This window comes from Amia ocellicauda, chromosome 13 (assembly GCF_036373705.1).
Source record: "Amia ocellicauda isolate fAmiCal2 chromosome 13, fAmiCal2.hap1, whole genome shotgun sequence".
Lineage (NCBI taxonomy): Eukaryota > Metazoa > Chordata > Actinopteri > Amiiformes > Amiidae > Amia > Amia ocellicauda.
This window is the reverse complement of record NC_089862.1, coordinates 14,728,856-14,800,944: the sequence shown is the minus strand read 5'-3', so window position 1 is coordinate 14,800,944 and position 72,089 is coordinate 14,728,856.

Here is a 72,089-nt window from a genome sequence, read left to right as displayed (position 1 = left end):
TCATTACAAAGACAAATGCACATTCAGTGGTGCAAAAACCACAGGCACTGGTCTACAGAGAAAAAAGTAATATGGTCAGATGAGTCATCCTTCATATTCTCGACACTTAGGCGAGTGCACGTGTGGCGACACCAAGAGAACGGTACAGGCCTGACTGCTTAACCCCTACAGTGAGGGGGTACGGAGACTCTGTTATGCTGTGGGGTGCATTTTCCTGGCATGGTTTGGGTCCATTTGTCCGCTTAGAGGGAAAGGTCTCTGCAAATCATTACACAGTTATTCTGACTAATCATCTTTATCCTATGGTGACACATTTCTATCCTGATGGTAGTGGTCTCTTCCAGGATGACAATGCCCCCATCCACAGGGCACTGTGAAAATATGAGTATATACAGTGAGGGAAAAAAAGTATTTGATCCCCTGCTGATTTTGTACATTTGCCCACTGACAAAGAAATGATCAGTCTATAATTTTAATGGTAGGTGTATTTTAACAGTGAGAGACAGAATAACAACACAAAAATCCAGAAAAATGCATTTCAAAAAAGTTATAAATTGATTTGCATGTTAATGAGGGAAATAAGTATTTGATCCCATATCAATCAGCAAGATTTCTGGCTCCCAGGTGTCTTTTATACAGGTAACGAGCTGAGATTAGGTGCACTCTCTTAAAGGGAGTGCTCCTAATCTCAGCTCGTTACCTGTATAAAAGACACCTGTCCACAGAAGCAATCAATTAATCAGATTTCAAACTCTCCACCACGGCCAAGACCAAAGAGCTGTCCAAGGATGTCAGGGACAAGACTGTAGACCTACACAAGGCTGGAATGGGCTACAAGACCATCGCCAAACAGCTTGGTGAGAAGGTGACAACAGTTGGTTATTCGCAAATGGAAGAAACACAAAATAACTATCAGTCTCCCTCGGTCTGGGGCTCCATGCAAGATCTCATCTCGTGGAGTTTCAATGATCATGAGAACAGTGAGGAATCAGCCCAGAACTACACGGGAGGATCTTGTTAATGATCTCAAGGCAGCTGGGACCATAGTCACCAAGAAAACAATTGGTAACACACTATGCTGTGAAGGACTGAAATCCTGCAGCGCCCGCAAGGTCCCCCTGCTCAAGAAAGCACATGTACAGGCCCGTCTGAAGTTTGCCAATGAACATCTGAATGATTCAGAGGAGAACTGGGTGAAAGTGTTGTGGTCAGATGAGACCAAAATCGATCTCTTTGGCATCAACTCAACTCGCCGTGTTTGGAGGAGGAGGAATGACCCCAAGAACACCATCCCCACCGTCAAACATGGAGGTGGAAACATTATGCTTTGGGGGTGTTTTTCTGCTAAGGGGACAGGACAACTGCACCGCATCAAAGGGACGATGGATGGGGCCATGTACCGTCAAATCTTGGGTGAGAACCTCCTTCCCTCAGCCAGGGCATTTGAAATGGGTCGTGGATGGGTATTCCAGCATGACAATGACCAAAAACACACAGCCAAGGCAACAAAGGAGTGGCTCAAGAAGAAGCACATTAAGGTCCTGGAGTGGCCTAGCCAGTCTCCAGACCTTAATCCCATAGAAAATCCGTGGAGGGAGCTAAAGGTTCGAGTTGCCAAACGTCAGCCTCAAAACCTTATTGACTTGGAGAGGATCTGCAAAGAGGAGTGGGACAAAATCCCTCCTGAGATGTGTGCAAACCTGGTGGCCAACTACAAGAAACGTCTGACCTCTATGATTGCCAACAAGGGTTTTGCCACCAAGTACTAAGTCAAAGGGGTCAACTATTTATTTCCCTCATTAACATGCAAATCAATTTATAACTTTTTTGAAATGCGTTTTTCTGGATTTTTTTGTTGTTATTCTGTCTCTCACTGTTAAAATACACCTACCATTAAAATTATAGTCTGATCATTTCTGTCAGTGGGCAAATGTACAAAATCAGCAGGAGATCAAATACTTTTTTCCCCTCACTGAATATATATCATAACTGGTTATTTATGTTTTATAATTGTATAAGTCTGCTAAGATATGTGCATACCGATTGATACACCAGTTTACACAGTTTATTGCATATAGTTTATTTTAATATTATTTTCATGGGGAGGGAGGAGGAAGATGAGGGGCTGCATGCGTTGTCTGTGCTGCCGCCTGGAGACACAGGATCTCCATGACCTGGTCCATCCTGGCATCTCTAGTGTGGCCCCTGTGCTGGCGTCTTGGGGGAGACTGGGAAGTGCGCTGGCTGAGACAAGGGCGAAGAGGAGAGGGACTGAGGCCGCCATGTCTTTGACCTGCCTCTGCTCTCCGCAGCTGGAGTGGGAGCGGAGGGGCCCTGTAATGCCGAGGGGCTCAGGGAGGGGCAGGGGATCAAATACTTTTTTCCCTCACTGTATTATATATATATATTATACACACACATTTTTATTAATTTTATTTTGCACACTCTTGTACTAAATTCATTAAACCCATCCATTTTGATATGAATTATATATAGATTAGTTATTAAAATAACTTACTAGGGCACACACCATATACAATTAAGTGTAGTCTTGACTTACTATTCACCTTTTCAGTGTTTTTTCATTTTGTGAGTATTACTGATCAGATGGTATTACCACTTGGATGGTTCCATATTGGAGGTTCAAGAACTGCCAATGACAATGAACTAGAGATGGAAACAATACAAGCCCACATCACGAGGCAGATTGCCTGGCAGCTAAAGAGCTATGACGCCTTACAGTTTAGTGCACACACCCAGCAGAGAGCTGCAGATGACCAGGTAGCAATCTGTAGAGTATGCCAATGTGTAAAGGAGAGGAACACAAAGCCATAACTGAGAAGCATGCTGTTTGCCAAGCTGTCCAGCAGATTTGTGGGACTATTTAATTTCAAGAAGATCACCAGCTCAGGCTACACTACTTGAGAAACCATGTGGATTGATGTAAATCATTATATAAACAGAGATAAATGAAAAATATGTCCTTGCCTAGGGCATTTTTCTGTACAATGCTTAGGAATGATTTTTGGAATCATTAAAAAAAAAAAAAAAGTTTCAGTTTTGTGATATAAACTTTTAATCAATTATTTTCACTATTTTTTTTGCAAAATGCAAGTCAATTATTTTTTCAGAATTTACTGTCTGACTTTTATAGATTTAGATTGTTTCTCACCTAAAAGACTTATGGACTATGACTTGCATATCAATATAAATAATTATGGTTACAAAGATCACAATGTATTTCTGATAGCACACTCGATAGCACCACAGTATGGTAAATGTTCCACTGGTGACTAAGGTATGGTATTTTATTTAGGTACCATCCTTTAAAATGCAACTCCACTTCAGCCACTGTTGAATACATCAACATATGTATATGTATACAGTGAGGGAAAAAAGTATTTGATCCCCTGCTGATTTTGTACGTTTGCCCACTGACAAAGAAATGATCAGACTATAATTTTAATGGTAGGTGTATTTTAACAGTGAGAGACAGAATAACAGCAAAAAAAATCCAGAAAAACGCATTTCAAAAAAGTTATAAATTGATTTGCATGTTAATGAGGGAAATAAGTATTTAATCCCGTATCAATCAGCAAGATTTCTGGCTCCCAGGTGTCTTTTATACAGGTAACGAGCTGAGATTAGGAGCTCTCTCTTAAAGGGAGTGCTCCTAATCTCAGCTCGTTACCTGTATAAAAGACACCTGGCCACAGAAGCAATCAATCAATCAGATTCCAAACTCTCCACCATGGCCAAGACCAAAGAGCTGTCCAAGGATGTCAGGGACAAGATTGTAGACCTACACAAGGCTGGAATGGGCTACAAGACCATCGCCAAGCAGCTTGGTGAGAAGGTGACAACAGTTGGTGCGATTATTCGCAAATGGAAGAAACACAAAATAACTATCAGTCTCCCTCGGTCTGGGGCTCCATGCAAGATCTCATCTCGTGGAGTTTCAATGATCATGAGAACGGTGAAGAATCAGCCCAGAACTACACGGGAGGATCTTGTTAATGATCTCAAGGCAGCTGGGACCATAGTCACCAAGAAAACAATTGGTAACACACTATGCCGTGAAGGACTGAAATCCTGCAGCGCCCGCAAGGTCCCCCTGCTCAAGAAAGCACATGTACAGGCCCGTCTGAAGTTTGCCAATGAACATCTGAATGATTCAGAGGAGAACTGGGTGAAAGTGTTGTGGTCGGGTCGGATGAGACCAATATCAAGCTCTTTGGCATCAACTCAACTCGTTTGGAGGAGGAGGAATGACCCCACCCAAGTGGCCTAGCCAGTCTCCAGACCTTAATCCCATAGAAAATCTGTGGAGGGAGCTGAAGGTTCGAGTTGCCAAACGTCAGCCTCGAAACCTTAATGACTTGGAGAGGATCTGCAAAGAGGAGTGGGACAAAATCCCTCCTGAGATGTGTGCAAACCTGGTGGCCAACTACAAGAAACGTCTGACCTCTGTGATTTCCACCAAGGGTTTTGCCACCAAGTACTAAGTCGAAGGGGTCAAATACTTATTTCCCTCATTAACATGCAAATCAATTTATAATTTTTTTGAAATGTATTTTTCTGGATTGTTTGTTGTTATTCTGTCTCTCACTGTTAAAATACACCTACCATTAAAATTATAGACTGATCATTTCTTTGTCAGTGGGCAAACATACAAAATCAGCAGGGGATCAAATACTTTTTTCCCCCACTGTATGTATATGTGTATATATATACACACACACACACATTTGCATATCATCTTGAACAAGTGTTTCTGGTATATGAATATGTGCCAATGCCAATATGCATTTATTCTTAACTCATTTAAATATGACCCACTTCTAACCTTTGTTTATTTGAATGGGGTTTAGGGAAGAGCAGGAATCTCCAGGGCACTGAGATGCTTTCATGTGTAAATGCAGAAAGATATCAAGTCCCTGTTTATATCACAAGAAAGGACTATCTTGAGAAATAGCCAAAACAAATGTAAACTAAGCCAGACACTATGCCAACACCTCTACATCCTACTTAACATCTACAGTACAGTTTTGCCCCGATTCCACTGGCTGACAAACCCAGTCGTGTACGATCAAATCTGAAACTGAGCATTTCCACCATGGATGATGAGCTTCTGTGGCTTGCTTTGCTATTTGCAACCAGATATGGACAGAAGTGGCCAACCTGCCCACAAAGGAAATACATGAGATTGAATTTGTAAACCAACTGGAGACCTATGTTGAAAGACAGAATGTCAGGTTTGTGAGATTATGAAGAAATTAATGTTCAGTTGACAGCATGGAGTGATTAGTATGTACAACAGATCCGGATCAAATATGTATTTTCTGTATTTTCTATTACTTCAAATACTTTTCCAAAATCTTATTTAAAAAAAATATAAATTGCATCCTGTTTCACAATTTGTATTTGTTTAAAGTACTGGCATGTATTTTGCACAACAAACTCAGCACAACAACAAAGATGGTCTAAACTTACCAACACATTGGGACTCCAATTGAAGGTAAATATTGAGTTGCCGTTGTCTCTACCTTCTCTGTCATGTTTGACCACATTTGTGTTGTAGTTAAACTGATAACAGTATTATGATTAGCACTGAATATGTGTTGTGTGTGCAAGGTTGATATTTTTATAGCAGTACCTGAGTAGATCAATTTTGAATAACAAACCTGCACAATAACAGGCCTTATAATATTTTAATTAAAATATTGAGCCATTCTGTGTCTAAAACAAGTTTCCTGAATGATCAGTGTCATGGGATACATCTTAATGGGTATCACTTTAGACGTCCCATTTTTCTTTCTTCGTCTCATCTCCTCCCATCAAGGAGTTAATGAAAGTCAACAATTCAGACTTTTGGGACAAACAAAATATTTTTCTCCCGCTCTCCTTGTTGGGACTATGTTAGGAATCTCACTGTGTGTTATGTTCTGATGTACAAATAAGGTTACATTTTCAAAATTCAACCCATTGATTCAAATACAATTGATTGAAAATGGAGAATATAAAACACTAGTGACAATACATAATTTAACTATTTGCAAATACATATCAATAGTTTACGTATTTTCAAATACAGTCAATTAGCATTTGTCAAAAAGGATTCAATGTGTAATTTTTCAAATACAAAACTGAAATGGTATTTGATGTCATTAAAACTACAAAAAATACAAACATGTAATGGTATTTGACCCAGGTCTGATATACATTAATAATAATGAGAATAATAATTGAAGAACCAAGCTATCGTTTAGGAGGGGCTGCATTTAAAATAGCTAACTCATTAATAAAATATGAATAACTAATATGCAAATATCTCTACTTCCACATGGAAGAGTTTTCTTGTTTTACTAGTAATTTAACCTGATAAAAGTCTAACTCTTGACAAAGTTACATGAACACAAATAAATGCACATGCAAAACAATATCTTATATTAGTTGTATTCGGTCAATGCTTTTATATACAAGAATAAAAATGATCCCACTATTCCCTCTCAGACAGTAGCCTCTCTTGCAGAAAGTTCAGAAATGGGAGCTGGGCCGGCCCTGTAAGTACTGGAAATGAGGCATGAGTGGGAATGTGGCCTGTGCTGCCAGGTGAAGCATTCCTGGCTCACAGCCTCCTGGTATCCTGTAAGAATGCACCTCAGCAGAGCCAAGGATGGACACAGACGACAGACATAAGGTCTTGCTCTGGTCTTGAACAGCACATGTGGACCAGATGAGGAAGCTGATTTCCATTGTGGATTTGTCATTGAGATGACAGACTTCAACAGCATCCTTTGCATCCCACGTTCAACAGAAGTTCTGCCTCCCGCACATATTTGTCTTGCAACTCCATCAGTGTTATTTCCAGTTTAACCTTGGTTCATTTGAACTGGCAGCTGCAGTTCAAATGAACCAAATAATGCCACTTTGAAAGGCAGTGTGGAATTCCCAGCCAGTGTAAAAGGATTAATGCCTCCATCCTCTCAACTGGTCACACAGAAACTTCATTCACAGCTGTTTTATAGCTATGTGTTAACAAAAATGAGAGGCATTGTACTTTTATCATCATGAAATTGAAATTAAGTTCAGATGTCATAAATCATTAAACTCTGAAATTGACACTTTAATAGTTTGTGATCTTAACAGTCAAGTGCTTGCCTTATTATTTATTCAAAGGAATTATAAGACTCTTTTTTGTACTGTATCCTTCTTCCCTTTAATCCTAAATATTGTCACTGGACAATAATGATTCTCACATCATTTGGCTCAATGGTCTACATGCTCAGAGCAAGCCACCTATAGCCTATGAATGAAGTAAGCAGGAAGCTTATGAATTAAGCTACCCTGAGAGACATGCTACAGCTGTGAGATGGAAAAACGAGGAGGAACAAGAAATAAAATGAAGGAACAAAAATGATAGGATAGATGAATTTGATGGATTACCTTTTGTGTTACCATCAGGTAATATCATTAGCATTTACTTTTATTTAATAAGTGAATGATATCAAAAACCAAAATGATGTCACAATAAGAGCTTAAATGGATTTCAAAATGCCCTAATGTCTTAATATAATTTGGCTACAGGAACATTTAAGTACAGGTTTCCACTACATATTTGAAATAAAATATAAATTCTACAAAAGTACTATATCAATTTGTAAAGTCTTCAAATGAAAAAATACATACATACATACATACATAAACATATATATGCTTGTGCATTTCTGCTTCTACCTAGTTTTCTATTTAAATATTTGGTAAGTTGATCAAATGTTAAATCCAAAGATCATATTAGTGCAAGCTGGAAAAAAAAAAGTCTAATGAAAGCATGGAATAGTCTATTTTACATAGGCCATAATGTGTGACAGCTGTATTTGTCAGATGCTTTATAGCTTGCTACTTTCAAGTACAATCTTATCAGACTGGTTAACAGTTGAATTTACGGTTTCTTTTTTGGCAGTGTGACTTAATGCATAATCTCCCTTTTATTATTTTAATCTTCCAAAACTGACCACTGGTAAAGACATACAAAAGTATTGATTTATTGAGCGGATTATTATTTATTGTTCTTTTAAAGATTGGGTCCCAGGTAAATTCACATTAGTCAAACACGATTAATTCACAGTGGGACAAAATAAGCTTATTTCATGGTCTGTGTAGAAGAAAACACCCTTACCTTTACTGAGCTTTTCTTTCAATGATTAGAAAGATTAAGACCAAACAATCTCCAGATACTGATGTTTAGACATATAATTGTTCATAAGTAAGAATGTGAACAATGCTGAGCAGAAATTTCAAGATTACATCCTGAAACGGAGTAGTTTCTTGAATGTGACATAAACACAAAAAAACAAATGTCAACAACAACAACAATAACAACAACAAAACATACATGAAAATAGAATGGTAAAAAAATGTATTAAAGACTATTTATCCATAGATTTTCTTATCAGTTGTGTCCTATACACATACAGGCAAGCACACACATATATATATAATTATTTTTTTCAAACACAAATAAACAGAAATGCTTTGGACAAACAACATACGGTTGAACCAGACTACTTTTGACACTCAGTGATTCATTCCTTTTGCCAAAGCATCGGTGTAGGACAGATGTATGTATGGAGAAAACCTTATGAAGCCTGCAATCTGAAATGCCTGCAAGTAACTGTGAAACAAGGCACATATGGCATCATGGGAGGCAGTTTGGTACTCTGACAGGAGACAGTGGATGTATGTAGAACAATGACTAAAAGGAAAACAACAGATTTTCATTCAAACGTGAATTGCAATTGTCCTCATAAGGAATGTTCTAAACCAATTCAACTGCATGGAACATATACTAGATATAGAAATTGTACATATTTTATACATATTAGATATTCTAGAAGTTTGAATGAATATTGAATGAATATATATATATATATATATATATATATATTTTTTTTTTTTTTGTTTTTTTTTGCGATAATAGATAATAATAATGTTAAAGCTTGTCGTTTAGTCCTTGTCCCTATAGTTTTTCACTGCCTTCTCTTACTTTTGATAGAAGAAGATTCATACATATGCAGGTTTGGCTCTAGCTCCATTGTTTTGCAAATTGAAAAAGTTGAATTCAATTTATATGGATGTATGGAAGGAGACTTTTCTTAAACTAGCTCAAGGAACTATAAGTAGAGGTTCAGCCCTGTGTAGAGAGTTTTTGAAATGAAAAGAACTGAAGGCCAGTAGAACTGCTATATGAAGGAAAGTAGGAACTGTGAAGATAATAGTTAATAGAAGCAGCAGTGATACCTGGGCTGGCGGAGTTGATTAATTTTGCTACACACAGTTTATACTTTGATATAATATACCGAATTTAATTTAAAGTTATTGTTATTATAATTTTGGGTTACTGGGAGAGTTTAATTTGTTTACTCAATTAGGGAATACAAATTGCCTTAATTTACTTTAACTGGAGAGTCCTCTGTCTATATCATCTGCCTGTCAAAACCATACTGGGCGTGAAGGGTATTGTATACAGACGTGTATGTTTTATATGCTTTTCACAGGAAAATAATAACAAATGTTCATAATATTACCAAATATATTGGACAAGCCATTCAGGGGAGATAATGCACTGCAGTAGAGATCATGTGTTATGATGAGCTTGTTTCTTATCATGGTCAGCATCTAGTGGTGAAAGGAAAAGTACTTAAATTAGGTTACGGTCTTCTTTCAATCCCATAAAACACCTCTGGGTTGACTGGAAAAGCAAATCAGGAAGAGACCACAAAGACCGACTTCTCTCATTGCTCTATATAAAGATACTGTACTTGAAATTTTATGATCATCTCAAAGGAATTACAGTAGTGATTAAGGCCAAGAGAAAGCATACATATCAATACCTTACATTATTGAATATACTATACATTTGCAATACACTTTCAAATGAATTGTGCACTAGTGGCTAGAACCAATAGCTTTTATGAGAAAAGTGTGCTTTAGGTCCATCTGTGGATAATTTACAGCTTTGAAAATTGATGAACCTAAGCTTCTGAGATACACATTTACATTTTGATTAGTCTAAACCGCTCTTGAATGACAAATTATGGTGTGTTTCTAGGCCAATTACCCCACACAAGAAAAATATTATCCAGTTATCAGCATCAGACGTATATGTTTGCCACTTGATTTTCTCAAGAGTTCTCAAGCATGACTGTTCTGATAAAGACAGACAAGTTCAGTTGAATAATTAGTAACAGATTTAATAGTGGGAAAATGGACGGAGCCCATTTTCCATCAACTTGTAAAAAATGATCTTGCATTTGCCAAGGATGGATAGTGGGAAAGTGACCTTTATGAAAGAAGGTATTTATCATGCGATGAATACGAGTTGCAATTGTGTGGAAACACTTACACTAATAAACAATGCCATTTGCTTTAGGTTACATAATATATAAGTAAGCAAATACGCCTGCTAGCTAACATAAGCTAAAATATATATATATATATATATATATATATATATATATATATATATATATATATATATATATATATATATATATATATATGCAAATATACATACTGTAGCATTTCAGTCGTTTTGCTACTGCATTCACCACTGACATTTTTTTTTAAATAAGAGTCGGGTTCCTGCAACAGATTGATTTATCAGCAACACTGTTCTCAGGCTCTCTCTAAACTACTTCTCCCCAGTGGGAACCAGGGAGCCCTTTATATCTCATTCGAACCCAGAACCCAGTTTCCTGCTCACTAAATCAGAACCCCAAGTTATTTGCCGGTCCCCCAAAACAGACTTGACAGACAGACAACATACTACAGTCCCTCCACATACACAGTCCCAGATCACTACAGTACACAATTTCTGACATTGCTTTCATAAAGGAAATAGGTTTTTCATCTATCAATCATCCTGCTCACTATGTATTGAGCTCTGGACTTTTCAGTAGAAACTATTTTGAACGGCGAGTGTAGGCAATGTGTTTAGTCTGCGTTACTGTATAATTAATAACATGTTTTGATACTCTCTAAAGTTGAAATGTTCAGCTCGAATCAGAGGTCACTGGAGCCGTTTAACACTCTCAGACAAAGTTTTGTCCAGATTGTTTTCATAATTGGAATTGAACAGTGTGCTACTTAGCCTAGTGTGGCAATGCAATACAAACTCTTGGATTTGTTCAACAAGGGATAGCACTCAATGACATAGTTTAATTAATCATCAGGATATATTTTTGCAAAATCCATTTTTTAAGAGCAACCAACTTGCTTTGCTGCCACCAAATGGTTGTTACGAGCAAACTAAATCTTCATTACCACCCAAATTATTAATTTCCATAATTTGTCTATATGTGAATTCCATTTGGATTCCCCCTCTTGCAAGACATCTCCATGAGCAGTCTGTCCCACTGCTAAATTTCAGAAATAACTGGCCCCCAGGACAGGTCTCAGCATTATAATGCAGTCTTCCTGGGTGATGGATCAGCATGTAATGGAATAGTGCGCGATGGTCTTGTAATTCCTTGTGAAGGCAATACAAGTTACACAAGAGAAAAAAAACAAAGACAAAAAGCAAAACAGGAAAACAATTACACATCGCAGAGAATAACCTGGCATCGGTTGATATTCTTGGCAGGGAATGGTTTCGAACACTCCAAGTGGTATTACAAATTGGACAGTCTTTATATGAACAAAACAGTTTTTGGGAAGACGTGAAGGTATAGAGAAATGGAATGCAGTGGTGAAACCAAACCGTGGAACTATCTGAAGACAATTTATAAAAATGTATGTCTAAAAACTATAACGGTGATGAAAAATAGTTTCTTAAAATCAGGAAGCTCCAAGAGAGAAATGTATTCAATCACAGTCTGACTAGAACTATCTCACTTTATGGCTTCACAGCTCACTGACTGACTACACTGAGCTAAGATCACAATTTATATAGCTACAGAAACAAGCTCCTCCTCCTATGTCACACACGCCACCTAAAAATGTAACAAAATAACATTCAAATTGATCCGCTGTCCTATAACTTACACAATTATTGCAATACTTATTTATAAATACTTCAGCTATGATGTCGGCAGTTTAATCTTACTGTATACCCCCATTTCCCAAATCTGAGTTTTTCTTGTGTCCCATATTACATACAATAAGTGAAGTAATTTTAAAGTGACCTGTATTACCATATATATTGGGATGGAAATACCATATATATTGAGATTGGGAACCTTTCCTTCCAGCAAAAAAATATGGCTAATAATCTCCATTTATAGAGAAGAGAGTAGAATAGTAGTAGTAGTTTTTATTTTCCTTTCTTTTTTCATTTGCAAGCCACTGCAGTGAATTAAAAGAGAGGTTGTTCCATCACACACACACACACACGTCTTAAATATGAAATTAATAAATTATATCAAAATGTTGTGCAGTTCATAAATAAAATAAACAAGAACAGCAGCATTTTAATAAGTGTATGCTACAAAAAAACGAAAGTCATATTTGAGATTTTTCCCAAAAGTCTCAAAACCAATCAAATTCTTAGTCAACGGCATATTTGTATAGCAATCAGTTTATGATGTGCTTTGATTGTAAATGACATTTCAGATTTCTTTAAATGGTATAATTATCATAATACAAATAATTACACATAATAAGAGATCATTTAAAAAGAACCATTTGCCTTTTTCTTTTTTACTCTTGACAGGAAAGACAACACAGGTTCTCTTTTCGGGCTCGGCTGTTTTCCACCCACGCTAATATACACCACTATAATATCATTGGAAAGTGTGTCAAGTGTTACGACTGGGATGGGGTTGATTATTTCAGTGATATTGTATGAGCATGTGAAAATAAAATAACATTGGAGGAAAGCAACACAGAGGAAATGTCTTGGAATAGCATCACTTAGGCTTATTTCCTCATTCCGTTTAAGATTGATTTGCAATTGTCCAACTATCTTAGAATCCAGGCCTTGGTAACTTTTAGTGCACGGAAATCTAATCTCAAAATGCAGACTTCTTCTATACAAGTAACAAATGGTATGAAGCCTCCAGCAAAAGAAAGACTGTTCAATTCATTTACTTCTTTTTATGTTCCTTTCCTTTTTGCCTTAGTGGAAGACATGCCTCCACATTCCAATAAATAAATTCACTGCAGACAACTTTCTCTCAGACACAGTTGATTTCACAAATGATCATAAAATGGCCAGGAGACGATGGAGTAATGGAAAAGATGACTGCTTGACAGAACACTATTGCTGTATTCTTTCATAAATAATAGCACATGATTAAAATGCTGTGGAGGAGATGACCGCCATTACCATCTGCGGGTCCAGAATGATTTTTTTCAGAACTCATCTATTCCTGCCATCCCTCATTTCTGTGGGTCTTCCAGTATTTCTTCCTGACGTCCCTGACAGTTTCATTTTGGCAGTATATTACAAACATTCACATCATTTGCGAAAGAGACACTCAGCAGCAATGTTGATTTGTTGCTCCATAATTATAAGCATGTTTTATTACCTCTTTTACGTTATTAATTCGCAGCTAAAACTTTAGATTTGAAAGAACTTTCGAACTCACTGGGGTCTGAGAAAAAGTGAAAGATGTGCAGTGTTGTGCGGGACTTTCATGAGATCTTTGCCTAACATTAAGAAGTTTTGCTGTTGTGAACTGTGAAGAAAAACTTAAACTTCCATAAAAACATCTTCATTTCGTTAATAGAAACCACAGCTCTGGAAAAAATTAAGAGACCACTGCAAAATGATCAGTTTCTCTGTTTTTACTATTTATAGGTATGTTTGGGTAAAATTAACATTTTTGTTTTATTCTATAAACTACCAACAACATTTCTCCCAAATTCCAAATAAAAATATGAATGGAATGGAATGGCTGCCATACATGTAGAGATGCTGATTTAAGAAAAATTTGCAGTGGTCTCTTAATTTTTTCCAGAGCTGTATATCTATGCTAAACATTCGTTCCTATGATGTCTTTAGAGACATCTGAGCCTTACGCGGTTTTCAATTAGCACATGTAGAACATTATTTTCATTATAACAGTGTAGCTTTTAAAAACATGCATCGACATTACATTTTTACTATTATTATTAATAATAATATCAGGTAGTGTACATACTTTATGCAGGTTATGGTCATAAAGGAATTTAACATCTGTCTGTTCTGTAACCACGTCTCTGCTCAGTAAAAACTCAAATTAAATAAAACATGCTCCTCTTTGATATAACGAATATATATATATATATATATATATATATATATATATAAATATTTCTATGAAAGCTGTGTTAATAGGCAATTATATTCTTACTTTTCCAAGAACTTAAAATAGTAACAGGCCTTCCCCTGAATAGTATAAACAAATACAATAAATACTTAATTCATAAGCAGACAGTATAGCCTTCATAACGGAAGGGCATATTTTCTGTTTTATGTCTTTACCCCCTGTAGTTTAAAATATTGATGTACTAATTAATTGTACTAGTAAAGTTAGTCTAACTGCAGGCATTAGAGTTTGCCACATTTGATGGCTCCTTTATTCAAGGTAGGCTTCATCTAATCTGAATTTCAAAGTGCATACTTGGCTAATTAACATTAAAAGGTGTATAGGCAGAATGTCCTCTGAGCACAAGTATCCTTTTCATTAGTATAGTGTAGTTTTATAAACGTTAATTCTAGTCCAATTATGTATTTACAACTTTCTTCTGATTTAATCTTGGGATTAATTGATGGTCAAACATTTTCTGCAAAACTAAAAAAAAAATACATTTTTCGACTACATCAGGTTTACATACAATACACTTGTAGCTGATTATAATGTTCTTAGTCCATGTTATTTTCCCATCATACAAGGGAGGAGGATTACTTTTGACAGCTCATGGTCAATATTTTAAACTCAGATGCTGCTCTTCACCTTTCCGCAGAATTTTCAGGTTTAAATGAATACCTTGAAGAAAACAACTTTAAAGACCGTTACAAGTCACATATGGAAAAGGCACTGCCAGACTCAATTCAATCTGTTTGGGTCTGTTTTGTCTTAATAGAGCAAAATCATTTGGGACCAAGCACTTAATTTAGTAATGTCGACTGTAAAAGGTTTCAGTAATAGAAATGAAAGCTGTGCATTCCTGAACACCGAAGCAGTGTTCTGTGAATGTTGAATTGGTGTGCACTATCAGTAAAATATTAAAGCAAGTCTGCCACTGCTGCTGACTTGAGCTATAAGTAAACTAACAGCGCAATTAAAGTAGTGCAATAAATATTCATTCAGTTGATTTAAGTTGATTAAATTTCTGCCTTCAATTTTACTGTCAGTGCCTTAGCTGCAATTTCATCTTCACCTTACACTTTATTTATTTACTTTCTTCTGCTTGCATCTTGAGGAAAGTTTTTTTTTTTTTTTTTTTTTTTTTTTTTTTTTAATAGATGCTGCTGCATAAAAAATGACTTTGCATGCTTAAACCACAATGTGCTGAGCTAAGAAACTAATTAGCATTTACTCAAGTGCTTCGTTATGTTGTGTCATTCTCTTTTCTTCAGCTGTAATCTCACTAAATCATATTTAGATTGTTACAAAAACAGGTAGACATTGTAGATTTTGAAGGCTTGTGTAATTAAAAGGTTGCACACAGGTGTTGATTGTGTGAACCTCTTGTTGCTTGGTGATGGTGACCAGGGAAACAAAAGGGAGAGTTGCTGGACAGGTTTTGTGGAAAAGGATGGCAAAATTGTAGGAAAGGCAGCATTCGTGTATATGTATGCTCTGGCTGAGATGGAGGAGATAAATTGTGCAACTGGTGAATAATATATATTTTTTTAAGCAATTTCCTCTTAAAATAATCTATAAATTAAGTTACGGGCTATTCTGTGCCTAGTCTGTATCAAAAACTATTGTAGTTATTTAACAGAGCATCCATTGTCTTTACTGTGATATTTAAAGCATAGGCATAGACCAAATCAACCTTTTTATTCTCCTCCCAATCACACATTAAAAATCAAATACATTAGGGTTGACTTTTGTTTTGTGCAAACCTGCCATCAAGTACTGTGGTTTTCAATTGCAAATGGCAGTTGGGTCAATGTTGTGTGTGTTTGGTGTGGGTCACACTGCATTTGTGTTATCATCAGCTGAAAACACATTTGAACAATTTATGTAGAGCTCAGATCACAACTGTTAATAGGGTATTGAGGGGCTAGGTTCAAAGTAAATTAAAATCAATAAAATCTATAATTAAAATGAAACTAGGCCAGGTTTCACCACAGCTGCTATTATCGTTCCCCCATACCACTACCATTTTGAATTAGTCTGCCCAGTTTCAGTGCTCACACTGTTTTCAGAAGACCTTTTTTAATTGCATTACTTTAAAATCAAAATATTTTAAGAAGAAATTAGAGCACATGATTTACTTCATGTATCAAACAAATACATGTATGGCCTGTTTTTATAAACATTTTGTTATGTAATACAAGAGTTTTTTTGTTGTTGTTGTCCTTAAGTTGTGCATTCTCAGGCCACAAAGTTTACTGTTGGCTTGTGTATCTGATATTGAGTCTTCTCCTCTCTGGGGGATCCTACAGCTATCTTCCGTTTTCTTTTCTAAGGCATAGTCTTTGTCTTTTTCCTAATTCTTTGCAAGCATTTTCATAATTTAAAGTTAACTGTAGAGATCTATTTAGCATTGTATTAGTGATTCTGACTGCATTTGTTTATAGCACATACATCCCGGTAGTGTTGCTCAAGTTCTAGCCATTGAGTATAGAAATCTGTGCTTCTGTCAGACAGGGAGTTTTCTTAAGCCCCATTCACACTGAAATGCCAGCAAAATGCAGTTTACCTATGTATAGAGATATTATGTTTTGCATGATTTAATGGTATATAACTTCGGACATATGTTTCACAATACCTGTTGGTTCAACAATAACACTCAGAATTGCTGTGACTACATTATTTTCAACCTCCGCCATTTTTAATGATCTGGTCCATTTTGCATTACAGTCATGTTCACAAGTTCCTGGTCAAAGGTGGCTTACCCTGGTTGTGTTGTGGTCAAAATGCAAAAATGCACCCATATTCTGATTGGTTTTGCCAGTTAACGTACTACGTCAACAACACAAGGGGCTTTACAGTGGGAATGTGTTTTATTTATTTCAATGGTGCCTTATCTGTTGATGTATTTTCTATGCAAGTTTTTATTCTGGGAACTTAAAAAAATATATCTGCTTGGCTTTTTAAAATTATACTCATTGTTTCCCTTTACTGTCTGAGGAAGACCTTTTTATTTTCTAAAAACAGCTTTAATTCAATTGAACTTTGCCCTATTTTTAGTTTAAAATTTAATGGCTGATTATTTTCTGTCCAAAAGCTCTGTTCATTGTTGCCTTCATAATTGTTTCTTGTTGTATTTTACACCTACTGGGGGCAAAATGTCTATGTATTTCATAGGCTGCCATACTAATTAAAGGTAGCTTGAATCTCCCTGTCCACCCCCCTGATTTCCCTCAGAATATGAATCGAGCCTGACTCTGGACACTGAATTAAACATGTGCCTTGCCATATTCTAAAAATGAGCTTGCGAGACATCAATGGTGATTAAAAAGTGATTACAGAATTTGTTCTAAACACTTCTGAGCTACATTTCAGCGTGTGACCTACTGTAATTTCATACCGTACCGTTCCGTGTACATCCCTAAGGCAAATGTTTTTAAAAAGGATGTGCAAGTCTTCAGGTATATTAGTGGAAATTAAAGTCAGCTGCATGAAATATGAATAGAGCTCCTTTTTAAAATTAAAATTCTGATATCGTGAACATATAAGGACATGAAAGTGCTGTAAAAGTCAGGCTTTAAATACATTTGCTGAGGGTAATGCTTAAGTAAAAGGGGGCACAAAAATAGAAAATGTGCTTTGTAAGCAGTTCCAGTGAATATCTTGTTGCAAACCTTGGCAATTTATAGTGCACTTAGCTTGTTTGGCTTATCCACTTTAAGAGGTGAAGCAGTGATCAGTAAATCTATGCATACTCATTCAAAAAGCCTTTCATCTATACTGTTTAATTAAGGACTTTGGGGAATTATAAGAAATGCTAAAAGAGATGCCATAATGATGGAATATGAATCTATAACTGCACAGTAGAGGACTATTTCTTACGCATTTACAATATTGTGCCTCAAGTTGTAAACTTCAGACCTGTAACACAACAAGGTACTCTAAGCAGATGCGTTATGGGTTTGAAGTTGAGCAATATTCATTCAGAGCTTGGATACATATCAATTACAGTATTCAAGAAAATTGTATGTTTATGAAAAATATTGTATTGTTTTCTAAATGTTTTTGCAAATACCAAGATTTTCTATCTTATTACACTAGTCATATCAATTACATTCATGATTTCATTTTAAACAAGCCAATTAAAACTGCTAGGATAAAACAGACATAAATGTGTTGAAGTTTGATTTTCTTTTTATGTAATATAATTCTGGGGATTAAGTGTATGTTTCATTAGAACTCTTTAAAGAGTATTACTGAGATAAGCCAGTGTGCGGGTAATGTCTTCTGTAGTAATATTAATTTGTGACATGTTAGTCATGCATGTAATTCAATTAAAGAACAACCTTTGAACAACTTAACTTAGATGTTAGGTTTCCAAAGGTCTCTGAGGAGCCATCTGCATTTTATATAACTGGAAGTACAATGCATATCTGAGAAAAGCAAAATGCTTATCTTATTTCTGTTTTCTGTTAACTTGTCATATATTAAAAAAACACCAACTCAACACAACTCAACTGATAATTTGATTTCAATGATGTATACAGACAGTGCAGATAGATATTATAATGTCAACCGATCAACATGCATAGGGTAATCTTAAAAAGCACGGTTATCCGAAGTTTGGATTAATCAAAATGAGATTGTGATGCATGGAGCTACACTGCACTGAAGGTTAGCCATATCACCCTGGCTTGGGTTGCATTTGATAAAACAGCTCTCAATCCAATGTTGAACTTATAGAGGAACATTTGAAGGATGCAGTTGCTGAAAATACTTTTGGATTCAGGCATATGATACATTATTAAATACTATCAAAAGAAGTGTCAGGCAGGTATAGTTGTAGGCAGACATGGCTTTTTATTCACTCTTCCTGTCACTAGCCCTTCATTCAATGTATGTAAGTAACTACCTTAGAGCTGTCCAAGAAAAGATGGAAGAAAAAGAGGATGGAAACTTTATACAGTACTGTGCAAATGTTTTAGGCAGGTGTGAAAAAATGCTGTAAAGTAAGAATGCTTTCAAAAATAGACATGTTAATAGATTATATTTATCAATTAACAAAATGCAAAGTGAGTGAACAGAAGACAAATCTACATTAAATCCATATTTGGTGTGACAATCCTTTGCCTTCAAAACAGTATCAATTATTCTAGGTACACTTGCACACAGGTTTTGAAGGAACTTGGCAGATCATTCATTCTGACCAAATCCCCAACTCCATTTGCAGAAATGCAGCCCCAAACTTGTAAGGAACCTCCACCATGCTTCACTGTTGCCTGCAGACACTCATTCGTGTACCACTCCCCAGCCCTGCGGCGAACAAACTGCCTTCTGCTACAGCCAGATATTTCAATATTTGACTCATCAGTCCAGAGCACCTTCTGCCATTTTTCTGCACCCCAGTTCCTGTGTTTTTGTGCATAGTTGAGCTGCTTGGCCTTGTTGCCGCGTCGGAGGTATGGCTTTTTGGCTGCAAGTCTTCCATGACCAGACTTCTCCGGACTGTAGATGGGTGTACCAGGGTCCCACTGTTTTCTGACAATTCTGAGCTGATGGCACTGCTGGACATCTTTCGATTGCAAAGGGAAGTAAGCATGATGTGTCTCATCTGCTGCAGTAAGTTTCCTAGGCCGACCACTGCGTCTACGGTCCTCAACGTTGCCCGTTTCTTTGTGATTCTTCATAAGAGCTTGGACAGCACATCTAGAAACCCCTGTCTGCCTTGAAATTTCTGCCTGGGAGAGACCTTGCTGATGCAGTATAACTGCCTTGTGTCTTGTTGCTGTGCTCAGTCTTGCCATGGTGTTTGACTTTTGACAGTAAACTGTCTTCAGCAGCCTCACCTTGTTAGCTGAGTTTGGCTGTTCCTCACCCAGGTTTATTCCTCCTACACAGCTGTTTCTGTTTCAGTTAATGATTGTGTTTCAACCTACATATTGAATTGATGATCATTAGCTGACTATATGCCTACAAAATCCCAGACTTTGTGCAAGTGTACCTAGAAGAATTGATGTGGCTTTGAAGGCAAAGGGTGGTCACACCAAATATGGATTTGATGGAGATTTTTCTTCTGTTCACTCACTTTGCATTTAGTTAATTGATAAATATAATCTATTAACATGTCTATTTTTGAAAGCATTTTTGCACAGTACTGTATATGATTGAGATTTTTAAATGTAATTGATTGCAAATCAGGTGTTTTTTCTCCTTTCCTATTTTTGTTGTTGTTTTTAAACACAACACGAGTGCTTAGTCTTGATTAGCTGGGTGCTGCTTGATCTGCCCGTGATTAGCCAAAACCTGTGACCTGAGTTCTAAGTCACATTTTCCTGTGCTGTTGTGGCAGCTTGCCAATTATTTTTGCCTGAGTAACAGAGGCTGCACACATATTTGTTTAACAGGTAGCTTTGTGTAGGAACTGTTTATTTTCTACCCTAATTGATTTTGTTTTACATGCTTTTTTTCTCCTTTGTCCAAGGAAAGAACAAACAGATTGGCTGGGATACTGTACATTATCATCATCATTACTACTAATAATAAATACAATATGTTTTTGTAAGCAATATTGTAGGTGCACTTATTTGAGTATACATACTCTGGATGGAAGAGGAAAATTATTCAGCTAAGGTTTTCATCATTTTATATTTAGGTTTATCATGGGTGCAGTTAAAACCCTTCTGTAAACAGATTATAGGAGCCGAATGTAATCAAACTTGTGCACAGCTCCAAGTATTTTAATATATCCGTCTGTACAGTATATGTTAATGTGCATTTGGAAGAGGCATTTCTTTTTCTAAAAGATAAAATATATAAACCAAAACTGTTGAGAAGGTACTAAGAAAAACAGCACAACCGAAAGATGTGTCTTGTTTTAATCTTTGCATGTAAACAAAGCTTTAGAATTTCTATGAAAAGGGGAAATATTCCCTTTGCAGAAGCACTAGAAAGACTTCAAAATATAGGTGCAACTGTATGTGTAAATCCATAAATAAGTGTTTGGCGTGTGACAATCTAGAAGCTTTTTCCTAATCCTGTATATATTCAAGACTACATTATTGCTCACCACATTTTTGAAAATAAAAAATATAAACCACTCCACCTGTCTAAAACTGAATTACCTGTCAGCTCATTATTGATATCAGCTGGTGGTTACAAACTCAATCTGCTAATGAAGAATTGTTTGTATTCATACTTTTTCAATTCCAGTTGCAGTTTATTAGATTTGTACCCAAATGCTAGCTGCAGGATCTGTTTGTAACTGTTTTTGGGATTTTAAACAGAACAACCATTTATTACTTGACAATATTTCTATGCATGTCTACCTTACTTGGTCTGAATCTGCCAATTCAACTCAAACTCAAAACTCAAACTTCATTTTCAATGCCAGTGAAGGAATACAGCCATTGTGCAAATACCTAAAATGGCTGACTAGGAGGGTCCTATTATAAGTGATTTCCAATTACAAGCCTCAGTGGGTCAAGGTCTTCTGGGGGTAATTAATGGTTTATCAATATCACCTATATGGCATTCATTCTATTCAGTAATATATGATGTGTAGGATAGTCCTATTAATCACAGCACCAACCATTTAATGTTATTCTTTAAGCTCATTTACAAAACAAAATAAGAAATGCACTTTTCAAAATGTGGCATAACAGCAGGTATTGATAATTGCATTACAAATTAGAGCCTCACTGCTCTGAACTGTGCAACTTCATGTTTTAGCAGTTTGATTATCATGTTTATACATTCTATGCTTTATTTCAAAATGGTTATATAGTACTTCCTATGATTTTTCTGAGAAAGGTTTTATTGGTATTCATTTTTTTTATTTTCTTAAAAGTTTGAAATTACTAGGTTGCATTAAAATAAATTCCAAATGTATGTGGACAAATTGATGCATGATGGCCACATAATGATGTAATTGCATAATTGTATTAGTTCCTTGAATGTGCCAATGTTTCCCAAAAGTAATGTTGTATGCACAATTCATTAGGACTCGGTTTCAATATCACTTTCGATCATTATATTTAGTATACATATGCACTATATATTTAGTTTAATTTTAAATTATAAACTTTCACATTCTCTTTTTCACTGTAATGATAACGTGAGCTGTATTTAAAAATAAGCACAACTGTTCTGTTTTCATTTTATCGCAATGTTGCTCAATGGTTTTTTTTGTAATTAGCTGGGTATGTCGGCATTCTCATGTTCTTACTAATGTATCTGGATCTGGCAAAAGCTTACATTATCTAGCTTGTAAAACTTGTGTAGGGAAAAAAGATAATTAGTAAATTGTAATCAGAGACAAGAATCAACATACAATATACAATAGATAGTCTCAAAGGGATAAGGATATCAAAGGCAGCCTGTTCTCAATAGTGAGGCAGAGTGGTTCTAAGCAGGCTGAGGGCATGTTTTTGTTCTGTCTGAATAGATAGTGATTTATGTATAGTCATGTATTCTGATTGATTAATTAATAAATTAATGTATGTAGCTGAGACTGAACTGCACTATAGTCTCAAAACATCCTCACTTTTTGCATCAGAATACTCCTCACTCTTGAGCTGTACATCATCATCAATCACCTAACTGTTTCACAACTAGTTTTTGCTCATTTATTCAATTATATGACTTTTTTCTTTATTATTATTATTTTCTTAGCAGGTGTCTTCGTGTCTTACCAAGCTGTCAGGAAAATCATGGCAAGGCTATGCTACGTCTGACCCAAATACAAGTTGATTCCATTTCATTCATGAGAACCGTTATACCCCTGAAAAGCAGATATATCTTCAGAGAAGAGATAACATTTATAAACAAGTGTGAAATACTGCATCAAAGGTAATATAGAACACCTATTACTGAACCAATCTTGTGGCAGAGGAGTAATGGGAGTGGTAGCCAGTAATTGTGTTAAATAGAGTGCTACTTAATGTTTTCACTTGTTTCATGTTAGCCAAGAGGCTATATAATTTCTCTAAGAAGCTGATTTGGGGTGTATTTTGCCTGTCCAATGTTTTTAATGTTCACAAAAGTGTAGTAATACAATGTACAGACTATTCCTTCTTGAGTTTTAATGTATTTCAGAATGTCATGTTCACACAATTTGTCACTTCAACAAAAACATTCTTGTTGCTTTTAAGTAATATTGTCTCCTTGTCAAACAAGAAGATGCAGCACATATTGAAAGGTCAGTGCTACCCTTTGGCTTGTTTCCTTGATTTACTTCATAATTTTATATTTTAAATACATTACTGCCTAATTTAAATAGCATTGAATAACCAGTTGCATCCAGACAGACATATAATCATACTTGTCTTAATGTTTTGATAAGCTCCTGCTTATTCACATACGCTTTTGAAACACAGACAATGTGGCCTCGGCATATCTCCATAGAAATCAATTTCATGGGAGTCAAAAGTTTACACATACTCTATTATACTAAAAATATCACCAGATAATTTCAAATGAAGAAAGCAAATACTTTTGACTAGAACTGTAACTATTTCAGACTAATAAAATGTGCTTGTTACATCTCAAACATAATTCCCTTATTTAAGATGCACTATTTTAATAGAGGCAGCTTATCTTATAACACTATTTCAAAACTATTTTGTAGAATACATCAATGTGTATTTCAGAAGCACAGCATTAACTGACTTAAGTCCTAAAATTTTAAATATATATATATATATATATATATATATATATATATATAGTTGTAATCTATATATGCATATTTTCCATGTTTACAATGTCGAAAATGTAATTAAATAGAATGTTTATCTTAGCACCTATACTATACAAGTCTTGATATTTAGAGTATACAATCTCCTTATATTTCATTCAGACCACAGTTCTTTTTAGTTACAATCAATATTTATGTATTAATTTTAAATTAAAATGCAATACAAAATGAATGCGACAGGTTATCGTGGTTCTATACACCCTATATAAAAGACTAATACAATCTAAGCCCTACTTTCCACTATATCTTAAACTCAAATCACTTTCTAATCACACTATTTCCCATTCTTTATTTGACTAAAAAATAAATAAAATGGAAATAGTCAGAAAATGTGTAAAGTAATACATCAGATAAATAATTGAGAATAGTGTGAAATCATACAACATCCCCATTGGTTCTGTATTTTAAGCTGTTGACCAATTAATCCACACTATGGCTCATGATTAAATGCACACATCCAGTTTTATTTTCATAAACATCTCAGAGTAATTGGACTTATGGATCGGCATTCATGATGCAGTATTTCCATCAATTGTCTCAGTAAATACTGTATATATTATTGATTGAATTACTTTTTCCATATGGTCTGAGGTATTACATTATCTGTTTTTAAAGAATTCAGCTGCATACATTGGCAGTATTCAGCTCAGAAACTGTGAATTAATAAATGAAGGTAAGACCAAAATAAAATCCCTGCCACTGCTGAAAATCTAGTTAATTGAATACACAGCATTCAAAAGGTTGGTTCTCTGCCAAGAGAGCAATAAAATGTAATTTCTGGTGAACATGATTTCAGAGAACTAACTCGTGAGGCTGCTGTAGAACAATTGACTGCAGTCATGACAGCAGGAGGGCTAGGTATGAATCAGCCACCGAAAACCTCCCAAATAGAGAGGAAAGCAATGTCATTGTATAGTATGTTAGAAGGCTTGTTAAAATGAATGCTACACTTTGGTAAAACAGGACAAGAATTTGATCAAATGAGAGCAGTGGACACATTCAATTTTGCTCTTTAATTATATTTGAAAATACATTACATTATTACATAATAAATATAATATGATTTAAGTAAACATTAACATACTGTATTGGCAAATCTACCAAATCTGAAAATGCACATAACTGAATGAATATTAGATGTACTACCCTACCCCTAGGAGCTGTTCATTGTATGCATTTGTGTTTACATGCCAAGCACGGTATCAGAAAGTTATGTGAGCACACTCCCCCTTAAAGAATGAATTTCCAAAGCTTAGAATAGAAAAGGATGGTCTAAAACTAAAGATTGAAAAATAAAGATTTGATTTAAATACATAATATATTAATTCAATTAAATATAATGGGGATTCTATACTCAAGTATTGCAGCTGTTACAGTAGTCACAAACCAATTGCAAATTAGTTGAAATGTACTGTGCAATGCTATTGGTAATATTTTAGGATTTATTATTATTGTCTTTGCAGTTATTCCTTTAATCAATATATATTACATTCCTCAATTCATTCTCATAAGTAGAGTGGGAGAAAGTGTGGTACTCATATATTAAAATGAAATGTAATAAAGATGTGGACAGTTGCATACAATAAATTGTATTAATTCTTAAGAGGATATTTTAAACTATGGCAATTAAAGCTTTAAAAGACAGAGGGCAAACAACTATACCCGATGCTGTGACTCTGACAATGATATACAATGCCTTGCAAAAGTATTCAGACCCTTCCTATGGTATCCCATTTTGTTAAATGATGCATACAGGTTACTTTTATTTTCCACAATTTGAATGTTCAAACTAAAGTGTAAGACAAGTTACAGTAAATGTCATTAAAAAAGAAAGATAAAAAAAAACTGAAATATGTCAAATGCATAGTCAGAGCCATCACCTCAATATTTGGTGGATCCACCTTAAAAGCTATTACAGCCACAAATCTTTTTGAGTCTTGGTGATTTTTTTACCAACTGTTCCAGGCAGATTCGCTTAAACATAAGGGCCACGTAAGGACATTCACTTTCTGATTCTTAGGCCACTCCAGTGTAGCTTTGGCCTTGTGCTTTGGATTGTCCTGGTGAAAGGTGAATTTGTGCCCCAGTTTTACGTCTTTAGCAAACAAACAGGTTTCCTTCTAGTATTTACCTGTGCTTTGCTCCTTGTTGAAGAGAAGCATCCCCTAGGCAGAGATGGTGTTAACTAGGAGATATGCTGAGTTGGGCTTGCGCCAAATCTAACGCTTGGCACTTACACCAAAGATTTGCAATTTGGTCTTGATTGAACACAACACCTTTTGCCACATTTGTGCATTATCACTCAGGTGCTTTGAGATGTCAACAGGAAGAACAAGTGATTACACAATGTTATTTTATAACTACATTACAGTATACACAGATGAGTAACCACCTTTTAATTGTTTTATTCCATTTACCTGACCCCTTTTTCCAAGTTGACCTATAGTATGTTTAGTTATTGTACTATATTGATACTATATGTGTATTAAGTAACATTATAATAGTCAACAAGGTCGGGTTATGCACATACAATTTAAATATCAGTATCTGCATTAATATTAAGTGTATCCACATATTTTAATAGACCTAGTGCCAGCCTACAGATTGTTGTTGTGAGGGTAGAGTAAAAGCAACAGCATTAAAATTAATTAAGACCTGTGAGATTGTCCTTTTTACTGCTCGATACAGAATTCCAGTCGAATTTCACAGCCAAAATGTAAGGAATAATTCCATTACGTCGTTTATTTCAGTCATTCTGTGTTGCACCTTTCCTCTCCATTCCCTGCATGCTCTCTCAAGCTGCTATTTTTAGTATGTAGTTTTCCTTCTACGCAAATACAAACACTATTATCAATTAAAGTATAGCGGCATATCTGATTACAGACTGGATTTTATATTGTTATGTAAAAGCAAGAAGAGGAGGAATAAGATGTTTCAGAAAGAATAATTAAAAACAAACAAAATTATTCACAGCTTTACAGCCAGGCACATACACAAAAAACAGACATCTCATAATTATTGAGTTGTTGTCTGATTTAAAAGATAAACTGGATTCTGTCACCCAGAGAAGACATGTTATTCCCTGAAGTGCTTAAATTATCCCCCGTGCATCTCTTCTTCTTCGTTTAATGCTGTTAACCTTTAAGCCTCCTGTGCTGCAGGAAAGGCTACTGTGTATTAGTATATATTTTATATATACACCAGTACCTCAACATCCGCTAGTTCAGCAATCAGGTATTCGGGTATTTGTGAGTTAGCCGTAACATTTTAATTTTTCAAAAAGCCAGGCTCATCGACTAGGTAGGCATTATGCCTGCCCTCCGTAAGGTTGCAGGTTCGAATCCCATCTTGAGCCTGGATGTGTGGTGTCCTTAGTCAAGAAACTTAACAAAATACAGAGACAAAATCACATTCACTGTGGAAGCAACTATAAACCACAAAGAATAGTACATACTACTTTTTAAATTGCAACACTAGTACTAGTACTAGTCTTGCACTATATGTACTTAAAAGCACACTTCAAAAACATGTTTTCTTTTAGCACAAATAGCAATAAATATATAGGCTATACTTTGCAATGGCTATTTTAAAGCTTTTTGCATTATCCAGTCCCAGTACATTCAGAACTAAATGTTCAAGAATTTTGAGAATAAAATTTTGGTATTCTATGTTTTATCTCACATCTGTCAGGTAATTATATTTCTTATGAAAATAGTATAATCTATACATTGTAATGTGTTACCATATTATAGCATTAATTAGTACATCAGTTTATTTATAAATATCTGAAATATTGGGCATAGGGAACTTTGATCTAAATCAAGTGGTTTATTCACATGTCACATTACCTTTTAGATTTTTGTTTAATTAAGCACAACTACACTTAACAATTTCCTTTCTTTATGTGTACTTTTCACTACAATATAGTTAGAGATAAGGAAAAGAAGGGCTGTGATGGAGCAAGGCCCACCCCTTCATTTAAAGTAGTAACTGTTTGAATGATTTGAGTGCTGTTGTGTACTATTATATCAGGAGGTAAGACAAAGCACAAATAGACCTAATACCTAAATGTAATGTCATGTTTTAAATGTATGGCAGTGCACAAATGATATAGAAAGATTTTAAACTTACCTAAACTTAACTTACCGTGGTTTGTTTGTGTGGGTATGTGGACAGCCATGTTTGGTGAGGGCAATGAGGTCATTACAGAGGCCATTTTTCTTAGGGTTACATGCTACTCAACTACCATAATGCTCTTAAGAGGGGTCCCAAAACATTTTTCTCTGGAGAGTACATAATTTGTTTCTGTATTCCTTTTGCACTTAATGTATATAGTTTTTTTTTTTATATTTTTATTTAAAGAAACATTGTGATGTGCTTTCTTTGGTAAGTGTATGACTCTGTATATATTTTGCCTTTGTTCCCTTATGTGGGAAATGGTTTGGTCTGAGTGAGGGCCACAGTATAAAAGCAGGATTAATGGGGTCCGTTAGAGAGAGCTGTTGGCGCTAGCTGCCATGAATAGTGCCCAACTTTGTTCCTGCTTTGGGACATTTAGTTATTTTAATGATCTTACTTTATTGAAGACATTGTTTAGTTTGTTCCTGGGTTTTTTATTTCATTTTTAAAACAGAAGACAATAAATTCAATTATTTCAGTGGAAACTTCTTAAGAACTGTTCCCACTTTCAAACACTTAACGTACAGCCTACCACAAGGATGTTAACATCTTAACCCCATTAACAGTTTTAAAGCCTTCAGGAGTGTACCTTGTTTGTCTTCTAATGCCATGTCAACATTATGGATACACACTATATTTACTTATAAGATTTAATCAGGCAACGCAATGTGTAACCTTATACTCCTCCTGATGACTATAAACAACTAGACAAGCATTGAAAACATGAGAACTTGTCTTGTTCATTGATCAGCTTGCCATACTCAAGGTCAAACCCCACAGTGAAGAGATAGTGACACCAGAACATAAGGCTTTATGAGATGTTGTATCAGAGTTTTGAATAGCTTACATGATGCCCTAGAAGAATGATGTTGAATGAAAATTGCATTACCTGTGAATATGCCAATAATAATAATATCTAGTTGGCAGCCCAATCACTTCAAATGCTTCTAAGCACATCAGGATAAATTTGAGACAGCAATGGCTTTTGTGCCATAGTTGGAATAACAGGCAGTTTAGTTGATCCAACATTGGCATTTGGTTGAGTCAACGTTACTTTGCTTAGCAGGTCAACTGTGGATAATAGTTTGCATTATTCACATTGATCAGCTGCTACAAAATTGGTGGCTTAATAATATTGTTTTTTATAGCATTATTTTATTAACTGTAAATACCATCACCATCAGAATAAATTGTATTATACTAGTATTGTAATATTATATATACAAATATGTGTCTGGCACATTCAAGTAATCACTTTTTGCAACAAAAAACATCAATACATTGTTACTCCCACAATATGTTAATATCAGATTGGGTCAGAATGGAGTAGGGTGATAATTAAGATAATTGCTTATGTGTGTGTGTGTGGAGACAATATAATTTTACTATCAAGTAAATATCTAAGCATAGTTATTATGTCTTTTTTATCAGTGATGAATTGACACATTGTTTTGTTTTGTATTTTGCATTATTTAATTTAATATATTTGCTTTATTTGATATGTATATTATTTGAATTACAGATGTTTGTATTTATTATACAGGCATGGCAAGCACCTTCCACAACAAAATCTCAATACATCTGAATTTAATTTTAAAAAGTGCTGCAGATAAGCATCATAAAATGCATTTCAATATCAATGTGACAAGCAGTTCAAGCACTTTGTTTGGACACGGCATTCATTTTGTGGAATAGTCTATGTAATTGTCATGGTTATTACTACATCTAACAACAATATAAAAATATGTTTTTTTTAATGTCAGCCACATACATATTATACTTTGTAGAATAGTACGATGTGGCCTAAACTTTATTTTTTCTTTATCACACTTTTAACTGTATACAACCTGTCTTTTTATCCCTGTCCAATTTAAAATAATGTGGGTTACATGCATATAGAGAAGGGAAATTATTTTGTCAAAGTGAATATCATCCAATTTAACTGTGCTAAGCTTCAATACCAATCTTTTTGTCTAGTTCATCCACCAACATATATTGTTCAGCAGCAACCTTTTTAGATTTAAATTCTGAGAAAGCATCTTTTTGCATTTCATTACACATCCAGGACTGACTAATGCAATGCTCTGTAGGCTTACCTCACAAAACATTTCACAACCAAATTCCTCTGCCTGTTGTTTCATGCATAGCATTTACTGTCAGCTTTTTCATTTGGCTCCTGTGGTATAAAAATGGAGTAATGATTAGTTAGAAAACACACATAGTATTAGTTGTTGTTTTAATGTAATGCTCAGCATTATCATCTTCATCTACTATTACATTGCCTTGTTATCCATTCACCAGCTGTATTCATTAGCTTTTAGTCATGTTTTATATTTTTCAGAGTATCGTTATTTTTTCTGTGCTTTACAAATTAAAATATTCATGGTGACTACACATTTAAAGAGAACACACATTAGCATTATACAAAAGGATTTATGTTGGCACCAGTGTGAAACTGTCTTTCCCGAATGAATAAGAATAAGAAAAACAATTGACCATTACATTCTATATGCCTTTTGGATGAGATGCACTGGACTGCTGTATATGGGGGAAGGGAGGATTTGCATTTTTAGTCTAAATTTTGCCTTATGCAAACCATTTTATGGGCATTTACTGTTCTCATGTTATTTCCCAAAATATGGTGAATTAAGAAATAACATTTAAAAAAATATGAAAGTCAAGTCTTTAAATAACAATGTTGCCTTGTAAAACATTATTCATGATTAATGGTTTAATTGCTAGATATTATCCCATTACAATTGTTTTATAGCAATTTCAGTTTTAATAGAATATCATTAAACAGATTAATTTTTGGGTCCACTGTTTCCCAGTTGTGGAATTATCAACACACACTTACCATATACCGATGCCACTTCTGGCATCTGATTCTTCTCTGTGAACAGATGCATTAAAATATTTGTCAAATGGATCATCTACAAATGCAGCTGTCACTAAATAGAGGCATCTGGACATAACACTTTAATGGCTGCCAAAACATATTTCCAGTTCATCTTCCAATACAATGTGCATGTTTTTTTATACTTCAGTTCAAACTTAATTAGGAACACTGGCATTTAGCCCATTTTAATCTACAAGCAAAACTGATCACACATGGTTTAAGTTGACTAATGTTTCCAAGAGTGATTAATATTTTTGAAAAGGTAACCCAATTTTAAATTAAATAATGAATGTGTGTAATATATATGGAGTAATATCAATATACATTTTATGCCATGCCAGTAGTGTCATACATTTCTGTTATGAAAGAACAGACGTTACATTCTGGGATGGATTTAAAGCCAAATTCCTCTCTCTGTTTGTCACTTGTATGGAGCCTTCCTGTCTGCCAGACCAGGTGACAAAACCCCCAGGCTAACCCATTGTTATCATTTATACTGGCCGCTTTTAGGACAGCTCTATGCCAACCTAGGGTAGTGTAAACGCTAATGTCAGACCTAAGCCAACTTAAAAACAGCCTGCTCAAGAGGTGGCCCTACGGTGGCTTTGATCTTTCCAAACTGCATTGTAAATACAGGCGGCCTTAGAACAGTTCACGCATAACATGGGCATCTCTAGGCAATGACCCCATGACTTGAGCGTCACTTTAGGCAACTCCTACAAGCTAAAGGAAACAAAACAACAAATCCATTACATTTTTGAAGACTACTAATAAACTGTTGTTTTTAGTGAAAATGAATAAATAACTTTTTTTGCTTCCACGTATAATTTGTGTAAATGAGAAGTCCCTGGCAAACAAATGCATATATTATGTACCTTGTGTCAATATATCTTTTTTTTAAATGCGATCAACCATCACCCAGCAAACAAAACTTTTTCCCAAACTAAGTGCACTAGCTCTTTTAAAAAATGAATTGGCAATAGCTCAACATTCCATAACACATACATAACAATTGTTAAAATTAAAAACTTTCTTTTGGCTTCATCAATATATATATTTTTTTAAATTATACTGCACTGTAGTGAACAACTTTGGGACACCAGAAGGATTTTTTCTTTCAATTTTTCAGTGCTCTTAAATTAAATGTTTTGGAGAACTTTCAGGGAAGGATCCCATGGGAGTACCAGATTCTGGTACAAAAAGCTGTTATTACTGCACACCTTATTATGGAAGGCATGTTAGAGATTGCTTGCAAAGGAATGTAACCCTCAGGTCAACAATTCAATCCTTTAGTGAAGTTAGCCTGTTGTATAATTACAGCCTCTACGCTATGAAATGAGGAATAAGAGCCACTAGCCACTCAGTGACGAAAACTGGGAGTAAGATTAAAGCAAGGTTGTTAAGGTGCTTGGACTGCAACCAGCACAGAAAGGTTATCAAGCTAAAAATAGAGATGGGGAGATGTTACTGAGACAGTACTTTCATGAAATGTATTCTATCTTAAACCATGCCATAATCCTAGGCATCTAAATGATTCAAAAGTTAATTTGTTTTAGATGATCATATTATCTTACATTTACACAGTAAAGGAACAACGATAATAACTTAAGACATGAAGCTCACAGTGAACACTTTACTCACTCCTATTAAACTGATTTTACAAGTGTTAGGCCCCCAAAAAACAGTTTGCACCCCCCTTCCCCACCAAATGTTACATTGTATTTGATTAAAAAAAGTTACACCCCATTTATAGAAGATAATAACACAGAGAGAAGTTAGAGATGCTTAATTGTAAAGTGACTTCTGCTGAATTCCCTTTTGTCCCCAGGTAATGAATGAAAACAAAAATCCTGTGAAAGAGAAGAAAGGGATTAGACAAATCATTACTTTTCTCTTTCTACTTCCTGCAGTGTCCCAGGTGGTGTGATTCTCCCCGGCAGGGAGGCTTTGAAGATCTTGGCATATTGACCAGCTCTGCAGCGGTCATCTAAGGAAAGAGAAAGTGGATCAAGACACTCTTGGCCAGCCAGGAACTAGCAAATTGTGTACCAGAAAAGGAAGACAGATATTGACAGTAGAGCCCACCGCCTGGGGAGGAATACAGAGAGCCGTCCAGGGATATCACACATCTCCTGTGCCGGCTTGTAGGAGGCACGACTTAAGGGCAGCCCTGCTGGAACAAAGAAACTGATAAGCAGAGACATGTTGTTCATTTACCTGTGTGCTCTGTATAAATTGTGTGAATAGTAAAGGGGGTTTCTTCTGTTATTGTAGTTAGTTAGTTTAAGTAGGGACTTTAGTGTTTTCATACTGTTTTATTCACCCAGAAATATTAAATATTAACAAAGGAATTCCTTAGGTTTGTATTAAGTTTCCCCCATTAGATTTAATCGAGAGACCAGAATTCTTGCCCTAGCTCAATCATGAAGAGATCGTATGTGTGTTAGAATAAATAAAAGTGAATATTCTTAACTGACTTGTGTCCATGCTTGGGTGTGCTGAGGTCTTGGAATGAACCTGCCTGGGAAGTTAAACTGTTTGTAGGGGTCCCTATCCTCAAACAAATTTGGGGTAGCATTGTCCCAGTCGTGACACTTTCACCCTCCTGTTGGATGCCCTCTATTTCAGGTAAATTTCGTGTTTCGTTAATAGAACCTTGTCAGAAAAATGTAATGTTTTAAAGGGAGCGTTTAACAGGTAATCCACAATGGGCTTTATACATGTGATCCAAGTTCAATACAAACTGTTGGCATAATTATGCAACTTAAATTTGTTAGGAGTACTATCGCATTCCTACTAAAGATGTTTTTCATTGCCTTCAAAATTATATATTCTGTATTAATATGATATAATTGCAACCACTACTTTGATAAGCCTTCTCCTTAAAACACCCAATTTGGACAATTCTGTTATAGACCAGATTTTAGGCCAATTTCAAGTCGTTTCTTTTTTGCAAAGTTGTGTGAAAAGGTAGTCTTTCAGCAGCTGATTGAACATCTGTAGGTCAACGATATTTAAAATAATCAGGATTAATATTGTATACATTTAGACCACTTAAATTATTGATTTGCATGCATGTGTAGAAACTTTCAACCAGTATAACAAAAAATGTTTCTGGAAAAGATTGCATACCCTAGTTTAAGTGTTAAGACTTGTAGCTTTAATGTAATGACACCACCTCACACTCGTGACTTTTTGCAGAATCTCCCAGTATTAGATATTCATCAACAGGTTAACCACAAAGACTGAATATTTCCATCAAACAGTTCTTTAAAACACAAAAAAGTCAATGCATTTATTTATAACAACAACAATTTATAATCAACTTTTCAAACTTGCTTGCAACAGGTTAACTACTCTTAAAATGTGCAATCCTTCACTACATCTAGCCCTTCATGAAATAGCATTAGACAATATTACGGAGATGCTTTTCCACTATGTACCACAGTGTGCTGTGAGATCTGACAGCATTGAATGCAACAGAGGAAGTAAGAAGCAGCTTTAAGTTTGTGGACCTTGACTACAGAACTCTCCCACTGGCCCTGTTTTTTAATGTTTTATGTTTTTTTACATAATCATGCTGGTTTTACATTTTACATAAGTATTGACGTTATTGTTTAATTTGGGAACAAGGTCTGATTGGGACTTTGAAGCGGCCCTGGAATTCAATGACAATAGTGGCCCCAAGGAACAAAAATATATGTATAAAAATAAACATATTGCTGCACTATGTAAGTGATGACAAAGAACAACTGAAATGCACAACCTGACGAATGTTGGATTATGTTATCATGCTTAATAAAACAGCTAATAATATATTTTTTTTTCTGGCAATAATATGGAATATTATAATTGTAATTATATATTTTTTACACTGCTTAAGGTAGGGCTATTGCCTACATTTTGAAACAGTGCAATGATAGCCTACCAGTAGCTTGAGTATTTCCTCCACTTCTGTAGACTCTCCAATTTATGATGATATGGAAGCCCTTTATACCGCACCAAACCAATTTCACCCAAAGGAGCAGACTGCAAAGACAGACAGACTGCCTATACAGCAGAGTGTGTGATTGTCTCACTGTATATTAGCCACTTGCAGTTTGTAGCATATTTGGCAAATAAAACATCTTCTTCACAACTAGATTATTAAAATTTTGCTGTGGGTGATATTTCAAAAAAACATGTCACCTCCACGGGGCTGTAAAATTCAAAGTGTATCAATTTACCTTGTTAGTCTGGCCCTGAACCTCTGTCACCTGCTCTGCCTGGCTCTCATGCTCTCACTCTGCGTTATCCACACTGGCCCCTCATCATTTTCCTTTGTTTCATCCTTTCTAGTGTCTTCCTGATAACTACCCCCTTCCCAACTCTGAGAGAATATTTGAGTTCTTTTCATAGTTGTTTCAGCCTTTAAGAACTGAATCTCTTTCATGCAACTTTTTCGATGCCTTCTTTCCTTTATTTACGGTCCTTTTTGAACTTAAATGGTGACTGATGAAAGCAAGGGTCATTGGGGGGTGAGGGGTCATACTGATATTAAACGAGCAAAGTGAAAATCAATCAAAGGAATTTTAATGTTTGTTCTACCAATTATGGATCGTTATTTTATTCTGTGAGGCTGTTTAAATTTTGTTTTTTTCTTGAAATTCATGTCTGGCCCACAGGTGCACTGTGGCCAGACAGTCAATTCGGGCCCATTTGTAAGACAGCATTTAAGACAAACTACATGTGTCTAAAAACCAAAATACTACTATACGATCTGAAGAGTGTTTTATTATTTTAATTTCAAGGCTGTTTATCATTATTTTGTAATCTAAAAAATGCACTATTCTCTGAGTAGCAAAGCCATTTGTACTGAGGGGATAGAGCATCTGAGACAAACTATAAACCTGCGTTTAATTTCTGATTTTTAAATAAAAAACAGGGCTGAAATAAACAAGGCTGTATCTACACGTTGTGTTCCTGTCATGTTTGAACCAACATGGTGGAGAATCTGCAAACAGTAACAGCCAGTTTACATTTGTAACACTTATATATATATATAATATATATAACTATATTTCTTTGCCTAGGTTTTCTTATCTTTTTTTGTGTTCTGTAAAGTGCTTTGAAAAAACCCCTGTGGGATGAAAGGCGCTCTATAAATAAAGACTTTACTTACTTAATTAAGCACTTTAATTAGAATCGTATTACTCATACAATGTTGTGGTGGTAACCTTTCTTTGTGAATTCTAGTGCTCTAATTTTTTTAATGAAAATGTTTTGCTTTAATTATCTGTTGATGTTGTAGCCTGCCACTATGTTTTGTTTTTTTCATTGTGGAAGCAACAAAGGCAGCAGAACTGATGTTGATTAGCCTGGTTTAGGAGAAATACTATTACAATAAATATGTAAGTATTAATAAGTATCAATAAATCAGTAGTCATGATGATTAAACCAGTACCTTCATTACACAACAGGGAACATAAGTTATATTTTGTAATCAACAATGTTCTTGGTTGTGTGGGAAATGACATTGAAGTTACTGCCATGTGCACTTGTAAATGATTACTGAACTGAATGTACAATCACTGTGTGAGACTGGAATGCTTACCTAATAAAGAACAGTTTTAATAAATCAATTTACTTTTAGCAATTTAAAAGTCAGAAGATTGCAAGATTGATAAGGGAACAAGAAAGGGATGTGGAAAGTTGAGTGCTGTACTGTGGTGCATGAAGCTATAAGATATGACACTGCTAGCATCACAGAACACCCCTTAATCATTTTGCAATATCAGCCTAGATAACAAATCAGCTAAGCCTTGGTCAGCAATTAACCTGCTTAAATGTTTAAAGGGAAGATATCCATCAGGAAGCCATGTTGTATAAACATGTGCCTTTTTATCTGAACAGAAACCCAAATAAAAGCAATAAAACACTAGGACATCATTTTTTTTTCATAATTATTATTTGATTGTATTTTTCCCCTTCATTTAAAAGGACAATCTTTTGTTGTTTAATCATACAGATTAAAGGTACAGTTAGGCACCAGGCGTTTCTCCATTGAGTCCTTTGAGAGACCTGCCTCCAGATTTATTCATATAGTGTGGTGTTTACCCAGGTGTGCAACTGATCAAATAAGCAGTTAATGAGATGAGAAGTGCCATCATCTAATTGGTTTTCCAATATGTCAGTTGACTACCTGACCATTAATTAGTCCCCTTGCTCTGGTTCTATTGTCTATAACATGCCCTGATATTAGAGAGAACTCAGATGAAGAGTATGACAAATTAATGTGTTAATTCTGTGAAATTCATATATTCATTCTCATGCCTCATGTATGGTTGGCCAATCAGTCAATTAGTGGGTGCTAACTCACACTACATTTTTTGTTATAAAGCATCTATTACTAGTATACAGATATATGTAACCTTATTATAAAGTATTACCATTCTGACTACAAGGAATTATAATATTATTTCAAATATGTGTCTTTTGCATCCTCAGTTAACATTGCTGCTGCTGTGAAAAGACTGAAACGAATCAAAATGTTAAGCAGTGTGAGTCACTGTTCCTGGACCAAGAAAGTGGGATTTTTTCCTTCCATCTTCATGCAGCTGCATTGCATATGTTTTAACTTATGTTTAATAACTTTCCTGGATATTGTATAAGTTATATTTAAAATAGTAGAGAATGCATATCTTACTCAATCAAGTGGACATAAATTAGTAATTTAATGTAACATTATTTTGTTCTTAATATGCATCTGGGTTTTAATGTGCTTCAGGCAGTTGTCTTTAGCAGCTGATTCAGTGACAACATAGACAACAGTTTTTTGTTTGAATCTTAAAAAAAAAATAATAATAATCAATTAATTAGGGAAAATGGAGTTCCATATGATAAAATATACATTTGAAACACACAAAAAACCAATAGTGTCTCGATGAAAAACATTTGCTCAAAGTTTATAAGTAATGGTAAAAACATAAATAAAAGGATATGGAGTGGTCTTATTAAAAATGAATTTCTTTGTCCTCAAGACAACTATGAAGCAATTATATTGTAATATCTCCTAAGGTTTATGAATGATTGAAAAAATAAAAGCATGCATCTTGTGATAACTTAATAAACAGTATTTAAAAACCAATAGACTTTAATGTTTAGTATTTGGGGGGTTATTGAAGTAATCTAAAAGTTAATTAAACAAATGTTCCTCTTATTGCTCTTCTGATTCCTGGTTTCAGACCAGATGCAATAATATTCCAATTAGCTCGATGTGCATTGGGTGGGAAGTAAAACCAATCCTGATGTACTTTGTGCTAAACAGCTCTCTGCCTCCAAGCTCAAAGCCCAGCTGACAGTTTTGTCCCCTCCAACGTGTTTCTACTAATCACATGCTAATTGACTTTCTGAGGAATGTGTCAGCTGTCTCATCCTATTAACAGCAACTCTATAGTCTTTTCCCCAAACTAGAATGGAATTTAGTTGTTTCCACCTACAGTTAGTGTCCTTTTTTTTATGAAGTAATATCACTCAAACGTAATGCACTGCATTAAAGAATACAAATAGAACATGTTTCACAGTTCACATTTTTCTTCTTGGACAAATCACCTGGATGAAGACCAGCATGTCTCAGAATAGTACTGCTAACTAGGAATGCAAGGTGTTATTCCATGCAAGTATGAAGCCTAAATTAACATAAAATAGAAACAACACTTTTTTTTTCCCCTTTTTTATATATTGGTCTAAAGATGTCAGCATAGAGTAGTGTTTACAAAATTAAGCAGTACCTAGAGGAAAATAAAAATACAAAATGAAGGCATTTAAAACAAGGTTAGGGCCTTATACATCATATTGCATGGTCTGAATGGCAATTATTTAAAATGAGAGCTTGCCTCTCAAAATCTAATTTGCAGCACATTTCCAATCTTCCCTGGAGGCCCTAAGGCAGTCATGTACTGAGGTAAGGCTCAGAATAGAATGTGTTTTATCTAAAATTCCCAGTAAGTAACTTCATAATATTGTATATCTGCAAGTTATTCTGCTCATCAAATGCTGTATTTTATAAAAAAAAAAAAACAATTGATTAAAATTTGTTTCTGTATATATTATGCTCGTCCTCCTCCTCCCATAGTTAAGACACCTGTGATTAAGAACACTGACTTCTTATACAGACAATGCCAGTGAGGTCTTTATTGAGATCCACAACAATACTTATCTTCTATATTATTTATATTTTTGGCATCCCCAGTTCATGTGTGGAGGTAATTAGCTTTTTCACAACTCAGCAACTCCTGCTGGACATACAGTTGGCCTCATGTGGCCAGATTAAAACAGGTGCCATTGAGCCCTATTGTTCTGGGAACAGGAGTCCAGCAATTGTGATTAATTAGGCTTTTAAATGAAAAATAATTATTTTAAAGGTAATAAATTAGAAGACACTCAATAGCCAACATTAATGATTTAGATGACTGTCTCAATAACCTAAAACAATATAAAGAATGATGGGTGAGGGGTGGGGCTCTAGGATATTAATTATATATTTAAGCATATATATATATACAGTACTGTGCAAAAGGCAGGTGTTACAAAATGCTGTAAAGTAAGAATGCTTTCAAAACTAAACATGTTAATAGATTATATTTATCAATTAACAAAATGCAAAGTGAGTGAACAGAAGAAAAATCTACATCAAATCAATATTTGGTGTGACCACCCCTTGCCTTCAAAACAGCATCAATTCTTCTAGGTACACTTGCACAGTTTTTGAAGGAACACGGCAGGTAGGTCGGCCCAAACATCTTGGAGAACTAACCACAGTTCTTCTGTGGATTTAGGCAGCCTCAGTTGCTTCTGTCTCTTCATGGAATCCCAGACAGACTCGATGTTGAGATCAGGGCTCTGTGGGGGCCATACCATCACTTCCAGGACTCCTTGTTCTTCTTTATGCTGAAGATAGTTCTTAATGACTTCCGCTGTATGTTTGGGGTTGTTGTCATGCTGCGGAATAAATGTGGAGCCAATCAGATGCCTCCCTGATGATATTGCATGATGGATAATTATGCCTGTACTTCTCAGCATTGAGGAGACCATTAATTCTGACCAAATCCCCAACTCCATTTGCAGAAATGCAGCCCCAAACTTGCAAGGAACCTCCACCATGCTTCACTGTTGCCTGCAGACACACATTCGTGTACCACTCCCCAGCCCTGCGGCGAACAAACTGCCTTCTGCTACAGCCAAATATTTCAAATTTTGACTCATCAGTCCAGAGCACCTACTGCCATTTTTCTGCACCCCAGTTCCTGTGTTTTCGTGCATAGTTGAGCCGCTTGGCCTTGTTGCCACGTCGGAGGTATGGCCTTTTGGCTGCAAGTCTTCCATGTAGGCCACTTCTGACCAGACTTCTCCGGACTGTAGATGGGTGTACCAGGGTCCCACTGTTTTCTGCCAATTCTGAGCTGATGGCACTGCTGGACATCTTCCGATTGCAAAGGGAAGTAAGCATGATGTGTCTCATCTGCTGCAGTAAGTTTCCCTGGCCGACCACTGCGTCTACGGTCCTCAACGTTGCCCGTTTCTTTATGCTTCTTCAAAAGAGCTTGGACAGCACATCTGGAAACCCCTGTCTGCCTTGAAATGTCTGCCTGGGAGAGACCTTGCTGATGCAGTATAACTGCCTTGTGTCTTGTTGCTGTGCTCAGTCTTGCCATGGTGTTTGACTTTTGACAGTAAACTGGCTTCAGCAGCCTCACCTTGTTAGCTGAGTTTGGCTGTTCCTCACCCAGTTAGTACTTAGAAGAACTGATGCTGATTTGAAGGCAAAGGGTGGTCACACCAAATAAGGATTTGATGTAGATTTTTCTTCTGTTCACTCACTTTACATTTAGTTAATTGATACATATAATCTATTAACATGTCTATTTGTGAAAGCATTCTTACTTTACAGCATTTTTTCACACCTGCCTAAAACTTTTGCACAGTACTGTATATATATATATATATATATATATATATATGTACAAAAGTCTGGTCTAAATACCGAATAAGTGACAGTGCGGCTACACAATTCAATTTTCTATATATATATATATATATATATATATATATATATATATATATATATATATATATATATACACACATATTGTAGCCTCCAGACTTATTCATACCCATTATGAAGTGTAACTAAAGGATGATTAAGTACACTATTTTCCAATGCAAATCAATAAAAAAGTAGTTAATTTAACAGTTTCAATATTTTATGTATCACTGGCATATCTGTCAAAAGTGGTTCAATATAATTCTAAATGCACAATAATCAAATGTCTTCATACCCCAACAATCAGTACTTTAGGAACTCTCCTTTGTTTTTTTATAACATTGAGGAGGTGCTGCCTGCAGCCTTTTCATAGATTGATCAGTTTCTCAGGAGGAATATATGAGTACTCTAGCTTGGGCAACTTGCATTGCTGGACTGCATTCTTCAATTCATATCACACATATTCTGGTGGATTGAAGCCTGGAAGTTTGCGATGGCCAATCAAGAATTATGATTTTGTGCTCCCTTATCCATTTGGTCTTAGATTTGAGTATTGTGTATTTAGAAATATATGCAACTAATTTTGACAGATATTCCAGTCACTGTTATAAAAGTAATAATAACTGCTGTGATAGGTTCAAATTAGATTTCCTCATGCCTGACCATTATATAAGACCCACACTGGTAAAACCTGCCTGGTTTGTTGCATGAGATATTTTTGATTTAATGCAAGGAGAAGAGATACTATGAGAATCGGAGATGCAAATTCTCATGCATTCTGCCTTTATCTGAATGTGAACATTTTAAAACTGTAATCCAGCCTTTAATTTACTATCTATACAGTATATATTTGATTTGAAGTAAAGACTGTATCAAGTTGAACTTGTTTTGCTCTATAAAACAGTTTGTGAATTCTATGAGTACAATTGGAGGCTGGATGGCTCAGTGGATGAGCAATTGGATATGAAACCCTTCACCTCTAAGGCCATAATCACTAACATATCTAGAGATTAAATGTAATTTGTATTTAATAGCTATGAAAGGCTTCTTGTAACCAGTTTTGGCAATCCATGTGTACAATAGTGATTTTCCTTTCCTTTACACATCCTAGCAACAATAACCTTTATCCACTAAGTAAACTTTGCAGCCACAGACACAGTGTGTTAATACATAGGGAATTGACCTCTAAGAATTATATAGTGCATTTCTGGCAGTTTGGGTCTCTTTCTGATGAGATAACATGTGTAGCGTTATGTTGGGTGTATTTGGATAAGAGCATTTGGGCTCTGAGCTGAAGCACTGATCTAAGGAAGACCTCTTCCCCCCCAAAGTTATCAGATTTCCTTAGCTCATCAGCTTGGAACTGGTTTGCATCAAAGTGACAGTTTTGGGGAGGATGGCACCGAGAAGAGGCCAAATAGTTTGGAATTCTGCTATGAGATGTCTGGAGAAAGGGGCCTGTAGGTGATAAAAACTCTTTGAAGTGGATGAGAGCCGAAATCCCGACATAGAGCTACGAACCCAGGCCAACCGGCATTTCCAAAAGATGGCATGGATTGACATCAGTCATAAATCAAGCCCCCCTCCAATAGGACACTGGGGGCTGAAACCGAAATCCAATCTCAAGAACTCAGGGACCAATCACCTATTGATCTGACAGACTATAAGGAACAGCGGACAGTCTCTCTCTCTCTCACCTGAACCAGTAACTCGCTGCCACAGTTCAACCTGTAGTTCTGTTGCCAGAACCGGAACCAGAAACCAACCAAGTCTTTGCTGGCAACAGAAGAGTTAAACTGGGAGAAGGAGATTGAGCCGTACGAAGAATTCTTTTAAAGGATTTTATTAAATAAAGAACTTTACAGACTGCGCTGCCCTGCCCACCTGATCAGTGGAGTTTTACAGCTGGACAATTGACTAAGTCGACTGTATACGCAAGTGTTCAGTCATTTAAATAGCTATTTGAGTCTTAAGAAACTTGACCCTTGTAACGAACAGGGCCCTGCTTTCCTCAAAGACTTCGTCTTCAAGTAACTACGGTGGAACCCCTGCTTAAAAGAAGATTTTGTGCACAACCTTGGAGCCTTCAAACCAGTGGAAAATCTGTTTGGAAACGACTCTACTTTCGCAAAACCCCAACTTCCAGGTGCATCGACTGAGTGGAAGTTCTTGGACAAAGCCGAACCGGACTGCCTTTGATCCAAACCACACGGACCTCGTGCCGTGTGCTGTTATCTGAGCCCAAAGCCAGAGAGGCCTCTCTGCAACGAAGTTCAGATAAGTTTAACAGTTTGGAGTTCATGATTCATGACATTTGAGAAATCAATTAGAAATGTTAATCTGTGATTCATAACTTTAGAAGGTGTAATATCATTTAGTTTTCTTAAATATAAATGTGTGTTGCATTAAACTGTTTTGTTGATCATTTTAGAAATAAAATCTGTCAACGCCGAGAAATATCTTCTCATTCCTGTTTAACTGTTTAGTGTGAAATTGACACAAGTTAATAGACAACAGATTATAGGTGGCCCTGCCTATCCTTAATCATTGAATAATAATCAGTTAAGGGAAATTGTGGTAACAAGTAATGATAGGATCTTTCTCAGCACCTAAACGTAAATGAGACTGATATATATATAACGAGAAGTTACCTGACATTAAATACTAACCTGCGTAGTTATTTAATGTCTGACTAATAATACTAATGAGAGACTCACCTTCGTCTTACTAACCGGTATTGTAGTCAATGTGTTTATAACCTTTTTTGTTTAACGATTTGTGTGTTATCATATGCGATCCCATGGTCTTTGATTTGGTCACGGAAGTGATTTGTCTTTGATTTGTTGATCTAGAGTTGAATTTTAATTCGTTTTGAAACACAATTTAAAACAGACCAAAAAAGTAAATATAGTATATAGGGGCCTAATGGTATAGATACAGTGGCTATAGGAATTATTCAAGTTCACCATTCAGAAGAACGGTGAATATCGCTCAATTCAGATGCAAACCAGGTAGACACTTATCCCTAAAGACTCACAGCAGTAATTGCTGTAAATGGTTATTAGTTCACAATAGTACAGTATAGGCATTATATAATATTATAAATCTTGTTTTTGAAAAATAATGGTTTGATAATTAAGAGGATCTGAGAGGAATCTACACTTTTTAAGAAAGCATAAGTATACACATTACAGTAATAGTTACCTACTTATCTACCCACAGTACATGTGCATCATCTGAACAGTTAAAATTAATATGTCTCAAATCCCACTGTGATTTTATGAAGCTGGACCATTTGCAGTAATATTATATCTGTACCTTAATAAAATGTTCAGGATAAAGATTTTAATGGGTTCTGTAATTATGCAAAATAAAAGGAGGCAAACTGCTGATTGCAATTTGGCTTAGTTTCCTTTTCATTTTTAATGTGTAGAACTTGGTTTGCTCAGATATTAATTTATACTAAAGGACTGACTTAGGACTTAAAGCTCATATGGAAACAAAGATCAATGCAAGTTTTAATTACTACACATGTAACATCTCTATTTTAGACTTCTGAAACTTAGGAGGCCAAAAGCGTTTGAATTTTTTTTCAAGGTTTTCAAAATGCTAAGGAATGAAAATGCTATCTTGTTTGATATGAAAGGTCACACACACACATCAAATTGCTTTTTGAGATATTTGGTGCTAATACTAGCTTATTAAAAAGTAATTCCTGTGTTCTTTGGACTTATTTTCAATATAATTTCAAGTAAGGTAAGTAAGAGATTTCAGCTCACTGAACATATGAAAGCATTCATGGTTCTTTTAGTGATTTTTATGTGACCTTGCAAATGTAAGGGTATAAGGGTAGAATTATATGAAATCTAGAATAAAATTGTTATAGTGCTATAAGCTCCAGCTCTGTTTGTATAGCATACATTTGCTAACAAAAAAGGCATATATACATGCACTATTTTAGAAATATCTAATAATACAGTTAGGTCCAAAAATATTTGGACAGTGACACAGTTGTCATAATTTTGGCTCTGTACGCCACCACAATGGATTTGAAAAGTAACAATTAAGATTTGCTTTAATTGTAGACTTTCATCTTTAATTTGAGGATAGTTACCAAATTGGGTGAATATTGTAGGAATTGCACGCATTTTTATATGTGTGTGTCCCCAAGCCCCCCCCCCCCCCCCCCATTTAGGGGCTCAAAAGTATTTGGACAAACTAACATAATCATGAATTAAATTGTGAGTTTCAATACTTGGTTGCAAATCCTTTGCAGTCAATGACTGCCTGAAGTCTGGAACCCATAGACATCACCAGATGCTGGGTTTCTTCCCTGGTGATGCTCTGCCAGGCCTGCACTGCAGCTGTCTTTAGTTCCTGCTTGTTCTTGGGGCGTTTTGCCTTCAGTTTTGCCTTCAGCAAGAGTAATGCTGCTCAATTGGATTCAGGTCAGGTGATCGACTTGGCCATTGCAGAACATTACACTTCTTTGCCTTAAAAAAGTATTGGGTTGCTTTCTCAGCATGCTTCGGGTCATTGTCCATCTGCACTGTGAAGCGCCGTCCAATGAGTTTTGAAGCATTTGGCTGAATCTGAGCAGATAATATAACCCTAAACACTTCAGAATTCATCCTGCTGCTTTTGTCAGCAGACACATCATCAATAAATACAAGGGAACCAGCCATACATGTCCATGCCATAACATGCTTCACATATGAGGTGGTCTGCTTCGGATCATGAGCAGTTCCTTCCCTTCTCCATACTCTTCTCTTCCCATCTTTCTGGTACAAGTTGATCTTTGTTTCATCTGTCCATAGGATGTTGTTCCACAACTGTACAGGTTCTTTAGATGTTTATTGGCAAACTCTAATCTGGTCTTCCTGTTTGTGGGGCTTACCAGTGGTTTACATCTTTCTTCACCAGGGAAATAATTCTTCTGTCATCCACCACAGTTGTTTTCCATGGTCTCCGGGGCCTTGTGGTGTTCCCGAGCTCATCAATGCGTTCTTTCTTTTTAAGAATGTATGAAATAGTTGATTTGGCCACACCAAATGTTTTTGCTATCTCTCTGATTGGTTTGTTTTTATTTCTAATGCAAACTGAAGGCAAAACACCCCAGGAACAAGCAGGAAATAAAGGCAGCTGCAGTGCAGGCCTGGCAGAGCATCACCAGGGAAGAACTACCCTCAAATTAAAGATGAAAGTCTACACTTAAAGCACATCTTCATTGTTTCCTTTCAAACCCATTGTGGTGGTGTACATAGCCACAATGATGACAACTGTGTCCTTGTCCATATATTTATGGACCTAACTTTAGTATGTTACATTTTTTGTATGTTATTGCTTTCAATCTTGTTTTCATGTTTTCTTACCAGATTACTTCTGGTTCTAAGATGTTGTCCAGTGGTTACACAACACCTGATTACAAGGTTACATTCATGTAAATGTTTTGATTTTTAAGCTGATATACAATTTACACAGACATGTTTCCTATATACATGTTTTAAGGAAGATAATCCTTTGCAAGCCAATATAATTTCGATATCATCAAAATGTGTCACAGTTGCATTCTTTGTTTAAGGGAAAACAACTGTTAGAAGAAAAAAACTCTTAATGAACCTCCAAAATATCAGCTTTCTTATTACTTTTATTATTAGTTGGTAACTTTCCAACAATAATGATTACTATGACAATAAAATACTGTTCTCATATGTATGTATGAAGGTGGTCACACCAAAATGATAACTGTAACAAGTACTGTGAAAAATAATTGCAGTTATGATTTCATCTCTTATTAGTAATGGAATCCTGTTTCAATTGCAGTGTGTGGGAAAATGTTGCTATGTTTATCTGTAACTTTATGCGTTGAGCAAAGCTGGAGGTTGAGTGTGTCAGCTGCCTCACAAGCCTATAAGAACATAAGAACATAAGAAAGTTCACAAACAAGAGGAGGCCATTTGACCCATTGTGCTCGTTTGGTGTCCATTAATAACTAAGCGATCCATGGATCCTATCCAGTCTAATTTTAAATGTTCCCAAGTTTCAGCTTCAACCACATCGCTGGGGAGTTTGTTCAGATTGTGACAACTCTCTGTGTGAAGAAGTGTCTCCTGTTTTCTATCTTGAATGCCTTGAAGCCCAATTTCCATTTGTGTCCCCGGGTGCGTGTCCCTGCTGATCTGGTAAAGCTCCTCTGGTTTGATGTGGTCGATGCCCTTCATGATTTTGAAGACTTGAATCAAATCCCCATGTAGTCTCCTCTAAGCCTGTGAACACTGCTGGACCTCCTCTGTAGTGCCGTATGCACCCATATCCCATATCCATATGATTATGCAATGCCATAAAAAGCCATTTTAATAACTGTAATAATGTGAGAATGCATCAAATTTGAATTCAGAGACAAAACGCATTTACTGACGGTTTGATACCCAGGTCAGAAACTCGTGCTCATGAAACCTCAGTTTCTATGAGGTTAATTCAGGCTTTCATTCCAATATTAGTTTTATTCTAGAGTATATTAGTAAGCTTTAAGTATCAAAGCCATGAAGCTGGATGTCTAGACGTGGATGTTGGGAGCAACAGGACTGTACCAGTAAGACATGTAATACAATTCCTGGATATACAGTATAGAAATAAATGTAATTTAATTTTTGACGGATCAGTCTTGGGACCATCAAATCTCACCACTTTTTAAATGGGATGTGCTCTAAATGATTCATAGCATTAGTCATCAATTATGATTTTGTTTTTTCATCAGCTTTAAATTAATCCATTTAATAACTGAGAATACCAGATGGCACTGACAAAATCAGACTAATGATCACAACCCCAAGTGAAGCAAAAATGAACCAATCATTCTATGGAACAAGTCATAAATCAAGTCTGCTTGCCATGAAAAGTCTCTGTCCCCACCATTCTCTCTGAGACATCAGTCATAATCAGTATCAGGGATTATTCTTATTTTATATTAAATGTTACTTGTATGAGGTTTTAAATATAATTTGTGTTTTTATTAGCTGCATTTAATGTACACTGTATTTCATGTTACAAATATACAGTGCCTTGCAAAAGTATTCACACCCTCTCACAGTTTTCACATTTTGTTGCTTTAAAGCTTGCAGTCATGACACTTTGAAATAGGAATTAATGTACTATATACACAACCTACTACACAGATTCAAAGCACAAACAGAAAGAAAAAATAAATAGATAATTAATATGAAAAAAAAATGATTATGATTCCATAAGTATTCAAACCCTTTGGTGTGGCAAACCTAAATTAATTCAGGTGCACAAAATTACCTTAACAAGCCACAGAATTAGTATGTCTGTGTGCAAAAATAGTGGTTCTCATTATTTCAGAATACAAACAATTGTCTCTGTGAGGTTCCTTGGTCAGGGGGTGAATTTCAAGCAAAGACCCAACAACGAAGAGCAAGCAGCTTTCGAAGCAAGTCAGCGATAACGTAATTGAAAAGCACAGATCAGAAGAATACAAAAAATATCAAAGTCTCTGAATATCCCTGTGAGCACAGTGTACTCAATCATCAAGAATGGACACTGCCTAGATCAGACTGTCCCTCCAAACTGAGCAGCTGGGCAAGGAGGATACTGGTGAGGGATGCCACTGTGAGGCCGACAACTTTGAAAGAGCTGCAGAGATCAATGGCTGAGATGGAAGAAATTGTGCATCAGCCAAACATATCCAGAACACTTCACAAAACTGCCCTGTATGGCAGGGTGGCAAGAAGCCCACATGGAGATTGCAACAAAGCACCTGAGTGACCCTCCAAAAATGTGGCAAAAGGTGTCAGATGAGACCAAATTGGAACATTTTGGTCTAAATATCAAGTATTACGCAGCACATCTCCCTGTAAGCACCATCCCTATAGTCAAGCATGGTCTACATATTTGATTTTATAAAACAATGGAAGTATGCTTGATATGTCTATTTGGGATTAAATGGAAATGTGTAAGGAACATTACTGTGCAGCATTCAGAGAACATTAGTTTCAGGAAACATTTAAATAATACTGTGATTTACACATACAATTTTAGACTTTGATATTTTGCAGAAACACTATCCGTTCAATAATTTTAGTACAGTTCTAGATCGTTTTCAGGTTGACCCACCTCTCTGAATTGGCAAAATCTGCAGCAGCTGGTAAATCAAAAATAATGATGTCATGAATCTGTTGGATTAATGAGCCAGCAATCTCCATTGTTATCTGAAGGCAGGAACTTTTCTCAAGAACTGCCAACATCAAGTGCACCTTGATGTATATCAATTGCTGATGTTCATCTTTAGCAAGGATTTACCCTATTTGATCCATCCACTTGTACTTAAGAAGTTTGCTGACCAGAAATATGAGAGGTACAGGTCTTGTCGGTGGAGACTGATTCCTTTTAGAAACTCAGTTGTTATTGCAAATAGAAATGTGTTGATTTGTTCTTAAAATAACATTTTTCATGGAATTAATTACCAGTTAATTGGTCTTGAAAGCCAGCATATCACAGCAGTATTGACAGCCACATTAAGGATGCAATGCAGGAGATGTGTAGAACATTTGGATAAAGTGCCTGAGGAACCTTTGACCATCTGTTGCATGTTCTTAATTGAATCATACAGGATTGTCACATGTTTATTTCCACTGTAAGTTGTAAACACTGTTTTACAAAACTGAATTACACTTGAAGTAAGTAAGGAAGTAAATGACATCCGGGATGCTCATTGCAAATCTGACCACCAAGCTCAGAACTGTCATCTAAAGTGATGATAAAATTGGGGATATCAATGTTGGTCTTTAATTTCTGAGTTGTGATCTTCTGTTATTGTCATGGGTGGTAGTGACACTCAGTCTCCACTACACCACCCCACAGTTTACTTAGGATGGGGATGATCAACACCACCCTTAATTGGGTTCTGACCAGATCACAGTGCACCCAATCCACGCAAACCGAGTAAGTACCAAAATATTTGATTTCTTCTTAATTACTATAAGGATATTCACACAATGAGACAGGGCAAGAAGTCTTTGCTACAATGATACAATGGGGAAACTACTTAAATAAAAATAATTCAAACAATCAATGGTGAAAGAAACCCAAAGAATGGAAATATATATTAAGAGACACAATATTAACAATAAATACGTGAAATTAAGAGTCTTGTTGCTTCACATGGCATTATCATGCAGAGAAGCATTTTTGACAAGCTGCTGATGCTCAAGGTATGTTGTAATAAATCATCACAGAAGATAGCAGATGATTTCTTTTCATTGTTTTGCTGCATTTTCATAAAGCACGCTTCCATTGTAGTATGGAACTGGTTTTGAGTGTCGTGCTTTATATTTGTGTGAGCTTGGAATTGCTTGTGTTCAAACATGTTTGCCCTCACTATGGCTTCTGTTTTGCACAGTTGAAATATCAACTTATTTTCTTATCTCTTGTGCCACATTTGAAACACTTTTCAATTCAAAGTTAGTGTACTCTGCACAGTACTCATTAAGTGTGTTGCTCGTGTGACCTGTTTTTAAATCAGACTAGTGACTGTCTCTGTTTATTTGCTTACCTACACTTTCTTTAACCTGTTAATCAAAAGTTAGTGCTTGTAATGACAGATTTTGGAGCAAATGAAGGTGCAAAGTTCATACATGTCTTTATGGCTGAGAGCAATTTAGCCAGGTCTTTGGTCAATTAAATCTGTCAGAACAGGTGACATCAAAACTGCAGTACCAAGAGACCACTGTGATGATACAATGGAGCAGAATGGAGACAGGGCAAATCTTTAAACCTCATGTTTAGCATGCTATGTATGTCACATAAGGTGCTAGAGCACTTTAATTATTTGTGTTTGATTTTCACTTATTGCTTTGTTTAAATTAATCTGAAGTACTGTTCTTTCTTAATTATGCATTTGTTTGGATTATTTAAATGGTCCAGGAGAAAAAAGGAAGGTCTGGAGTTCACTGGGGTTACACGCACCTGCAGTTTTAGAGGAGGAGCTTGCATCCTGGACCAAGAAACCAAGAGTCTGATAAGCACTATTCTTTGTATAAGCCTATTTACAAGGATTGCTGCTGTTGTTTGTACTAGGGGAATAGTATACATTTTTAGATTAGCTTTTATCTTAATTTCGTTTGGCAATTTTAGCTGACAGTTTTAGGATTAAGTCATTTTCCCCTTTTTCTCCAGGGATTGTAGCATCGTAAACTTCATGCCCTGCATGCTAATTGAGATTCTGTACAGTGTGTAACAGAAAATAAATATTTTTCACTTACCTGAGCCTGTGGTATATGTCCTGGGATCCTGACCGAACCAGCACGGGGGAGAGTAGTTGTGAGATTCCCCATCACGATTTAATTAACTGTGGTGGCTCAGTAATGTTATTGACGGTGTTGCTGTCCACTCTTGGCATGTACTCAAATAATAATTAAACAGGCATGCTAAATCCAGGTTTTTTTAATCTGATATACTTAACTTTAAAAAAGGATTATAAGTTTAACGACCCAACAAATAGTAACACTGCTAATTCAGTTAATTAATTAAAAAGATAATGTGATAAAATGTATTAAGCTGTCTTGATACAACAATTGTGGGAGAAAACATATATCTGTGACCCACGGTATCTCTCTCTCTCTCTCTCTCTCTCTCTCTCTCTCTCTCTCTCTCTCTCTATATATATATATATATATATATATATATATATAAACCAAAAAGGCAATTTAATTAAATATATTCTTCAAACTGCACAAACAAAGATATAATATTAAGGAGCATTAATTGCGGCATAAGTCTGTAATGGTATTTAATTAAATATGAATGTCCCTACATTTAATACAACTTATTGGTATACCCGGGGTACTTAGAAAATTGCTTTCAGTGGAAGTTTTTTTTTTTTTTTTCTAATTACATTTTTGCTAGGATCAGCACAACAAAGTGCTTTCTGTGTTCATATAATTTCTGAAAAGGATTAAGAAGAGACATCTCCTTTCTTTATGTTCTTTTGTACAATGTGTTATGATACAAACAAAACCACAAATGAGTCTTTTATTATCCAAATGCCAGTATGCACTTTTCAAATTTTCAAAAGGGCACCATATCCCAGTTCCCTTAGGGAATTCACAACAAGAGGATGAAAAGACAAACCTAATCAGAAAAGAATGAGTGGCCATGAATTTGACTGTCACTACCTTATTTCATGTAACTTGTAAATTATAATCCTTTTTCATGAACAAGATCGTACTAGTTTTTTAGTCTGACATTTGTCATTAAACCTTTTAAACAGTTAGTTGATGATAACAAAGGTGGGTGTTTATCATTGTCTCTAATATAGAATGCTTTATTTTGTCATTGAATTTCTGATCTAATCTACATTGCAATTTTAAACCACGACACATGCCTTTGCTACTGCCAAGAAAGCAGTACAATGATCCTCTGTTCTTTACGTATTATTATTGAACAAACTGGCCGTCAGTCCGGACACAACGTCTTTCTGTTTCTTGAAAAGTGGGTTATGCTGGTGGAGTTTACCTAGAAAAGTCTTGACGTTTTTCATTAAATGCATTTTTTCACAGTTTGGATTTCATTAGCTGTACTATTAGATAGATGAACCATACCTTTTTCTCTAGGGTAAAAGTCATGGGCTATAATGGAAATGAAGCATATTCAGAATAACAGGAGGACGAAAGAAAGCACAACTGTTCATTAGACACCAGTGCATGACAGGGTTAAGCATAAGATGTTGTTAGGTTGTTGGCCTTACGTTTTATGCAATCATTATGTGCCAAAAATGTAATTACAGATAGACATATGAAATATGCACATCCTACATAACAATATTATATTAAATGTGGAGAAATGTAGTTTTCATATCAAAGCTGGAGGTCAGAAGTCATTAAAATACTGTTGTTATTCCACACAGGTTATTCTACAAATTATTTGTTGAACAGCTCATAACCTCAGACATAAGATCTACTTAAAAAGTAGGTAGGTGGATAATGATTAGCGGTTTTCTATAGCGTATTATTCTTTTAATAACAAAAGGTATACATTTTTTCTCTTAAGAGGAATACATTATGTGTGATCATTTTTTCAGTTCTCAGCAGATGTGCTATTCCTAGGGCTGTTCTGATTCCCAATTATTATTTTTTATAATGATAAAACTAGGTTTGATGTTTCTTTGTGTGTGTGTAAAAATTGCTTAATTCTGAATATGTAATATTTTCTGTATTCTTTCACTGACCTTAGGAAAACAATTGGCACTAATGAGTCTGCAGTATTTTTTTTCTTTAAACGTTGTAGATGGCTTGGGAATAAAACTGTTTGCACCTGCAGATAAAATGCACAAATTGGAAAGCATTTATTTTTATCCTTACCAAATTTTTCCTCTGTGAATGAAATCACAATTTTTTGTTGTTTTTTCCACTTACTTATCATTTTTTATATTTCTGTGCTAGAAGAACTGCAGAGCACTGTATTTAATTGCTTCTACTAATAATGTGTTCTGACTGTAGAGTACCTGTACAGCACTTGCACAATCACCCAGGGGTTCATCAATATACAATTAATTAAATGGGTATAGTGTAAAAGCCCTAAAAAAACAGTGATTGCTATACAAAAGAATGTGGCTCTTGAAAAGAATAGATAAATAGATACAAACCTAATCTGAAGCTGCAATATTGCCTCCTTAATTCTAGAACTGATGAATATTGAGAATTCTAGGCACATCTGCAAGGGTGCAGCCAAAGGGCTTCCATGATCTCTTTTCTTCTTTTTTCCCCCTAGATCTCACATCCTGCCTGCATTCTCCGCCATATGTAGCACTGTGGGTGGATGTCCATAGTGTTCGGTACATTTTATAGCTGGGCTCTAGGAAGCAGACACACAAGTAGGCAGGGTTGCAGTGAAAGGAGAGTGAGCTTATTATTTACAGATTTGATACCTGTTTAATTAACAAACCGAATGCTAGGAAAACAAACTGATCAAGCACCATAATAACACAGGCTGATCTCATTGTCCAGCTCATTCCAAATTATGCTCATGTGACTGTAACCTTGTATCTCATTGGTCAAAATATGTTCACATGCTTATTGAAGTAAAACATGGTGGAACCTTGATTTAGCCATCGAAAAGTCTGTACATTTATCAGATATGTACATTAAGCATACATTAAGTATACATTTGTGTCATTTTGGTTTTCATTGCTTATTTAAGGCATACTGTAACAATCACAAGCTTCTTGAGTTTTGACTAGGGCAGTCAGCGTTAGTTCATGCAATTAATTTAAAATGTTGTTTAACACAATTAATTGCATTTCTCTATTTGAGCGATCGTGATGGAGAAGAAAGGTGGATGAATGAATGTCTGTTTCCATTTTAAAAGTAATATGTAATCTCTGTGAAGGTGAATTTCAATATCGTAGAAACACATCAAGTTTGAACTATCACCTAAAAGTCAAACAAAGTGTTCAAAGTGCTAGTAAAGAGAGCAGCATTATCTTCTAAAAATGCTAACAGACTAGTTTGGCTGAATAACTGGCTCAGTGAGAAGAAATAGGTGACCTGCAGTGGTATGGTTTTAGTTCCTATATAGAGCCTATGCCTTTAAAATCTATAAGATGCAGTGCAGGTTTGTTTTGTATTGTATTGTATTGAATTCACTTTTCCAGTTTAGTTAAATTAATCTGATGATCTAAATGCATTTATAGGAGACCTTCTTCAGTACAGGCAGGTCTCACTTAACACGGTAGATGTCCTGATAATGACCGTGCTCGACCGTGTAAAAGGCAATCCATTTCCTCATAGGAATGTTATAATGGATGTGTTCCAATGGAAGGCAGTGAGAGAAAAATAATATTAAATAGGAAATGAAAAAACGAAACATACGCCTTATATATAATGTGTGTAATAAATGAATTAATGATAAACAAAAGTAAGAGCGAGAGAATATATCATGGTAGCAGTTATGAATCTAGTTCTAGTGGAGCTGGTGGCGAGAGGTATCTGTCATGCCACAGAGCACACACAAGCTTCAGACCTTAAGGGCTGCTTTTCACGTTGGTAAAAGCTTAATTCAGGTAGTGTTCCCTACCTTTAAGGGTATCTTTTGAGAGTGATTGTCAGAATTAGTGACATTAAAGAGTGGATTTTTAATCTGTATTCATGTCGAGCACTGGAAGCACTTGAACTCGTGCCACAGGAGACCTTCACAGCTGTCATGATCAAAATAATTGTCACTTATTTTGGTATCTGCTGGATTCAGCCAAGGACTGAAGGTGAAAGGTGACTGCATTAAGGTAGTGAATTAATGAATTTGTATAACATCCTAATAATGACTCCTCTTAAATCATTAACATTTCATAACGGCTTTCAACAGGGAAATTGAAGACAATTGTGAATTGTGGCATAATATTGTTTAATATTATTTATTAGTTTGCTAAAAGGATGAGCCTTATTTTACAGAAGGAGAATACAATGGAGATGGAGTTGTAATAATATCATATATGAATATACTAGTTCTGCACCATACATCTTAGGGGTACTGTACACACATTTTTCTTCATAAAGCAAATTGATAAGAATTATTCAAGCAAGTGGATATCTAATTAATACTGTTTGGTTTTCCAACAGTTTCTGTACAGTGTCATATTACATCTCCTTATACATTACACTATACCATATTTTATGGAATTTCACTGGGAATGTTTATATATGTATCTCTGGAGAAAATTATAATATAGTTAAAATAATAATAATAATAATAATAATTATTATAATAATAATAATAATAATAATGTGTTGTTTTATAGTATAATAATAAAGATAATTCCTCTGATCCTTATTCAATAAATCTTTATACCAATCCTGATCAAAATGAGTATGGATGAAGTTCAATCATCTATCATTATTGTTTCTGATAAAACAGTCTCTCTCTCTCTCTCTCTCTCTATATATATATATATATATATATATATATATATATATATATATATATATATATATATATATTATTAAAACATCTATTGGTTGGACTCAAAAATATTAATTAGCTATGAAAAAAAGCCATATGGTACATGTTGGCATTGCTACTGATCATCTAACATATGGCAATATGCAATGGGCTGAAAAAATATGTGTAAACAAGGTCCAGTATATGCTTCCATCCATAATTATATTTATTTTATTCCGTTCTCTGGTATTTATTTGATTGAAAGTGTGTTTTTATAAGGATGTTGATAAATCTGAGTCTACTGAAAGAAAATAGCTGTTGTTTTTATACAGTAAATATATATCTTCTGAGCATACTCAGTTTTAAGTTGATTTAGCGTATAAGACTATACATATACTGAATCTGAGTTATGCCACATTCTGTGAAGTTATATCTCTGTAATTATTTACTGATAATATTTTGAGGTTCCTTAAAGTTTTCCACAGATGATATTTTGTGTAAATTCCAGTTTTTAAAAAAAGATTCCTATTTGACTTTTCCACTGTCTTCTAGCTGTTGATTGAATTCACAATATAAACATATTTATTTTTCTATTTGAAAACACTTGTTGACTGAGTAACAGGGGCATCCAGAAGCAAATACAGTTACCATTAACTCTAATTATGAACTTAAAAAATAGTTTAAGCAAGACAATATGTTCAGAATACAAGGGAAAGGTCATTAGTATTCTAGGTACAAACTGTAGTGTCAATTAATAGAATAAATGTTTTCCTCATTACATTTCTGAACACAATGTGAAAATGCTAGATTGAGCCTCAGGGAACAAAATGTATTACCGGCATGAAAAATATTTTGTTCATGACGCTGTTTTCAAATGACAGCATAATATGTTATGGATCATTTGATTTTTTGCACGAAAACACTCTTCATCGCCCAAAAAGGCATATGCTGCTAACGGCATGTGCTGCAGTCCTTTTTATGTGACAGCTGGCAACTAGCAAATGCCAGTATAAACACAAAATGTCAGAAAGAAACTTTACCAATAAACGTGTGTGTAGATGGAGAATACATATTTAACCCCTAAAGCCTCTGAAATGCATGACAGGCAGAAAAATGTTTGCTCAGCAGAACAGTCAAGTATTTTTTTAAATCGGTTTCATTGCTGAACCATTCCTCTGTCACATTTCCTTGGAGGTATTCAAATCATTTCTGCTTTTACCTTAAGGGGGGGGAAATATAAAATATTGCTTCACAGCCTGACAAATGCCATGATTCTTTCACATAATTGATGTGGGTCAGGTGACTAAAATGATCTGACATTATATCTCAAAGCAAAAGAGAAAGGCTAGGTTTATATTTTTCATGAATGTCACACACACACAGTTATAGCTGAAAATATTTGCAATATTTATTTGAATAATGTTACAGTGAGGCATTAAGTCATGACTTTAAAATATAAACAGCTACAGTGATATTACCTGTTAATTATACAAGTCATACAAAAACGGTTGAACTTTTAAACATCTTAATGTACCATTTGTTACAGCTTTACTACTACAATACATTGTATTTATTATTTAGGCACAATACTATTCCACAATCCCATTTTAGCCTGTTGCAAAACTAGAACTGCCAATCTTGAACCTGATCAATAAAACAAACAGTGCAAACTTCATACTAATACATCAATATTGTGATAATATGTTTTATGAAGAACTTTAAAAAAAAAAAAATATATATATATATATATATATATATATATATCCTGAAAGCTGCATTCTCCCTTGGAGGGAAATATACAAGCCCTTAAAAAGTCACCCACGGGACAATTCAAACTCATAATAGTTTAATGGGAGAAACTGGGATAGCATTACTATTTTATATATATTTTTTCAATTCACTGCTGTATTTTATTTGGAAATGAATAATATACTTTTGCATAATGCAGTAGTATATATACTTTTTTCTTAGTAGGATTTTATTAAAATGTGCCCAAACCTGGCACAGTGTATACAAGGAAAAGAGATAATGGAAATGCAGTCAATCATTAATATAAAGAGAAACAAAGTATTTCAATGTTCCATGCATACCATGTTGGCACTTGTCAAAAACAGACGCAAAGGGCCCTGATTATTAATTTCCCCGGTACATTAAAACTCTGGCTGTTAGGAGTGATAAATAATGAATAGATTTGGCATCTCTCAGCATAGCAGGGTACCACATAATTGATTCATACTTTTTTTCTCTTTTTACCTTTCACACTTTGGCATTTTATTAGCAGCAGAGTAAATAACATAAAGCACTGAAAGCAAATTATTAATTATAGAAACTTGCAACAGAAAAAAAAAACTGACTATAGGAGACTAAGAATTTGCTAAAAAATATATGAAGTGTTAGAATGCTTTTGTAAGAAAAGTAACCAGTCAGTAAATGATACATATTTTTGTATAAAACCAGAAAAAGTCGTTATGTTGCTGCTGCCGGGGTAGTCACACATGGTTGTGTTAACAGGAAAGACTATATATTCCCAACCAGAATAAGTTTCCATTTTGTCATAGATAATGCCCATGCTACACAGTAACATGGTTTCCAAAATCCATATTAATCTAATGTATATGGGGTAATAGAAGTGTCACAATCAACTTGATGTACTTCCAATAAAGCTAAACTGTTCCAAATAAGCAAGACAAGTTGGTGTCTTTATGTCAACATCTTCAAGAATAGGAAAAACATTACTTATGTTTCTGTTCAACCTGGAGAATAGATAAACTGTTTTCAACCATTAAGTTTGGTCATGGATATTTTTTCTTTGCTTCAGAGCCTACACAACCCACAAATTATTACATTTTTATCTGCATGTACAGAAGAGGAGAGAGCTGAAATCAATCTTGGTTAGGTCACGCTCATATTCAGTAAGAAATTTCAGTTTCTTTTTTTTTGTTTCTGATCCATCTGTGCTGTGACATTCCTTAATGTCTACTGACTGTCATATCACTGATAGCAGTGACACTATGTGGGGAAAAACTTGGAGAAAAGAATGAAACTTTCTGTTATGTCTTTTCTTTAATGCTGACTTCAGCAAGGATTTGGATTCATTCCTTACTTATTCTCTTTCCTTTTTATGTCATTCCATTGTGTCTGAAAGTATCTGATGGAATGCAGTATATCATTATTTTCATTATCATTGGTAAATTAAAAGAAAATCTACTTTTAGAAATAATAGAAGCGTAATCACATTCAACCCAGACATTTTATATATTTTTTAACAATGGAAGGATGGAAAAAAAAAAAAAACTATAGTTATGGTAATAGCATTTATATTTTAATCTGGTATTTCATGTACATAATTGTTTGAAATGGTGTTTTCTCTCTTAGTAATCTTTTTTTTCCCAAGGTAAAAAAGAAAACAAACAAAAACAATTATCAAAGCATTCACACAATTTGAACACTTTTAGTGATTAACAGATATGCATACTTAAATTGATATGGAAACAAATTGTATTTTTAGTCTTCTGTCTCCTCATCTCTGATATTATTTATTTGATCACATTTCCTAACAAGTAAGATTTTATGTTGCTGAAAAAGAGGTCAGGATATTTTTTTTTTCAGAAATTGTTAGGCAGGTACAGGCACCACTGCGTTTCTGCAAGTTTTAGGCAAGACTCTGAACAATGTCTGACAGACACTTCAGATTAAAGAGTTTGCCAAAATCTTCAACCTGAGTGAAAATCCAGCTTTTGTGTCACACTGAAGATATTACGAGTGCCTTAGATACATATAAAAACTCAAATAATTGGGTCTGCTTCTGCTAGTCTTTCACTTTTTGTTTTCTGGAAAATATTATCAAATATTTCTGGCTTTCAAATGTTGGCTCTCGGGAGACTCAGGAGTTATTGAGTCTCCTCTGAAACTGAGAAGGTTTTAGCCTTTTTTGTAAAGCTAAATTGGAGGGTCACAATGTTTGTAATAGAAATACCATAGTAAAAACGGTCTGATGAGTATAACATCTTGTATCTGATAGTAATGGATTAAATGCATTTAACAGTTTGTCTTTTGAATGTTAAGTCATCGATCATACAAAAGATTATTTCATATGCACAACATTTTTTTCAGTTCCATGTAAATCGTTAAAACATATAAAGTATGATACCAAGTAAGCCTTTTGGACATAAATATATTCTTATGTTGGGATGTTTGGCTGGAGTTAAGCGGTTTCAGGATGCTAAACTGAGTGTCTAAGTCCAGTGTACCAAAAAAGTACACAGAATGAACTATGTGACAAAGTCCAACAGCAAATCAAAACTTTTATCCATTCAACCATTCAAATGTTGAAAGTACAGTACTTGAAAGCAGTTACACTTGGTAGAAGGAAGAACCCACTGTCAAACCAAAAGTACTCTTTATGTTTTGGGATTGTCTTTTCAAATTGACATGTAGGCCAAACATTTGATTTGATAAAAGCCCCTGTCAGATAATGCAATGTCAAATCAGTCTATGAAAAACACACAGATGTCACAAGAACAACAAATGTTCAATATATAAATGCATGATATAAGATTTTTAAAACAACAATAATAACAATACATTTGGAAAGATATTGCAAGGTCAGTATAACCACAAATTCAAATACACATTTTATTGTCCACCAGGTCCACCAGTCTACCAGGCCCGCTTCTGCCGTACCCTGGGTCCTGGCATAAGCCTCCCCTCACCTGCCTAGGGCTGGGGCTGTTGACGGATGGTCCCAGGTGGCCTTCAGTTAATCGAGGAGGTCAGGAAGCGGGAGGTCCCGTGTGGGCTGCTGTGAAGTCGCGGCCAATTCGCGCCTGCTGTCGGTGCCCAGACAGATGGTACAGAGGACCTCACTGTTCCAGGCGGGCAAGGTGCATCGGCCGCAAGCAGTGCAATGGCAGGGGTGAGAGGAGCTCATCGCAGAGCGCACACGCATGTGACCAGGGAAACGTGCAGCGGGGGCACCAGTCAGTATTTGCACCAAAGGGCACACAACAACTGCAATGCTGCCGCGACAATTGGAGCACCTAGCATGCTTGCTGCTGTAAGTGCGTCTTCACCCAGTAACGTTTATGGACACGGGGGCACTGTAACACCACTTCCTATGATAGTGTGCAGAAACCCCTCTCCCTTGGGCAGTGCTTCCGACTTGAAAGATAACTTAAATTATTTCAGCGTTAATTTGTGTTTCAACTCTGATTATCTGAATACAAAACTTCTCCAGAAGGGGACTATAGGAAGTGGTGGAAACTCATAAAAAAGCTGACAATAGGTCAGTGTGTGCTGTCACTCAGATGAGCCCCCCCGCCTGCTCATATAGACAGACACACTCCCTCTTTTACCATAGGAGCTATTTTCCTATTCAGATCATGTTATCTTTCAAGGCACCATGAAGGGGGACTGCTGACAGAGCCCAATGAGGCCATGTCTGAGGCCCAAAGCCTACATGGATACAAGGTCACCACTGGACTGAAAAATAGTCAGGAGCAGGGAGCCTCCAAAGGGCCCTGCAACTTGACTGAATACAGGAGGAGCACAGGGATAAAGCTGAACTGGAGATCCAGAAAATTCAGGAGTGTCCTTTGGCTCGACTGAAGTGAGCACTGGAGCGCCAATAGAAGAAACCAGTCCAGTGACATCAAGTCTGTAGAACCTCATGAATAAGCCCAGCCCATGAAGAAAAGGGCCAAGGAGGAAGCCATAGCCTTAGTCGCTCAAGTCTCATAGGCCATGGCACTGGTATTTACAATCCTTCTCCTCCAATGAGAAGTAGGGGAAGATGGAAAGCCATCCACTCCACCAGCCGATTAACATGAAACGGGGAATACTTTAGGCAGAAATGCAAAGTTGTGTTGAAGGGAAACCCTGGAGCCGTCGCCAGCAGCGCATCGCACAACATGGATGAACAGACAGCACGTGAAGCTCGCTAACACATTTCTCAGACGCTATAGCCAGCAAATATGCAGTCTTTGTCAAACACCACCTTCAACTCAGCCGGTATAGTGTCTTGAAGGAAGCCTTGGAGCCCCAGTGATTAGCATTAAAACCAGTGGCATCTCAACCCTTCTATGTGTTATTAATTTTCTGCTGTGGAGGAAAACCCTGAAAGAAAAGGGGTGACAACAATACAGCAAAATGACACAGTTAAATTAACAAATGAACACAAAAAATACAGTCACACAGTAAACTAAGGAGCCCCAAGGAATTTATATCTCCTATAAACATGAATTATTATAGATATGGTGGATGTACTATTTAATATTTTCATTTGCAGTTACAATTGAGAATATATTATGATAAATCACAAATCTATACAAAGCCAAGAACATTTGAATAGAATCAAACACTGTCTGCAATGTTCTTAGCTAGAGCTGCAGAATAAAAGTTGCCAACTCATTAGCACCTACATTTAATGGTCCATGTGTCACAAATGTCATTTAAAAAAAATGTATTGCTGTATTGCTGTATTGCTGCCAGGAAACCATTATATAAACATGTTTTAAAAATCTCTGTACTGACCACCTATCCATGGTAAATATCCTTTCCTGTAAAACAAAACAAGAGAAAGGTAGATTATGTGTTGACATGTCAAGATGGTAAGTGATATTTCATACAGTTGGATGGTCTATTAAGCTTTTTAAAACACAATCCAAAATTAACCTACGGGACTTAAACTACACAGACTAGAGTACTTAAGTGGAAATATTGACAGGAAATAACATGTTAAAACTAAATTTAACATATTTATCAGTGGGTTGATGAACCTTTTAATGTCTTTAAATTGGCTTCAATTGAATTTGAAAAACAGACATTGTCAGAGCACCCCATTCTCTCTGCATTTACATTCTAGTCACTTTAATAAATATTTAATTTGGCTGTAAAGATGTAATTATTTAAAATCCTCTGAAATGTTTACTGTAGCCTATATTCACTATATACTTCTCTATATTAAAAATAAAGTATGCTGTCTGAAATGTCTGAAGTATAAACATAAAGAAACAATCAATGTTGGAGAGTTCTAGAAATTAGTATTTAGATTAGTAGCATTGTTTTGCAATAATAGGAAGTGCTGGATATTCAACCATCTATTTCTATTGGTAATAGAATGTTCTAGACTGTTCTTCATTTTCATTTTGGGATACCAAGCCAGCTTTAAATTGATTATTTAATTAGTTAATAAAGGATCCTCTGGCTTTTACCAGTCTTCTGCCTATTTCATCTGTCTGTCTCACTCAACAATATGCTTATCAAACCAAGGTTACAAAACCAGAAAATTACCCACTTTAACTCTTCAAAGTTAGACAAGAGCTATAAAATGTTATAAATGTAACCCCTTTCAACATTTATTTTTAAGAGGCTAAGAAATTACTTTAAATAGACTTCCTTTTTTTAGTTTAAAAGTTGAACAGCTCTGACATTTCTTTTCTTTTTAGTTTAAAAATTAATTTAAAGTCAATTGTAGAACTGCTAGATCAATACTTAAGAGATAAGTTTGAGATGCAAAACATGATTATTAAAGCTCATCCATTCTAAATATATGTACTCTGTATGAGACTTAACATTTAGAGGTGAAAAGTAAGTTGTCAGTTTCTGTGTGTGTCTTAATTCATTATTTTAATATGTATAGTTATTTTACCCTTGTAATTGGAATTTGTAAAATCTGTAATCTGTGGAAAATTGTTCATTATATTTTGTATGTAAAATGACACAAAAATCAGTGAGAATACTCTGCATATCTTTCTTTTTTTTCTTATTTTCGCTCTTGAGAACAATTGAGACAGCTGTTTTGACTAAGGTTCTTGGTATGGGGTGCAGAGTTGAAATCCTTCTCGAGACCCTTGAGGCTGCAGAATGCATTAGGTACTGATTCTTTCTAATTTACTGCAGTCCACCTCAGCTCTTTTTTCCCCAAGAGCAATGTGCTCATATTCATCCTAACTTGAATACAAAGTGAAGAATAATTAAGACATTACAGTAATACTATGCAATTAAGGTCTGATCAAAATAATGACTGCAGTTTTTAATGAAATATTAATTGATATATCTGTACGCTAGTGCAGTTTGCCATTAAGGTAATAATGAACCTGCTCTTTTTAATACACCATTGTTTATCATTTCTTATTACAAAGTAAATTAGGCAATGCACTATTATTAATGTCTAGTATAACTTTCTGAAAATATGTGCACAGTGTGTTTTTAGGTAGTGACAGAATAATACAGTACACACTTAACATACTACTACTACTACTACTACTACTACTACTACTATTACTAATAATAATAATAATAATAATAATAATAATAATAATAATATTTAGTCCATTTAGAGTTATTTTTGATTGTAACATTTAATGACTGTATTCACTGAGCATCTAAGTGCAGTTTGTTCAAGTTAAGTTATATCCGGCTCATATAATATAATTTTGTTACCTGGGCTTTAAACAGCATGTAAGTATGCACACAAAGTATTGTATGCATATATGCTGCCTATTTTGGTTTCCTGATTAGTTAAATGAGATTTATAGTCTACAGTAAAACCACACATAAATTTAAACAATTACATCTGGCTGCTACCAGCTACGACCTAACAAAAAATGTAACTGAAACATGACTGTGGTTTTCACTGATATGCATTTAAAATACAAATTATAAATGACAGAATGTTGTAAAGATAAATGATAAAGTGTATGCATGAAAAGTGTAAGAAATGACACTGAGAAATTCAAAATTATACTGGTGCTTGACACCTTAATCACATGTCTCCTGATAGGAAATACAAATGTTACTTGATAGAAGAAAACAAATTACATTTTACCAACATATTATGCGGCCTATTTAGCATAGCGGCTGTCGCAAAAGCACAAATGCCTGTGTTAGAGATTTGTTCTATTAGCACACAAGAATGTTACATAGTCACGGGGTCTTAGGGGTGGGCAGACAGAGATCAAACATTGCCCAGCCAATTACAGAGTCAGTTATATATAAATATCGAATAATAGCATTTAGCAGTGCTGTGCTTATAGTTAAAGATACAAATAAGAAAGGAGACAAAAAACATGCTCGAACATCTTGAAATGTAATAAATCAAAATCAACCTAAGCCTAACTTGTGATATAATTACATAGTTATACATACACCAAATTAAGTGATAGGGGGGAGAAGAGTGAATACATGCAATATATACACTCACCTAAAGGATTATTAGGAACACCATACTAATACTGTGTTTGACCCCCTTTCGCCTTGAGAACTGCCTTAATTCTACGTGGCATTGATTCAACAAGGTGCTGAAAGCATTCTTTAGAAATGTTGGCCCATATTGATAGGATAGCATCTTGCAGTTGATGGAGATTTGTGGGATGCACATCCAGGGCATGAAGCTCCCGTTCCACCACATCCCAAAGATGCTCTATTGGGTTGAGATCTGGTGACTGTGGGGGCCAGTTTAGTACAGTGAACTCATTGTCATGTTCAAGAAACCAATTTGAAATGATTCGACCTTTGTGACATGGTGCATTATCCTGCTGGAAGTAGCCATCAGAGGATGGGTACATGGTGGTCATAAAGGGATGGACATGGTCAGAAACAATGCTCAGGTAGGCCGTGGCATTTAAACGATGCCCAATTGGCACTAAGGGGCCTAAAGTGTGCCAAGAAAACATCCCCCACACCATTACACCACCACCACCAGCCTGCACAGTGGTAACAAGGCATGATGGATCCATGTTCTCATTCTGTTTACGCCAAATTCTGACTCTACCATGTCTGAATGTCTCAACAGAAATCGAGACTCATCAGACCAGGCAACAGTTTTCCAGTCTTCAACTGTCCAATGTTGGTGAGCTTGTGCAAATTGTAGCCTCTTTTTCCTATTTGTAGTGGAGATGAGTGGTACCCGGTGGGATCTTCTGCTGTTGTAGCCCATCCGCCTCAAGGTTGTACGTGTTGTGGCTTCACAAATGCTTTGCTGCATACCTCGGTTGTAACGAGTGGTTATTTCAGTCAAAGTTGCTCTTCTATCAGCTTGAATCAGTCGGCCCATTCTCCTCTGACCTCTAGCATCAACAAGGCATTTTCGCCCACAGGACTGCCGCATACTGGATGTTTTTCCCTTTTCACACCATTGTTTGTAAACCCTAGAAATGGTTGTGCGTGAAAATCCCAGTAACTGAGCAGATTGTGAAATACTCAGACCGGCCCGTCTGGCACCAACAACCATGCCACGCTCAAAATTGCTTAAATCACCTTTCTTTCCCATTCAGACATTCAGTTTGGAGTTCAGGAGATTGTCTTGACCAGGACCACACCCCTAAATGCATTGAAGCAACTGCCATGTGATTGGTTGGTTAGATAATTGCATTAATGAGAAATTGAACAGGTGTTCCTAATAATCCTTTAGGTGAGTGTATATATATATATATATATATATATATATATATATATATATATATATATATATATATATATATATATATATATACTATAACCTGCCTGTCACTTGCAACATCTACAACCTCAACTTCACGATTAGCATCTGCTTCCTTCAAAACCTGTAATCTTTCCTCTGTAAGTTAAACATTACATGCATTACAGATAGCTATTTCATGCAAAACACAACTTGCCAGGATGATTTTGGTACCCTTTTGCCCTTCTCTTCAGTGGATACTAGTTGTCCCCTAACAACTAGTCTCTCCGACTTTCATCCTGCTGAAACGCAGCAGTCGCCTGCAAATTACTAAGGATTGACGAGTCATGAGTATAATTTGGTTGCATTTGCATATACACTTGTACACTTGTGATGGACTGATTGGCAGTGTCTACTTGCACACTGACAGAATAAGTCCCCTTATGGTTTGTAAAGGAGCCATTTCTGTGTTAGTGAACATAGCTGCAGATGCAAATCAGTGGTTCCCAGGACAACAGGAAATCTATACCTTCCAAAAAACCCTGCTTTGTCTTTTGTTGCAGCTCAGGAGAGACTCTGTAATGTATTAATTATCCTGCTTGTTTTACTACAGCTAATAATTGGCTCATGCCTGCAGGAAGGCACATTATGTTAGAACAGGCCTGTGGCATAAAATGTGCCATAAAGAGAAGTATATTATGGTCTGTGCTGCATTCAACTAGTGTGCTCTTCTTATGTCAGGTCAGCTTTGTACATTTTCTCCTCATCCTTTTTTATTCAGTATCTGGTCACAAACAGTATTCTGTATATTATTATTGTATGTATTCCATTTTTTCCACTCTCCCTCTTTTCTTAGCCTCCTTTGTTGGGTCCAGTGAAGTCAACCGTGTCATTTGAATGTTATGTTATGTGAATGTATGTTGTCTAATTGTCAGCCCATGTCCAGTGCCAACCCTGACTTGATGACTGGGCTTTAAAAAAAAGTTATTAAAACACACAGGGGTGCAGAACATGTATGCTTACAAGTGTGCCTGAGTTTGCTTATGCTTATGTTTTTCTATTATGTTAATGAAAATTGCCAAGAATTACCCTAAGTTGTAAATTAAACAAATAAATAATAATATTACAGATATGCATTGTATATGTATATATGTGATAACTGAAACTGAAAGAGTCTTGAAATGGACATTATAGCTTTTCCCAAGTTCCCAAGAGGAAATGTATGAGAAACGTGCATCCATGAAAAAAAAGCTAGTAATTTATTGGGATTTAACAGAAGCATGCTGTCTCAGCTTGCATCCTATTTACACCAAATTGGTCTTGTAGCTGGAAATTTAGATACAAATACAGTACAGTGCTTATTGCTATTCTTCGTGAATGAGTTCAGAATCTTTCTCCATTATACACACAGCATGGGTGGACAGCATGTTGTGAAAATTAAGATATAAAAGTCAAGTACTCTGCTACCAATGGCTCAACCCTACCATGTCAGATTGCACTGTATATTAGCAATGGAATATACCAATAAGAATACTGTAAAATATAGCTTTTAATTATAAATTAACTTTATTTTAAAACTCAAATTCATACAAATCCTAATCCATTCACGTTTGTGTTTTTGAATTATGTTTCTTTCAAGTTAAAATTAAGGTAAATATGTATACATACTACATCTGTATCTCTGTGTATAGGCTGTATAGTTAAATCACTCTATTTAAAGGGGAATTAGCATGATTCCTATATTTTTTAAAGGTCTATACATGCTGCTTTACTGTATAAGTAAGATGTATAGCACTTTTTCAGTTTGATTTTATCATATAAGCATCTTTAAAAAAATCCTAATGTAAAACCTACCAAACAATGTCAGGTGTTCCAGCGTTTGTGTCATGTCATAACTTCCTGGATAGCAGAAACATTACAGAAGCACTGGATTTGTCTTCCCCATAACACATTCAGTGGTGCATTAGTGTTAACATCTTACACAATAGTAATACAAATAATATTGTGATTTTAAATGTACCTTAAATATGTACAATCAACCACACTCAACACTATTTAAAAAAATATTTATATAAAAAAATGCATACAAAAAAAAGTCATCTGTTAGGATTAATAGATGCATTTTGGTAACAGTATATATAACACATGCAGTGCTAGAGATTAGATTAAGAGTTTATCAAATGCCTCAAATACAAACAAAAACTTACTGAAAGTTGATGCTTCTGAGATTCTTCAAACTGTATAGACACCCTTTTTATGTTTCGACAATTAAGTATTACAGCTTACCCTTGGTTTTTTGTGCATGGGGTTGACAAAATTTTTGTTACAGTCCCCAACTCCACAACTGCAAAAAAATCATGCTTAACAACTGTTTATTGGATAGAATAAAAATTAGAATATTTACTTACACTTCACTATAGCAACAGGTATAGATGCATAAAAACATAATTTTAGGAATCACGCTTGTTCCCCTAACATATATATGATTTATATTTGGCACATATGCAGAATTGTATACATTTTATAGCGTATTTGTTTTATAGATTTTCATGATATACTGGAATGCAAAAACATGTATTTTTGTTGTGTGTAATGTATTCATCATCGATAGTTTTCCTGCAGGGTATTTATGTATAACACATGATTTGAGGAGGTTAACATTTGATCCCATTTCACCCTGTTTTATGTACAAATCTCTATGGGTTTTTCCTATTTATTTCAGCACATTCTGCTAAACTTGAACCTGACCCCAGTGTGTATAAGGACCACAGATGACAGATAAGATATTATAGATGTACCTAGCATATAAGTAAAATCACTTATGACTGCTTTGAGGAAAAAAAAAGCCAAAGATTTGCTCAGATGTGGTTTGTTTGTAAAGTGCCCCCTGTCATACAGATGTACAGTTCAACCACACATTTCTGAACATACGTCAGATGAATAAATAAATATATACTCTAACACTCATACACATACATACATTATGTGTACAAACATTTAGCAATCAAATAACATTTTCTTTAATATGAAAAATAAATATGATATAATGAGTACTATTTAATGTGCAGTATTTGATGTCCCAGGTGTTCTGTGAGAGAACATACATCATACTCCTTTTGGGTGAAAATATTGTTTTAAATTATGAAGTGCGAATTGCAGGTGAAATGTGGGTCCTGTTTCATTGAATTCATAAAATACATATTGGGATTCTCTGATGTATGCCCATATAATGTGTATGCTATTTAAAAGTTTACATTTACAAATGCATGTCCTGTAGATTAAGCTGACCACCATCAGGGCTGCATGCTGAGACTCTTGGGATACATGAAATGCCCAATAGCATGGAACCAAAAATCACCCATGCCATGACACAGCATCCTTCCGTTTCCATAACTACATATTGGAGTTTGCAAACTGGAAAACAGAAAGAAGCAGCGAGAAGCCAAACAGAGCCAAAGGAGCCCTTAAGGCTGCGCTCTGAAACATAAACAATAAAAATATTTTTTTGTGGTGATTTTATGATTTGAAGTTCTATATATATCACTTTTGATTTCCCCAGCTTACAACAGGAGGTAATAAACAATATTATGCACACACGCAAGAAATCATAGTAGTTTTAAATTAAATATATAATTTCAGCTTAGTAAGTCTGCATACTTAAATGATCAACAATGGTATTATCCCAAATGTAACAAAGAAGCAATATATTGTATTGGTTCCACATATTTGTGTCACAAATTTAATTATATTTTGATATGGTGCCATTGATATCAACACCTTACACAAAGCACTGTAATGCTACCAAACAAACAAACAAAACAATTATTTACCTTTGTAATGGTAACCAACATTTTCATTTTTTTTAATTATTTGCTGTCTTGTGTGACACAAATATAATGCAGCTTTTAAAATATATAGCCTTTTCTAGTAAATTAAACACATACTACTGTGCTTTGGGGGAAGACTGGGGGTTTGATTGCATTTTCTTGCTTCTGAGCATTTTAAAACCCTCAATAGAATATGGCAGAGCATATATCACCTTAGTGATTCTTAGTTTGTGGCAAAATGAGAATTAAAACATCCCCAAATTGAGTGTAAAAAATATATAACTAGAAGAACTGACCTTTCACAGATTCTCCACCTGAATTAAAGTATTGATTAATATCTGCTAACATTTGCCTAGTCTTGACACCAGATTTCCCACTTTCATTCAATGGTGATACCTATAAAACATGTTTCAAATTTTAGCATTTAGTTTTCAAACATTTACACCACTGAAAAAGTCTGAGATGATATTATGAAAGATGTACATGTGCATGTGTATTAATTGTCAAATGTGTTGGTTACATGACCATATACAACTTTTGCCATAATTAAAGGAAGTGCAATTATAGAGCCTCTTACCAATGGACATAATGAACATAGGAGTCCTTTGCTTATAGAAACACATAAACAGTATGCATGGTGCTAGAAGGAGCAAAAATGACCAATAAGCCAGCACTACATCTCCCAGAAACCCTGGGAGAAAGAAAGGCAAAGATATCAGCTACCTGGGTAGAAGAAAGACCTGGGCCTTTTGCTTCTGGGCTTGGAGTGATTCGATATGGATTGTTTGTTAGTGTTTTGGTTTTAGAAAGTCCGCCAAGATGTTTAGTTAGGTGCAAGGAAGAGCTTGGATTTCATTTTGGTTTTGGGCTTCTTGCATTTTCTCCCCTACACTGTACATAACAAATCCCCATTTTGCACTGTTTCCCTGCCTTTGTGTATCTGTGTCCCTACCTTTGTGTCTTATTTCAAGACCCCAGCTCCACGGCAACCCTCCCACTATGTTATAATACATTTTAAGCTAAGATTTATTATTATTATTATTATTATTATTATTATTATTATTATTATTATTATTATTAATTATTAACATTAAGGCACAACAATACCGATTTCTACTTTAAACAATGTAAGATGTGCAATATATGTCGCATGTTTCTTTCAAAATGCACAGTAAAGACAATCATCCGGCCACTATTCTGCTGTCCTTTGAAAGGATTCTTTGACTTTTAAAGCCTATTTCTTGTGGTTCACAACAGGGAATTCATGCTTAAAAGAGTGTGACAACACTTTTATTCCATTTTAAACCTGGCCAAAGATAAGGATTATTATGCTCCGTGTTATTCAGATGGTAGACAAATGTGAAATGATTTGTTTTGATATGTAAAGATGCTAACAGAAATCAAACATTCAGGTGTGAAATCATGTGGATGAGTAATGCTTTAATGTTTCCACAGCCTTTAATAATTGCTTTCACACAACTATTTTTTGTAATTTAGAGGACATTTAAAAAATATATAAAATAAGTTTTTCTGTCAGCTTTCTTTCCTCCCTGTCATCCTCAACAACAAAACCAATTTCATAGTCTATTCAAGACTTTCTATAACTCAAAAGCAACAATAGTATAGTAGAGTGTATAGCTAAGTGGAAAAACACATTGAAAGTGAAAAGGAGATTTTTAAAAAGAAGTCTTGGCTGATACAAAGAGGAATGCTTTTTGTTTTTGTGGCAACACCCACAAACACAGCTCTGCC